The sequence below is a fragment of the Nyctereutes procyonoides genome, unplaced genomic scaffold, assembly GCF_905146905.1.
Source record: "Nyctereutes procyonoides isolate TBG_1078 unplaced genomic scaffold, NYPRO_anot_genome, whole genome shotgun sequence".
Lineage (NCBI taxonomy): Eukaryota > Metazoa > Chordata > Mammalia > Carnivora > Canidae > Nyctereutes > Nyctereutes procyonoides.
In genome coordinates, this window is record NW_026575036.1 from 25282104 (window position 1) to 25353333 (window position 71230).

The window sequence follows — 71230 nt, forward strand, 5'->3', positions numbered from 1 at the left end:
TCCTTTTCTCCTTTCCCCGCATCTGTCTTACATTCCAACCTTCTCGGTTGGCCTCCCTTGGATTCCCCGACTTGCTTCCAGTTAGCCAGCTGCAGGATTTTCCCATCTCCCAGAATCTCGCGCCTTCGGCATTTAGGTGCACACTTTCCAGCATTTCCAATAATCTAAACATTTTCGATTTATAAGTGTCCACCTTCGTTCTCTCATTCTGAAATAGAATAGATGATAATATTTTCTCCCAATTCAGTCCTGTGAAACCTCACTTCTTCTCCTGTCTTTTCCTCCCCCAACTCCTAGACTTCCCTTTGGTAGCGAGCTGGTGTCGCAGGCCCCAGGGCCAAGGAGCTGGTGTTTCCAGGGCCAGAGGGAGAACTGGAAAGGTGGAAACATTACAAAGACAAATGCACTTTATTGATAAGGCAACAGCATTATACAGAGCTGAGGCAGAGACCCTGTCCAGCCAGGGCCACATTCGGAGGGTTGGGGGGAGAGAGGGTTGGTCCTGATTCACATTGAGACACAGGCTGAGGTGTCCCTCCTCATCCTCCTGATGGGTCAGCAGGGAAGGAGGGCAGGGGTTCAGGGTCTAGACTTGCTGTCTAAAATCCAGACCGTCCCCTAGGGGACTAGGTCAGACTTCAGGGGAGGGGGATGTGGGGTCTGAGCTCAAGCCTGGTGTAGTGAATAGAGCACTGGGCAGGGAGTCCACAGACCAGGCCCAGCCCTGGAGCTCCTTCTAACCAGCTGTCTGAGCTTAGGGGACCACACCCTTCTCCAAGTGTTGGTTTCTATAGGGAGTTGAACTAGTGTAGCGATTTTTAAGCCTTTTTCCCCCACTGACCAGTGGGCTAGACCAATGTCTGCTGCAGCTAAAATCCAACAAGGGTCTCTCCCTAATTTGGGAAACAACAGCAGGACAATAATAATTGATGTACAGATTTTTTTTTTACAATGTAAGTTTTTCCCCCATAAATATTTCCTAATCAGTGGTGCCTACTACCTGCTACATTAGAATGTAGTACAAAATGGGGTCTGATTCTGAAAACAACTCATATCTAATAAATGTCAGCCTCAGCCATATAGAAGGTATTGTGCAGTAAGAAACATGGCTGCAGGATGCTTCTCCACCAGAAGAAACACCGGGCCTGGTGGACATGGACTGTGCTCACAGTGGAAGTGTGATTGCTTCTAGGGCTTTCAGAGAACAACAGAGGGTGGAGGCAGCATCCAGGAACTCCTCCCCACTGAGACAGGGAATGCAGTTGTGTTCTCCAAACTCAAGCAACCATCCGAGGGACCCCCCTCTGGCTCCTGGAGGAAGCCCCTCTGTGGTGACCCCACACGCTTACAACTCACTCACCCAGGGACCCCGCCCCAGAGTAAACAGAGTAAGACTTCCCACCTCCTGGGCTGGGCCAGCCCTGGAAGGGAAAATGGAATTTGACCCTCTTACCACTTTTGAATTTGGGGTGGTGGAGTGAGAAGAAGGGAACCAGACCCACATGACTCCACCCCTAAGAGGCTCCCTCTGCCCAGCCATCAGAGGCCAGCGCGCACTCCCTCTACCCACAGTGAGGTGTTGGAGCACTAGCTCCTGGGTCTCTGGGGACCAGCACACTTGCAATACACCTACACGGGAGGGGAGAGCATGGCCTGGGCTGCTGGGGTCTGGGTTCTTCTCTTCCATTCCACCTTGCCAGGTGGAAAAGAGGTGGCCCCGCTGATAAGCCAAGAGTATGCCCATCTCAAGATCACCCTTGACCATCCTAGGATGAGGTCTCTCTGGCACCCGTGGCCATGGTTCTCTCTCTCCTGGGTGGGAACTAAGGTACTGGCAGGGTGAGGATGAGGATGCTGCTTGGCATTTCTCTGCAACGCGGGGGCAATTCTGTCTTGCCATGTAGATGGTTGGGAGGAGAGCTCTCGCCTCCACCAACCTCTTAGATGCAGGTCAAGGAGCCATGGGCTTGGAGACAGGGACAGCTGTGGCCATCATCTACCATTCTGCTGTGGGGCTGGGTTTGCCTGTCTCCCACTTCCTGGGCCCTGCTCTCATCCTCTGTGGGCCTCTCAGTGGGTGAGCTGTGGCCTTAGTGGCTGGCCCCTGCCTGGGGAGAAAGCCCACCTTACCATAGCTACTTCTGGGAAGAATGTTACCATAGCAGTGGGATGAAGATGGGCACTGAAGTGTTAGGCGAGTGCCCCTTGGCCAGCAGAGGTGGGTGAGGAGGGAGTTGTGACCTTTGTCACCTTGGTTTTGGTCATCCTTGGCAGTGAGTGTCCTAGGCAGGCCAGGTGCAGGAAGGCAAAGGGAGAAGACCCCATCATGGCACGCTGCCCTGGGAGAGAACAGCACAGCCTGGCTGCAGAGTAGGATGGAGGTGAGGGGTGGGGTTTTTGCCTAGTGATGTATGGTGGGTGGGGCAGGGGAAGGAGATCCCCACAAGGCTATGGACGGATGGGCCTGGAGTGGGGAGAGGTACAGGTATCTCTGTCCCTGAGGAATGGATGCATTTCTCCTGTCTGACTGTTCCCTCAGCATCAGCCAGCAGCCACTTTTGGAATGGTAGGGTCATCCCTGGGTAAGGCCCCACCTTCAACGTCTGCCCTCTGCCCCCACTTGAGTTTCTGTGTCAAATAAACAACAATTCCTCATGACTGAGGTCTCAAGGGATGTGGGGCGGGTGGGGAGCCTGTGTGGCCTGCAGGAAAGGAAGCCTGGTGTTAGGTTGGGCAGGAGACAGGGGTTGGGTGGGGAGGGGAGGTGGGAGAGGAAGGGCTGAATTCCAGGGGGTGAGGGAGGGTTGGTGTGGCAGCAGCCAGCTCCAGGCCAGGGCACAAGGCCCCAGAGGAACAGCCCCACCCAAGAGCCACTGCAGGCTGCCCTAGTCAGGAAATCTCATTGCCAAACACCTCCAGCACAAGGGGTGTGAGCTTCATGCTGCACTCAGGCTGGAAGGAGAGGCAGCGGTACTGCTTGGAGTGCTCCTCATTGAGGCTACGCAGGTCGGCCAGCTTCTGGATCATCTTGGCGTACAGCAGGTGGCTGCCTGGGGGCGGGTGGCGGCAGCGGATGTAGGTCTGCAGTGTGTTGGACAGGCGGTCTTGGATGGCCTCAACCAGCGCAGCATCCTGCACCCCGGGACGGTCTGCGAGCACAGGGAGGCAGGAGAAGGCACAGGAGCTTGGAGCCAGGTCCCTTAATATTTCAATCTCTCCAGTACCCCTATGCCCAGACAGACACACAGCCTCAGCAGCCTCCTAGGTCACCCCTGTATGACCGCTGACCTGTGACCCCACAGTCCTCCCTCAAGCCTCTCAACCACTTCAGCTTGCATTTAGGATCAAGCCCCATGTCTCACCTGACCCCATCTCCAGCTCAACTCTCTCCCTCTGTCTCTGTGCTCTCTTTCTTTCTTTCTTTCTTTCTTTCTTTCTTTCTTTCTTTCTTTCTTTCTTTCTTTCCTTCTTTTCTTTTCTTTCTTTTTTACTTTCAGATTTTATTTATTTATTCATGAGAGACAGAGAGAGAGAGAGAGGCAGAGACATAGGCAGAGGGAGAAGCAAGCTCCTCACAGGGAGCCCAATGTGTGACTCGATCCCCAGACCCCAGGATCACGCCCTGAGCCGAAGGCAGATAGATGCTTGATCACTGAGCCACCCAGGCATCCCTATGCTCCCTCTTCCCATCAGTATCTTGATGTGCCATGCTCTCTGGCCTCCAGGCTTCACATCTGTGTTCCCTCTGCCTGAACTTAGCTCTTGTATCTTTGCCTCTTACAAATCTTTTGGATAACAGCTTAAAAGATCTTCCTCAAGAGGGCCATTCCTGATGAGCCCCTCTCTCTAGTCCTTAGACTGCATCAAATTCTCTCCCTCTATTATACCCTGCTATAATATCATACATGTCTTTATTTTTAAAAACGCATCACATTAAAATTATCAATAATAGTGATTGTTTAATGTTTCCTCCTATACATCATGGAATAAAAGTCTGTGTCCTGTTTGCTGCTGAATCCCAAAGCCCAGCACAGTTCCTGATACCTAGCAGGTGCTTGAGAAATTTTTGCTGGATATATGAAGGAATGAATGAGTGAATGCTGGCTGGGCAGGGAGAGGGGAGCCCATATTCCCTTCATGGGTCCCCAGCCCATCCCTGATCAGAGGCCATTTGGTTGTTCCCTCAACATAGGCAGAGGCAGGGCTGCCCCCTTTAGGCCTTATCACCCATATAACATCCCCAGGACCACAATAACCTCCTCCTCAGCTTGTCTCTCTCTCTCTCTCCTCCTACCCCAACAAACAGAAGAAGAGCTCAAGGACCAGATTGAGCACACTGCCTCCAAAATCTGTCAGGTAAGCTTTCTAGGCAGAACCATCTTATAAACCCCAAGTTTTTATACCTTACCCCACAGGTGATCTCAAGTGTCAGCAAAGTTTAGTCCAGTTCACACAAAGGCAGAACCTGAGTACTGGGAACATCTAGACCTGTCTGTGTCCTGAGAAACCCCATTTATCTGGTTCCTCAGAGTCCCACCTGTGAATTACCTGTGGTCTCAGGGCCAAAGGCATTGAGGGACCCCTCAACATACACATATCATATGGGCTGTGCAAACCCAGAAAAGTGGGTGTTTCCTAATCTTTCTCTTCTATTGCTCACTCCGCCCTCCAGATCACCCTGCTGGCCCTCAGCAGGGCTTAGTGTTTCATATTCCCCCTTCCCAGGTTCCCGAGTTCCTCATACCTGGGGAGAGAATGCAGATGGCCATGAGCAGGACATGCTCCTCCTCATGCAAGTTCAGCTTCTTCAGTCCCACCTGGAACTTGATGAGGGGCTCAATCAGCTCCAGGCTGTGTCCGGCTGTGAGAGAGATGGCCAGAAGCTGTGGGCAGAACTGAGGAGCCACCTACCCAAACCATCCCTCCAACCCCACCCACCTCCAACCCTGCCTAGGTCTGCCTTTCACCCTTCTCTCCCTGTTGCTGCCTAATCCCTCCTATGTGCCTCATCAGGGTCTATGACCCCCAGAAAGGGCAGGGCCAGATTCTGGGAGCTTAAGAGGGTGGAGGTGGGGCCCAAAGGTACCTTTGGCCACATCACTGACTCGGTACTTGTAGTCCTGGCTGCCACAGGTCCAGGACATGTCGTCCATGATGAAGGACTGGTTGGAGCGCAACATGATGACCTCGATGGCACTTGATTTCAGCAGCACAATCTGGTCCTCAGAAGTGAGGTCTCTGCCAGGGAGGGCAGGGAGGAGTCAGGTTACTGGTCAAGAACTTCAAATCACGCAAATTAGTGGAGTGCCCTGGGTCCTTCATTGAGGAGTTGGTGGTCTGATCAGAGAGGGAAAAACTTGTTCCTGAGGGAGAACAACTCAAGGCTGTGATTGGACAGCAAGGCTGGAAGTAAATGAGCTCACTTACTAAGGCAGGGAAAGCACAGGGACCCACCAAGTGTCCCCGGCCTAAGCGGCCAGAGCTGTTAGGGACAAGAAGAGCCTGAGGACCCCCTCAGGGTTACAGCATGAATATGGAGGTAGGGTCACAGTCGTCTTCAACCCCTCTCATGCCTTCTTCTTCTCCCCCTCCTGTCCTCTCGTCCTTCTCAGAAGTAAAGCTCAGCCAACTCTGTCTCCAGGACATCTCTGGAGCCCTTGGCCTCCTTCCCACCACCACTGGGACCGTTCTGGTTCACAGCTCCATCATCTTTGTCAGTTGCCTGTTACTCGCACTCTGGGATCACATCGCCATTGGGTCTCTTTTCCATGTTGCTTATGGTGACTGTAGGGAGATATCGCCTGGGCTCGGAAACCTTCACTGACTTTCAACCCCCTCAGGATCAAGCCTGCACTCCATCGCCTGGCTTCAACCTGTCTGTCCAGCCCTCTTCCCTTCACAAACTCCACCAACCCTCTATCCTACTTAGCAACTTCAGACCACTCCCTGTTCAACATTGTGCGCGTTCTTACTCCAGCTTGCCTCTGGGCATGTGACAGCTCCAGCCAAGCCCTTTCTCCTCTCCTGCACCACCACATCTTCCTGACTCTGAAGCCGGTGAGATGTCTGTCAGATTCCCCACCACCCAGTGACCTTTAGGAGAATAGAGCCATTTCTTCACGGCCTGCGGCTTGCACCCCTGCTTTGCCCTTTCTCCTTCAGCTCTGCTCTTCATGGGCTTGTCTGCAGCTTGAACTGCAAGCTACTTGAGGGCCAACACCACTTCAATCACCTCAGTGTTGCCCACACTAGATTATTGAGCCCTGAGCACAACGAGAAGGTCAGTAACTGCGTGCTGATGAGTCAAGAGGCCGATGACTAGTTCCACTCTTCTGAGTCACTAGCTGGGCTTGCCTGAACAATGACAAGGAACAAGCAGTACCCACAGATCTGCTTGCTTCCAGTTTTCCCTCCTTTTCTCTCCCTGAGTGTCTAGTTCCACTTGGATATCCTGTGGAAGGGCTGCCATCCTCTCCGTGGCTGCACTTTGCTACATAGAAAGGTGGGAACTGGGTGTTCACTGATGAGAGTTCCGTATCATCACTGGGACAGGTGATGGCTGGGATGGCCACGAAGGGTCTGCCCTGAAAAAAATCTCAAAGCACTAGAGTTGGAAGGCTTTGTGATCTTAAAGGCATGTGATCCATTTCCTTCTTCAGCATTCCGTACAGATGCAGGGTCCTTCTGGGGCCAGGATACTGGTGGTCTCTGGATGTAGCCATGAGGTTGTTAACCTCTGGGTTACCAGCTTCTTCTGCTATTGAGCTGCATCCACTGCTTATGGTTCTGTCCTCTCAAGGAACACAGAACCAGACTTTTCCATTAGCCATGGGGCATCTTTTAATCATTTAAAGAAAGTTACCATGCTCCTCTGCATCTTCTCCTGGACAGACAGTCCCAGTGACACGGGGTCACACATCTCACCACCTTTGTCACTTTTCTCCTGATGCTCAATACACAAAAATAAACACTGATGCCTCACTGGGGTTTTACCTCATTATACAATAAAAGATGCTCATTATTAAATCTTTGCAAAATACAGGAAAAATATAAAAGCAAATAAAATTGCTCATAACCACAATGACCATTTGGGTGTATTTCCTTCCTATCTTTTTTTTTTTAAAATGCAAATCTCCCTCTTTTTTTTTAAAAGAAGTTACTTATTTATTTGTGAGAGGGAGGGAGAGAAAAAGAGCGTGCACCTGCACACACAAGCATGTCAGTTGGGGGGAGGGAGCAGAAGATGAGAACCCTCAAGCAGACCCTCTGCTGAAGTGTGGAGCCTGTCTTGGGGCTCCATCTCAGGACGCATGAGCTCACGACCTGAGCAGAAACCGAGCCTGATGCCCAATCAACTGAGCCACCCAGATGCCTTGCCAATCTCTCTTTTTAAAACATACTTGAGTTCATAGCAATTCTGTGTCCCATTTCCTACACCATGAACATTTCTTTAGCCCAGTCCATAACGAGTTGCATACAATTACAGCTTACCAACATACTACAAGTTATTTAACCAGTCTTCCAGCCACCTATTTTGGGACATTTTGGGTGCTTCTAATTTTTGCCATTTTAAGCAATTCTGTAGGGCATTTCTTTGTATGTAACCTTTTGTTCAATGGCCCATTCGAAATGGATGGCCAGAAGGGAACCAGCATCCACTTGTGCCTTGCCAGGGAGACTTTAGTAGTACCTTGCCTGCTGTGATCCAGGCATGCTGCTTCTATGAAAGCAAACCTAGAACGGCCTCACATTATGGCCCAGCAATCCAGGGACTTTCTATGTGCGACTCACAGCCAGCAGAGGGGACAGTGGTGGGTGAGGGTACAGGTGGAAATGAAGGGGAAATCGGTCAGAGATCTCCTTCCTGCTGACAGGTGCCAGCTCAGGCTCCCTGCCTCCTCCCCGGACTTGGGTAATATTTATATACCCTGATCGGTTTTCACACCGGTGGCCGGCTGCTTCTGGGCACCTGTGAGGCACTCTAGAGACGTGCCACTGTCTAGTCTTCCCGGCCCCTCCTCGCCGGCATTCCCACGGTACCTCCAGCAGGCCTCTTTCGGTTCTTATCTCTTCACCGCAATTGTCTCAATGTCTATCTCTCCCATCAGACACTGAGCCCTGGAGGCCAGGAACTGTGTCCTAGTTAGCTTGTATCCTTCACAGCTTATGGAGGAAAGCTGTTTGTTATACTAGGTGACCAAGGGGATACAGAGGAAAGGACACGGGAGGAGGGACACACTGTGACCTCAGGCCTCTGACCAGGAAGGAGTCCCTGGGAATAGAAATGGTAGTGAGGTCAAAGGCCTTTTGCCCATAGGGCTGGGCTCTAGCTGGTGGTTCGGCCTGGTCCCTCTTCCATCTCTCTTTGGAAAGAAACCTGGAGGTCCTTGGTTCTTAGATCCCAGATCACTCCTGGCCATTTGGATGCTGCTCCGGAGACCACTTCCTCCAGGCCTTCCTTCTGAGGTGCTGAGGCATGGAGATTTGTGGGGTGCAGGCTGAGAGGCTGAGGGAGGGGAGGTGGGAAGCAGGAGCAGGGCCCAGGCCTTGACCACAGTGCAGTTCACACACAGCCCGGCCCATTCGGTCCCGCCCCACTCTGGTCCCACGCCTGCGCCTGCGCTGGAGTCTCAGCCTGCCCCCGCCACCCCCCCTGCACTCACCCACACAGAAGTCTCATCCTGCCCTCCCCACACCCTCCACCCCTGCCTACAGGCAGCAGGATCAAAGACACCAGGGCCATAGCCACTGTTCTTTCACTTCTTGGAACAACAGAACCCTGAAGCACAGAAACCAGCAGAGCTGGGGAGCTGTGGGGCTGGCCCCCCCTGGGGCCCACCAGAGCCGGGCCTTTGGCCTCCATCCAGGCCCGACATCACCTCCATCCAGTCACAGAGAGTATCCACATCAGTGTCTCCCCTACCCCCAGAGCTCTTGGTAAGGCCTGCTCCATTTTTACTGGAACATCTTCCATTCTGAGACTTCCTAAGTCAGTCCGGAGAGACAAAAGCCAACCCAAGCACAGGTAGGATCAATGTAACCGATTTTGGATCAGCAGCTGGATTGGGTCAGTGGCGGCTCCTATATACCTTACTTTGTCCATGACTGCCCAGCTAGGCTAGGGAGCCCTGGAAAATGAGGCGGGATACGGAAGCCAGGGGGCAGACTACAACTCATTCCTGGAGAGAGACTTTAGGGGTGGGTTGTGCTACTTGTGTCAGGGTGTGTGAGGCAAGGGGAAGGGCCAGGGGCCAAGGGCATGGGAAAAAAAACGGAAGTTTGGGTTACTACAGGGCGGGGGTTGCATTGGGGTCATCCGGTTAAATGGATGGTTTTTTTGAAGGACAGCTTTGCCATGTGTGCAATCCTAGCCACCACTTCGAAGCAGCAAATCTGAGCCTCTGGACAGAGCTTGGGGGGCCCTGTACTCCAGCTCCCCTACCAGGCTAGGAGAAATGAGGACTGCTCTCTGGAACTAGGATAGGAGCCAGGTGCTACCATGTTTCCATCGGCACTTTGAAGTGTTTTTGTCTTTAGCTGTTTACACAAAACAAGACTTTGGAACAGACCTAGTTTGCAAACACTAAGTAGAAGAGTGTGGGAGGGAGCTGGAACTCGTGCTAAGCGGAATGTGTTGTCAGTTCCAAGGAAAGGCTCTGGAGGGTAAATCCCAGGCCCAGTGCAATCCTGAGCTCACAGGTGACACTCAGTAGCTCACTCCTGCTGGATGCCACAGTGGCCCTTGTTCCTACTGCGACCAAAATGGGCAAAGCAGTAAGGGCATCTCAAGGGCGGCGGGATGCAGGAAGCGAGTTTGATGTTTTTCTCTTCTTTACAATTTTCAAATGAATTCCTGGGGGAAGAGCATAGGAGAACCTCTGGCATCTGGGTTGCTGAGGCAAAAATAACAGAGCCCGGCTGTCTCAGGGCGGACACAAACTGGGAAGAACTGGGCTTGGCTCTCTGAGTGATCACCAACTAGCTGTCAATGCAGTCATTGAGACACTAACTTGTGGCTTCCTCGCGTGGCAGAGAGAGTCACCAAACAATAAATAACACGCTGCATTGAGTTTGCATTCAGAGCGGGCCAATGTCAAATAATTTGAGGGCTCCCAGAATTCCAGCACTGAATCTGAGCATCAGCACCTAGAAAGCACTCACAAGCCCCTTCTGCTGGCAACTGCAAATACTTCGCCTTGAACTCATGCTAACAGCGCTTACTAGTGATTTCTTCCTTTCTATTTCTCAACCACATTGTGTGTGTGTATATATATATATATATATATATATATATTGCATGGCAATGCTCCAAATGGCGTAAATAATATGGCAATATAGATATAACTACCTCCCAACATTCCTCTAAAAGCGTCTACACTCTCTTACTTTAAGAATATTTAACGATGCATGCACAGCTATTTAAATAGAAGGATACGTGTCATTATTACCAAAACAATGAAACAGCTGAATGAATGAGATGCATCAACGAATCTAAAACTCAGGATCTTTACTCCAGTAGAATTCCTTACACCTATCTGTTTTGGCAAAAGGTCTCAGTATGGTGAGGGAAAGGCCTTTTCACAGAAATTTGAGTGAAGGAGGTCCAGGTTATGCGTGCCAGGAAATCTGTCTTTCTCTGGGATCCCTAAATTATTTTGCAAGTCCCCTGTGCAACCCCTTCTCCTATCATTTCATTTTGGTTTCAGATTTTGGTGTGGAGGGTTAATGAAGGTTTAATTTAAAGGGTTAACATGAGGATTAGACCCAAGCCAGCTAAAGTGTCCACAGCAGTGAACTTGGAAATCTAGACCTTGGCTCTGACACATACTGGCTCTGAGACTAGAAAATGATCCTGACTGGCCACTGAACCTCTCTGGGCTTCTGTTCTGTCATCCAGAAACTGTGGGGTTTGGATAGCTCTCCAATGCTGGCCTGCTGAATAACGCTGGATGGGCTGTAGTTCTCAGACATTGTGATGTAGGCGGTCTGGGGTAGGGTCTGGGTCTCTATTTGGGGAAGCGGTGGATTGGTGATCTCCAGGCCTTCTTCTTGCACAGTCTAGGATTCTGACTCTTACCTGAACCCTGGAATCATCTTGGCAAAGCCGATGACCTTTTGGATGCTGTAACTGACCAGGTCAGCTAGGTGGGGCAGCATGGAGAGCTGGGACAGGTCCAGGGTCAGAGAAGAATCATCTGAGTCTTCTTCCCTCAGATCCAGATTGGAGAAGCTGGTTGGCTCCATCATGTCTGGGGAAGGATGAGGAAAGAGAAAGAGCTGCTGATACTTGAGTCAGGTGCCCTCCTGCTTGGCCCTGTGAGGACCTCCCATACCCTAGCGTCAGGGCTAGCCAGGAATGCCATAGTGACTGCCTGTCTCCAAGGTCACTCTTCAGCCCAGCCTTTCTTCTAAGACTCCGCCTGGCTTTTCTTGCAAGCAGAGCGCGACACTAAAATCAAAGACCAGAGATACTCCAAGAAATGAGATTTCCTCAAGCCATGATTTTGTAGATCACATGTTGTTTCTAACGACCTCAATTCAAAAATGAATTTGGAACCAATGAACTTATGGAAAACAACGTTCAACCTCACTAATGTTCAAATGACTGCGGAATAGAATATCTACACTGTCACCTATAAACTAGAAACAAATATGTTTAAATGTGGATGCCAGTGTTTGTAAGATGCAGGGAATTAGGCAACCCTTGTGCCATGCGGCGCTAAACGAAGCATAAATTTGTGCAAAGTAATCCAGAGAGCGATTTGACTACAGGCACCAGAAGCCTACAATTATGTATATTCTTTGACCAGTAATCCTACTTCCATAAATTCATCATAAGGAAAAAAATCTGGAATAAGTGCAAATATTTAGCCACAAGCATAGTGTTATCTTAATGAAAATCTGGGACACAATCTAGGTTAGATATGCTATTGAACATTCATGCCCCAGAATACTAATCAGTCTTTAAGCATGATATTCTAGAAGTATATTGAATGACATGAAAATGATATATAATGTACTGTTAAAAGAAAAAAGAAAATTACCAGATTTTGTATAGCATAAACTCACTTGTAAATATACAAATGCATTTAAAGAAAAAAAAAAGGTGGGAAATAGATATATCACAGTGTTAATAGTGATTACCTTTGGGTAGTAGGTTTAAAGATTTTACATATAAAACAAATAAAATCCTTAAAAAGGGGAGAGATGGGGCAGCCCAGGTGGCTCAGCGGTTTAGCGCCGCCTTCAGCCCAGGGCCTGATCCTGGAGACCAGGGATTGTGTCCCACGTCGGACTCCCTGCATGGAGCCTGCTTCTTCCTCTGCCGGTGTCTCTGCCTCTCTCTCTCTTTCTCTCTGTCTCTCATGAATAAATAAACGAAATCTTAAAAAAAAAAGGGGGGGGGCGGAGGAGATGCCTGGGTGGCTCAGTTCGTTAACCATCTGCCTTCGGCTCAGGTCATGATCCCAGGACCCTGGGATCGAGCCCCACATTGGGCTCCCTACTCAATGGGAAGTCTGCTTCTCCCTCTCCTGCTGCCCCTCACTCCCTCTCTGCCCCACTCATATTCTCTTTCTCTCACTCAAATAAATAAAATCTTTTAAAGATTTTACACTTATAAAAATATATCTTTATTTTATATGTATATAACTTAGCTTATCTTTTCTTTATCTTTTCTGAATGCCTACAATAAACATGTATTACTTCTGCTTAATATTTTTAATTAAAAGTGCCAATAATTTGAATCTTATTTATTTTGATTTATTTTTGAAAGATGGTATCTATTTATTCAGGAGAGACAGAGAGACAGAGACCTAGGCAGAGGGAGAAATAGGCTCCCCATGAGGAGCCCAATGTGGGACTTGATCCCAGGGCCCTGGAATCACAACCTGAGCCAAACGCAGACACCCAACCACTGGGCCACCCAGGTGCCCCTATTTATTTATTTTTATATTAAGTAATCTCTATGCCCAACATGGGGCTTGAATTCATGGCTCCAAGATCAAGAACTACATGCTACAACCACTGAGCTGGGCACCTCTTTAAAATAAATAGATGCTATCCTGAACATATCCCTGGTGGGGCTGAGCACCTCATATCAATTAACCTATGAGGGTATCAAAACTCCCAAATAATACGGGATTATTAAAAGCTGAATGTATAACATGTAGACTGATCCTCATTGATGCAAATACATATCCCACCAAGGGAAAAGAGCAGCCAAGTGGGGAGAGAAGATGAACACTTGAGAAGAATCCCTATAAGACAAAGGGCTCCAAGGGTCCGTCAATCTCTGCAAGGGTCACAGCTTCCCTCTAGTCCCTGACCACGTCCCTCCTGTCACTCCCGGGTGGGTAGACACCATGTCTGGCTCCACTGCTATCCTTTCCTGTCCATCTGACACTGAGACCCTCTCCACCTCTTTTGGATCTGGGCACAGATCCATCAATAAGTCTGGAAGGACCATATCTGAGGGTCCTCATTCCCCAGAGGAAAGGGGTTTTCCCATGCCTGCCCTCCTGTGGGATCCACGCACAAGGTGGTAGGGTTGGGTGAGAGGCAGAGGGATGAGGGACAGGGGGAGAGGGAGGATGGAGGAGGAAGTCGGAGAAGACGGTGGGAATGGACCATAAGGAGGAGCTGGAGATGACAGGTGCTGTAGCGGTCCCCCAGAGCTTGGGATGGGGGGGAAGGGAAGCTGCAATGGGCCCCACCTGTTCTCCTTCCACCCCAAACCTTTGATGACTATGGTCAATGATACTGTTTTGTATATCTGAAAGTTGGTAAGAGGGTGGATCTTAAAAATGCTCATCACAAGGAAAAAAAAAAAACTTTGTAACTCTGAGATGATGGGTAGTAACTATACTTAAGGTAATCATTTTGTAATATATACAGGTATCAAACTATTGTGTAGCACACAGCTGAAACTAATACAATTAGTTCTATGTCAACTATATCTCAATAAATATATTGGATACTGGGGAAAAAAAAAAACCCAAACCAGAATCCCCTAAAAGGCCTAGGCTCAAAATATCATTTAAAGGAATCAGATTACGCACATGGAGGGGGGAAGGAGCAGAAGCCTGGCAGGAAGGAAAGAGCAGGGACCCCCCAGACAGATCCTGCCCGGCCAGACCCCAGCTTGGCTTCTTCCCCAGCATGGGCCCTCGGGCTACTTAGCCCTGAGCTGTAGAAAACGGGGGTTGACCTGAGGACACTGTGTGGCACACAGTATGGCAGTGCTGTCCTCTCATCCACAGCCAAGGACAGGTGGGCTGTGGAAGCTCTGGGCTCTTGCTGGGCTCCGCTGGCAGGGCGGGGGCCGCGGGGGGCTCACCCAGAGGGGCCGGGTAGGGACCCTGGCTGGGCGGGGGCCGCGGGGGGCTCACCCAGAGGGGCCAGGTAGGGACCACTGGCGGGATGGGGGCCGCGGGGGGCTTACCTAGAGGGGCTGGGTAGTGATCCGAGCAGGAGGAAGAGGAGTCCCCGGAGACGCTGGGCGTGTGAGCCGAGGAGGGCCTGGACGAATGGCTCCCTCCACCCCCATCTCCACGAACTGGAGGCTGCAAGGGAAAGCCGGAGCATCAGAAGCGCACATTTGGGGCCACCCTCCCACCCTGCCCGGATGTCCAACAGGAGGCTTGGAGGAAGGCCTGCGGGGGCGGAGGCCTCCCCAGGGCCAGAGCAGCCTCCACCCCTGCCCGGTGCTGGCTGTCCCCCGCGGCCCTCCGTCCCTCTCCCCCGCCCGGTTCCCACCCCGCAGCTCACCGTCCAGGCCACGTACCCGGAACTGGGTGAAGTCGGCATAGGTGGGGTCGTAGGTCTTGTGGTGGGCATCCAGCAGGATGGCGATGATGCGCTGCTGCTCCTCCGACAGCTTGGGCCGCAGACTGTCCCTCAAGGCTTCCTCCTCCTTCCGCTTCAGGATCATCTCCCGCTTCCGCTGCACCTCCTCATCCGTCAAGATGACTGTGGGCAGGAAGGGGGATGTTGGGGGGGCTGGGCCTGCAGCTCCCCTTACTCCAGGTGCTAAAGGCAAAGGAGCTCCTAGGGCCCGGCACTTACTGCCATGGGGGGCTCCAAGCCCACTATAAGGATGGAAAATTGGGTTTCCTATTGAAAAGGCAGGTGCATGAGAGAGGAGGAAAAAGGATCTGAGAGGTGGGATGGTCAGGCATTATTAGCGAGTCTGGGTTCTCAGGAGCAAGTGATACGACTCTGGGCAAACTGAACTCTCAGGGCTTTGGTTACCCCACTAATCCAACAAGAAGTTTGCTCCATCAAACCTCTATTAAGGTCCCTTTGTGGTTCCTTCCTCCAAAAAGTGTGTGCATGTGGGGCGGCAGGGTGATACCCCCTACCTTGAAGGGTGGACAGTTTTGAGAACTGAATGCATGCCTAACACAGAGCAGCTGCTCATTAAATGGTGGTTCCTGTCTCTTCCCCCTCACATTCATTGCCCAAGATCTTGAGGGAGGCACTGGGGGAGGAAGGGTGGGAGTCCCTCTGTGGCCAGTCCCAGGGTCGGAAGCCAGGACATGCTGAAAGACCCTTCTACACGGGCATTTCCAAGTCCAAGTTTCCAGGCATGGGCGTTTGATCTACTCTGACCAACTTAGAAAGACTTTGCTTCTTTGGTTCCCTGCAAAACAACCTCTCCTCCAGCCTGTCCAGTCTTGACAGTTCTGCCCAAGGAAGTCTTTGAGCCGTCTGGAAGTCCCAAAGAGAACGCCTTGAAGCTCCGATCTGCAGCTGTCTCCAGCTGCTAGCCAGGGTGTCTGATGACGGGGAGACCCTCCACCACCATCATGCTGTGCGGGGGCTTCTGGGGTGGTGCCCACCTCACCGTGCTGGGCTGTTGCCCGGGAGGGCAGGGCTGCGAGCAGGGATGCCTGGCACGGCAGCCAGGCAAACAGACCTCCTGGCCAGGGCTTGCAGAGTGCTGACGGCAGGAGTGGGCACTGGGGCCCTTGGCCTGTAGCTACTTGCTCTGAGCTGGTGTTGCCAGCACTTCTGCCCACAGAACTGGGGAGTTTCACAAGAGCAGGGAAAGGAACCAGAACCCCAGAGTGGGTGGGTTCTGGGCTTCAGGAGAGGCCCACTGGCCCAGACCCCTCAGGTGTGGGTGTGGGGGGAGAATGAAAGAAGCTTCTGGGAGGTGAGGGAGAGCCTATGGGGGGTGGGGGGGAGGTAGGAGTGGGTAACCAGGGGCAAAGGATGGCAAGTTCCCTCCATAGCTGAGGTAAGCCATACTAAGAGGAGGACTGGGGGAGGCCACGCCCAGGTGAGTGACTCACCTGCCCAAAGAGCTGCCAACCCTCTCCCACAGTGGGTGTCTGCTCAGACCCCAAGAGGTCAAGTGGGGTGGAAGAGGAAGGAGCAAGGAGTGTTCCATTCAAGGCAAGGTACGAGGCCCTTACCTGGGGAATCCAAGAATAGGTGTCTGATCGTCCCTGCTCACCTGAGGGTGGGTGCAGGAGGTGATGGGGCTGGAGTGGGGCGTGAGGGAGGGAGCTCTGAGATTCATGCCACCGGCATCCGTGGACACGCTTCTCGGCCTGACAGGACTTTGATCATCTCTTGTGATTCTATTATGTCACTCTCCTGCTCAGAACCTTTTTCTGGATCCTTGCTGTTTACTGTGCTCCAAATTAAAGTCAAGATTCCCCATGATTTTACTTTCTCCTAAACTTCCAACCTCATTTCCTTGTGGACACAGCTTCTGTGACTATGCTGAGATTACTGACCGGCGAACATGACCCATTCTGTCTCGCCAATGCATTTCCACTTACGCGGGATGCCTGTCCTGCTGGGCCTTCCCTCCCCAGCAGCTGTGCAAGTTCTATCTACTCATATATATATATATATATATATATAATTTTTTTTTTAATTTATTTATTCATGACAGACACAAAGAGAGAGGCAGAGGGAGAAGCAGGCTCCACGCAGGGAGCCCGATATGGGACTCGATCCTGGGGCTCCAGGATCACGCCCTGGGCCAAAGGCAGGCGCTCAACCGCTGAGCCGCCCAGGTGTCCCGAGTTCTATCCTTTCTTCAGCACCCAACCCATAGCCCTCTTTCACCATGAAGCCTTTCTGGATTGCCCTGATCTGTACTGAGCTTTCATTTCTTATTTCTGTGGTATGTCCAGTCTTTCCCACGCACATTGGCACCCAAGTGTCTTCCACTCCGTAATATTTCTGGTTAGTACAGGCTACAATAAATGCCCATATAGAGAGAACCTAGGACGTTCAAGATCTTTCTTTTCTTTTCTTTTTTTTTTTTTTAAGATCTTTCACTAGAACTATAGGCTCCCTGTGTTTCCCCTTAATGGCCAGCCCAGTGAGGCTTCCTGGCCGTGGTGTTTGCTCAATAGTCTGAGAGATTGGACACCCAACACATCCACACTGATCATACCTACGAAGCTCTAGCCATCGTCCTTTGCTCAGAAAACGACAGGGAGAAGTGCACTAATACTACATGTGCCTTACGATGTGAGGATGGCACACATCAAATGCCTGTCCACTGGGGAACTGAACCCAGCTTACCCTTTCAATTTACATAATTGCGACTGAAATATTTTCAAGATAGAATAAGGTTCTTATAACAGAACACCTGTAACATTGTATAACCTTTTCTTGGTGATTCAGAGGTATCATTCAGAACAATTACTGGACTTTGCAGGAACAAGGTTATGACCTCAGAATTGTATAGGTCTGTGTCCATGCACCGTATTACTCAGTCTGCTATGATCTGGAGCTCTTGTGCTCCTTTACATCGCTTTTGGTCTCCCCCTCTCTGGTAAGCTACGTGTTGTCTCTTCTTATGGGTGCCTGCCTGTAGAAGGGGACCTTTCTTCCCCTTAGCAGTTAACTTCTAGTCTGCTGGGGAGCTGGAAATCATGGTGGTCAAGTATGTAAGAAAAAAGAAATCATATTAATAAAAATGGATTAAAAATAGAATTTTTAATGTACCGGGCACTCTGCTAAATGCTACTTAAATATTAGCTTACATATATATATATATATATATATATATATATATATATATATATATTTTAGCTTACATATATTTAGTCCTCGTAAAAACCTCTTAGGGCAGGTGCAATTATCCCCATTTTGCAGATGAGGGACCTGAGCCCCAGAGGCTACGCACTTTGCTCAAAGTCACACGGCTAACACGTGTTGAAGCTGGTACCCAGGCCTGGGCATTACGGTTCTAGAGTTCATGGTTGTAACTATTGCCCCATACCCTGTCTGATTATAATTGGCTATGGTTGCTCAGTAGGACTCTTGTCCTCAGCCATGGAACACACAAAGTGTTCCAATCCATCTGAAGAGTATGAAAAAAAAAATAAAGTAGCAAAGTTTGTAAATGATTTGCTCCAAAAGGACAAAGTTAAGAAGATTCAAGGTTAACCTTATGACATTGTTCCTCTCAATCACTGTATCAAACAGCGACTGCCATCCGGCGTGCAGTACTAGAGAAAGAAATGCTGAGATCTGGCATTTTCTAACAGGGCTGCCAATCCACCAGCCCAACGGTGTCTGAAGAATAAATCGTAAGTCTCTCCCATGTGCAGATGCTGCTGTGATTTATGAAATAAGTCTTTTTTTTTTTTAAGGGAGCTACTAATTTAATAAGAAAAAATTTAAAAATCGTTTTCTCAATGAATTGCTACTGAAAATGCCATTACTATCTTGTAGGAGGACATCTGTTTTGCAGTAGAGAAGAGCACACAGGTTCTGAAAGAGCATTTGAAGGGCTCTCCAATGAATAAAGCACAGGAGCTGTGTCCAAGGACTTCGTGAGACCCATAGGGCTGTTCAGTAGCTTCTTTGCCTTCCTTCTCAGCTCCTTGCTGAGTGCAAATATGACTTTGCACACATTTATTCCCATGCAAGATGCTCTCTGTTTCATGAAGTCTAGAATTGAGGTTGGAAGTCAAGATCTGGAAGCATGAACAACTTAAAAACACTTCAAGTTGCCCCAGGTGGCCTAAGGGCAACATCAGACAAGAGAATATAACGTGTTTCCAAATGAATGACATAGACAATATCAGATTTGGGAGATATTCCTGACCTGCAGACCAGTGGGAGATGTAGAGATGCAAAGAAGCATCACGGGGAGCTAGTATTCAGTCATTCAACACGTATTTATTGAGCAGCTGCGCTGGGCCAGGTGCTGTGCTAATGTGGAGTAGGAAAGACCTACATCTGTAAAAACATTAAGCAAAGGAACATATAGGTGTTTCTGTGCAGGACAGGCCACCAAGAAGCAAGAAGTTGACCATGAAATGTCTCAGGCTCCATGGACAAGATCAAGTCATCTAAGACTTGAAGAGAGAGAAAGGGAGTCTTGGATGGAAACGGTCCCTGGAGCCCATCCCTGAGGGCAGCAGGCAGTGGAGGAGCCCTGGCCCCTGGGGGTGGGCCTTTGGAAGCAAACAGACCATCTTAGTAGCTTAGAAGCATGAAATCTGAATTCCTCGGAGCTTCCCCTAATCTATGAAAGAAACAACAGAAGTATTTACCTATTTAGGGATTCCTGTGAGAATTTGATAAGAAAGCTCACGTGCTCCATGCAGTATCTGGCACTGGGTAGGCGCTCGATAAACATTTGTCCTCGGACCCATTCCCTTCCCTTCCTGGGCTTCCTTTAGGGAAGGGCCCTTCTCTAACCCCTGCCAGAAGGAAGCCTGCGTTTGCAGCTCCCTTCCTAGGGAGCCCTGGGGTGTCCTGTGGTTTTACAAATGTTGACACAAAATTGTCTCTGGGAGGTTGAGCCTCAAGGCAACCACCGGCCCACATGATACATGAGCAGCTCTCCTAGGGAGCTGGAGGCCCAGACCATTCTGACAGACGCCTTTAAGCTGGGCTAGCGCGAGGCAGAGAACCATAGCCTTTCCCGAAGGACCTTCCCTTCGAGTAGTGGAAAGAACGAGCCTAGTGCTGGCTCAAGGTTTTCATTTAACTGGAGCTCTGGGGCCCAGACTACAGGCCCCCGCACTGGCACCCTGAGAGTGGGGGACACAGGGCGGCCCCGGGCAGATGGCGGGGTGGGGCCCAGGGCTCTGTTGGGGAAGACTGGGGCTGTGTCTGGGGTGGCTGGAGCACAGAGATGTGGGGGGCTGGAGGTGGGCGTCTACTTCGGGATTGCTGGCCCGCCTCAGCACACGGTGTTCATGGGCGGGGGCACCGGATGCACCCAAGACCTGTTCATCGCCAGGGGTGCAGTGTTCACTTTGGGGACCAGGAGAGATCTGGAAGCAGCCATGGAGACTTGCTTTCTGACCCCGATCCTGATATTTTTACCTTTGTGACTCCCAGATGATTTCTAAGTGTTCTTCCCATTCTGAGTTGTTAGAACATCTCCTTCCTCCTGAGACATAGGAAAGGAGCCTCTGGGACAGCAGTGAGGCTGGCCCCAACCAGAACTTCTGGGGCCGAGTCTTACTGACTCCCAGTGGTGGAACTGCACCGTTCTTGGTTGGCAGGAGCCGCAGAGCCAGGAGAATGTGTGCCCCTTGGGGGCAGGAGCAGGGGCTGTGCACAGTGCGTCTTGTTTGTGGCCACCCTAGGGCCTCGCACACAGCAGGCCGCACTAAGCCAATGTGTGAGGAGCCCCATGAGGCACCAGGCCTCGGCCTCCTCTGCTCCAGGATAAACACAGGAGTCGGGCGGGGCAGGGGACCGGGCTAGGAGAGATCAGCATGTCCAGGCCTGCGCACTACTGTGGGGGCGAGGAGGAACAACAGCCTGGAAACTTTTCCAAGGCCTGCCAGTGTTGACTGGGGAGCTGGGATCAGGAGTGAAGGGCTGTGACCCACCAGAGGGTAACCTGCCTCTGTTCCCCAACAACAGAGAATTTTTCTTTCCAACAAGGAGGAAATTTTCCATCCCCTGAGCCCTGTCCTGTTACTCTTCCCTTGTTCTGGACGTATCTTCCCTGTACCTGCTTCCCTCACCCCCCAAAGCAATAGCCCCATAGCCAGGAGGGCCTGCATCTGAGCGCCCCTCCTAAGCCTCCTCAGGTCCGCAGCTTAGCGGGGCATAAGCCCTGTCCTAGGGCCAAGGACGGGATCAGTGTGCAGACTGCAGACAGGAGTGAGCAAGAGGCAGCAGGGGGCCGGATGTGCAGAGGGCACCTGTGCCCAGGTCGGCCCACAGCTCTGGTCTCCAGCCCAGGCAGGGCCTGACCAGCCCCTCCTAGGCGCTACTGAATTCGATGGCTGTTCTGGTTACCAAGTAACTGTACCAGAGCTCAGATGCAAAGTCCAGGGGTTGTTTTTAACTGAGGGTTGGAACAAATGAATCTGCCATTCGTCCTCTCCTCCGACCCCGGAGCTGGACAGGATGTCCTATAGGACTGCCCTTCTCTCTCCATCTGAATCCAGAGGGTCATCCCAGTGCTCCCCCTCACAGGCTCTTTCCCCCTGGTCTTCCCTGGTCTCCGGCCCCCAGATCTGCCCGTGGGGCCAGAGTGGCTGGAAGGCTGGGGCAGGGTGGCACCCGATACCAGCCAGGCTCTGCATATTTATTCTCCCCATCACTCCTGCCCTTCCCCAGCCTCAGCAGCTCACTCTCCCAAAGTCCAAAGAACCCTGGGTCCTTGGGCCTTGCCTTTTCCCGGGAGGTCGAGGAACAGGGAGGTGAGAATAGTGACGCCGTCCTGGAGGAGGACCCATCTGGGAGATGGGTCACACGGGAGAGGGTGAGGCCCCTCCCAGGACTCTGCGGCACAGATCCCCAAGAGGCTCGCAGGACCCCCTTGGGGCCTCTGACCCTGCTGTCCTGGCTGCAGCGCCCCAGCTCCAGGCCCCGGGTGCCTGCAGCCCCAGGGGAACCGCACGCAGCCCGGTGGGGCCAAAGCTGCCCGAAGAGCAGCTCAAACGGTCCCCCTCCTAGGCCACCCCTGCCCTGGGCCCAGAACACTCACACTCCTTCATCATGCCGATGTCCACACAGCGCTTGAGCCGGCAGGCCTGGCAGTGGCGGCGGTTGTCCTTGGTGATACGACAGTCCCCGTTAAAGGGACAAGTGAACAGCGCCTTCCGCTTCATGCTTCGCCTGCCCGGGGAGAGAGCACATGCCACCTCCGGGTCACCCACCTGCCAGTCTCAGCCCTGGCTGCCTGCAGGGGCTGGGACCACCCCTGAGCCCTGCCCACAACCCCCCCACCGCCTGGGTCTCCATGTCTCCCACAGAGGACTTGGGGCCCAGCCCTAGGCCCCCTCAGCAGCCACCACTCCCCACCTCTACACTCTGGGTGCCTCCTCCTTCTTTCCCTGCTACTCTGCTCCCATCATTGCTTTGATTTCCTTTTTTTGTTTTTGTTTTTTGTTTTTTTAAGATTTGAAAGGATTTATTTATTATTTTTATTTTTTATTTATTTTTAAAAATATTTTATTTATTTTTGAGAGAGAGACAGAGACAGAGAGACAGAAAGAGAGGCAGAGACACAGGCAGAAGGAGAAGCAGGCTCCACGCAGGGAGCCTGACATGGGACTCTCTATTTTTTTTTTAAGTGAGCTCTATACCCAACGTGGGGCTTGAAATCATGACCCTGAGATCAAGAGTCACCTGCTGTACCAACTGAGCCAGCCTGGCGCCCCTGATTTACTTTTATGATACTCTACTTCCCACGCTTTTTTTTTTTTAAATTACACAGGAAACGTGAGTGAATTAACCTAGTGAAACTTTTTTAAAATACGAAAATCTGCAGAGCAGCCCTCACTGCTTCTAGGGAGCCGCTTGGGGAGGTGAGGACGCTGGTGGAGGCTTTAAGTCATCCAGAGTCTGGAGACCTATGACTAGAGCATCCCTGGTCCAGGGACAGACACGTGCGCAGGTGCACGCAGAAGGGAGAAAGGGCCCCAACTATAGCTTGAGGCATCCAGATAACACACCCAGAGAGAAAAGGCCAGATGAGTGGGTGGGAGACCTCAGGTCTGGCCTTGGCCTTTTGAGAGGCAGAGGAAGCAAGGGCTTTGCCAGGAACCTACCGCAGGCTCTTAGCTATGAAGCCGGTACCCCCGGGGCCCCTGGTATCCTATGTAAAATCACACGCGTGCACGTACGTACATACACATGTGTGCCCATGCGTGCATGAGCAAGCTTGAACACTGCACCCCATGCGACTTTTGGGAAGCTTCCCATGTCCTAGAGGTTCCTCATACTCTTCCCAGCCCTAGCAGGTGCAGGCCCCACTTTTTTTTTTTTTTTGTGCCCTGGAACAAGTGACAGGATTTGGTTGGGGAAAGATGGTAGCAAAATCCCTTTCTCTGTGAGCAGCAGCATCTTCCGAGGAGATGCTCAAGTCTTTAAGTAAAAGCCCAGGCCCAACCATTTCCCTCTCTCAGAGATGGGCTGGTCACACACTAGTTATGTTTCTTGGTTATGTTTCTTCACTTCACATTCGCTAGAAGACATTTGGGGTTTAGGGCAAACATACTCATCAGTTGACCTGGACAGAAGGGGACAAACCAACTTGACCCATGGGCTGGAGGAGAAGAGAACATAGAAATGACCTGCAGCAGTCACAGGCAATCAGACTCCCAAGAGACTATTGGCGTATGTCCTCGTTTTATAGGTGAGACTACTGAGGGGAGGAAACTCATCAGTGAGGTGATTTGGCAAGAAGTGAAGGCTCCCGTGTTGGCTGTTGGAGATGTGAGGCTCAGCTTTTGGCTTCTTGGTTGGAGCCTACCGCTCTCATCCCTAGAAACTCAAGCTGCTCAATGATATGGAGCCCACAGGCCAACAGCTCAAGGCCCATGAGGTGGCTGCTCTTGGTTTGGGACCTGGGTCCTCAGTACTTTCCTGTTACCTGTTTCCTGACCCAAAGGGCACCCCCACCCCCCGCCCCACCCCAGTAGATGCGTCTATGTGGGAAGGTGGGATAACATAAGGCTATTGGGGTAGAGTCCAGCCCACCAACGCCACACCCACCCTGTGGTGACTGCCCAGAGACTGTGTATCAGGCTTTTGTCCACCTTTATGGAAACAGACAGCCTTTCTCCTTGGGCCTCCATCCATCTATTGCCGCTCTCCAGAGGGACAGGCAAATATGGAGGTACCTTGGCTACCCCGAAATGAGAGGCTACCATCACCACAGGACATGAGATTGATTCACCCCTTTACTCCTTCCCACTCATGGTTTCTGAGGCTCTGGCTGTTACCACAAATGTTCAGGCCCCAGAATGCCCGTAATTCTCTAAACTTACTCAAAGGCCAGAAGTTTCTAATTCAGAGTAAACTCTCATTTCCTTTTTTTTTTTTTTTTTTTGTTGGTTTTTTGTTTTGTTTTGTTTTTTTTACAACCAGGCATTCTGCCCAGGAGCTCAGGGTCGGTCCTATCCTCCCACCCGCTGTCTTGTCTGGCTCAGAGCTCTTCCTGTGGATTCTCCAGGGCTTTGGGGACCAAAAGGAGCACCTCCAGACACATGAGCCAGAGCATCCCACCAATCCTGCGCTGGGGGCCAAGAGCTTCCTGACGCCCCAGCTGGGAGGCAGCCCCGCATCCCCCATGTCTGTTGCTCCGTCCATGGGCTCTAGCGCACCTGTCTCTGACTCTCATGGGTGGGTATCTCCCCAGCTGCAAGGTTGCTCAGAAAGAGGTTGTGGCACTTAACCACCTTTCTTTTGTCTTCCTCACTGTAAGTCTGAAGCCCAGCCCAGGTTTCCACACATAGAAGAGTTGGAGGTGGCCACTCAGCCCAGCTTTGCCTGACAACAGGAATGGACTCCAGTGAGGTCGGTTGGGTAGGAATCCCTGCAAAATGCAGAGCTGGCTTAAAAGAAAATACTGGGAGGAAAAACACCAGTGTCCTTGCTTCCAGCTTTGTAGTTACAGAAGGGAAGGGAGCTCATGAATACTAAGAGGCAAAGGAGGAGGAGGAGAAAGAGAAGAAAGCGAGGGAGGGAGGGAGGAAGGGAGGGAGAGGGAGGGGAGAGAAGGGGAGGAAAGGAAGGAAGAAAAAAAAATGCTAAAAGTCCTTCTGGCCGGGTACACTATCCCCACAGCAAGGCTCAGATCTAGGGTAAGAATGCCACACAGGTGTGTGCTCTTCACCCTTTGCCATACTTCGTCCCAAAGCCCACCAACTGTGCAACACGTCTCCACGCTATTTGAGTGATGCAGAAAGCAGCCTGTAAATTTATGGAGCTCTTAAATTATTATTATGAAAAATTATACTAAGCAGCTCTTCCTTGGCTCCTCTAGATACAGAATCAGAGAAAAGACCCCGGAGTTGTACCCAGGGAGATGGAGGTTAGCGAGCACGAAGAGCTGTCACACTCTGGAGTGTGGATCAGTGTTCAGGGGATGGAAAGCTCCCTCACCAGCTCCAGCAGGCAGACCCAGGTCCTCCCCCAAACCGGCTTTCAGGTGCGCCCAGCCCAGTACAGTTGCCAGGGCTGTGGGTCCCGTGGGCTCTGGGGCCCAGTTCTTCCCCATTCTCCTGCCTTCTAGGGGCACTTCCACACATGTGGCTGTCATCTAGCCTCTGCCCCTGAGGAGTCAGGGCAGGCAGATGGGCCAGCTCTGGCTCTGTGCTTTGTCCCGAAGATCCACACCCCATGCCCTGCCTTCCTCCCAATGCTAATTGCTTGTGAGCTGGTTTGGTTTTGAGAAACAAGAGCTGCGAGTTTCCATGGGAGCGCATTGCCTTAGCTGCTCTCTGAGCCTGGACCCTGTCATCCTCTGGTGGTTGGCAATTATATCCCAGCTCAGGAAGGAGGGGTTGGGGTGGTGCAACCGGACTAAATATAAACACAGTTTCTAGAAAGTCAGGGGTGAGAGAGGACATTGACCAATTCATCAAAACATGACAGACAGGCTATTCACAGAAGCATGAAGTGCCTGGGGCCAGGGTCTCAGGCCTGGGTAGGTGGCCCTATCCTCAGAGACACACGTTATAAAACCCAAGCCTGGGGCCCAGTGCCAGCTCTGGCTTTGTCTCCACTGCCACTCTGAGTATCTGGATACCAGAGCCTGATGGAGTGCCTTCTGTGAAAGGCCTACATGGTCTGATAGGTGGGACCTACACGGCACATTTGTATGTGGCAGCATCAAGGGCTTCCCCGGGGTGGGGGGGGGCGCTTAAAAACCAACCGTAAAGGAAGCTACTTTCACACTATGGTAAAGAGCACGAGGCCTTTTTTTTGGAGGCCAGTTTGGCAACATCCACCGACATGTGGACTTTAAGGCAGCAAATCTACTTCCAGGAATTCATCATGCGAATAAATCAGTCCACGGGCCCAAAGGTACGTGCGTAAAGGTGGTCACTGCAGCCCTGTACGGAGCAGCAGAGGACGGAGCCTGAATGCTCATCTAAAGAGAAGGGTCCGTCACACCATAGTGCATCCGCACAAAGTGATGGGGCTGTGGAAAGGACAGAGGAAGAACGTGGACCCGGGAACTAGACTGAGCAAACATTCTGTAGTAGGTCAGAGCAAGATGCAAGAGGGCGAGGACTGTGTACTCCCATCGTCCTGTGCAGGTGTGAGTGTGCGCACACACCACGTGAACCCAGACACACGCTTTTTTATATAAAGAGTTTGGAAGTGAACACAATGAGCTGGTCACAGCGACAGCTTCGGGAGGAGGTAGGGACGTGAGAATGGGGTAGAGACGGCTTACGCTTCGCTTAGATGTCCTTTTGAACTATTTATTTGCTGCTGCTTTTTAAACCATACGCAGGGGTTATTTACACACACACTCAGGTTCTGTGTTAGAGGAGAGAAAAGGACTTCTGCTCTCAGACACAAGCACTACGGAAGGACGAGGATAACAGCGAGCACCTCCTGAGAGCCCTCTGTGCCAGGACTTCGGACATTCCCTCCGACGCGCCCGGTAGCCTCGCAGGTAGGCTCTGTCCCTACCCTACAGGTGATAGGGAAAGGCGCTGGGAAGTTAGATCACTTGCTTCTTGTCACACAGCTAGTAAGTGTGAAGATGGGATCAGAATTGAGATCTGTTTGATTCCAAAGCTTCCGGTATTCTTCCCCAATAATGGTCCTCAGCATGAATTTACCATATCCCAATCCAAGTCAGAGCAGCAGTCCAAACATGCCCCCTAAAGTCCAGGGCACCTGGGTGACTCAGCCAGTTAAGTGCCCGCCTTCAGCTCAGGTCATGATCCCAGGGTCCTGGGATCGAGCCCTGCGTCAGGTTTCCTGCTCAGCGAGGAACCTGCTTCTCCCTCTTCCTCTGCCCCTTCCTCCCCCTGTCCCCTGCTTGTGCTCTCTTGTGCGCTTGCTCTCTCCCATGTAAATTAAAGAAAAAAAAAATCCAAGAGCATGCAGCAGAGGCTGCTTGAAGGTCTCCTCTAGGACAAAGCCATTGGGATAGAAGCAGTCCCTGAGATGGGCGGTTTGGGGGTGTGGGATAAGCCCTGGTGGTCCTCTCTGCTGGCCCTATACTGCCATAGCACAGAGAGGACCCCCTAGGTGTGCTGAGAGTGACTTCACACCAGTGAGCCCTGCTGAAAGTGCTGAGTTCCCAAAGATACATAAGACCTTCACACGCTTGCAGCTACCTTTCCTGACAACCCCAGTGACATTTCCTCTTCAAATATTCTGGCCTCCTCTGCTCAAGCCTCCAAAACTCCTCTGGGCCCATCCATAGAAAACCTTCCTTGTTCTCTTTCATTCACAGCCTTGAGCCGCCACGGAAGGGGGCCGGCTGCCAAGCTGAATGGACAAAGTTTTCTCCAGCAACACTGACTTCGTGGTGACTCATTTACTTGTGCCCATAGAATGCCCTGGGCAGCTCCTCCTCTCTCCTCTCTGTTTCCTCCAGTGCTGCTGAGCACTTGGAGTCTGAAGTCGTTGGGCATCTCCCCCATTTCTCTGCTCCCCTTCACATCACGGCTCCTGAAGTATCAGTCACAAGGCCTTCCTGAAAGCCAGGACATTCCTCCTGTTCCCAGATCCTTACCAGCCTCCCTTTTGCCCCCTGCACTCCACAGAACTCATAGTTAATGAGGTCCCTGAGAACCTCGGGGCCAGCAAACGAGAAAGCATTTCTCCCCACTGTATTTGTTGGCTTGATGTTTGCAGTGCACGGCTTCAGTGTCTGGATGAAGGAGGTATCAACAGGCAGGGAGAAGACACGCGGAAGAGGCAAACGCTAGATCTGTTTCTCAATCCTGCCTTCCAGGACCACCTCTTAAATCTTCACTCTCTTCGTCAGAGGGGTCCCTCTGATTTTCTTCTCTGTCCTTTATACCTTTCCCTTTATATTAGAGCCTGGACTAAGCCACCCATGACCCGAGATTCATTCACATCCATAGATCACCCCACTATCCACTTTGTAGTAGACCTACATACTACATAAGGGCCCCTCTGGCCCTTATGTGCTGGTGTTAACATAACCAGGACACATAGCCTTTTACAAGCCTGCCTACGCCAATGTTTTATTCACACTGGAAATATCATTTTTAACCTGAGGATGTCCATCTATTCCAGAGAAGCAGGAGGCAGAAAGAGCATGAAATAACTTATAGGAGGAATTGGCCCATGATGGTCTCTAATTTCTGATCATAGATCAATAGAACCGTGGTCTCTGTCCAACCTTCCTAATCCCATTTTGGTTTGATTATGAGTTTTGGACCTGCTGGGATGACCACAAGTAGATCCTCAGGCAGGTTAGTTTGACTCTCTTCGGAGTCAAACCAAACAATGAATGGTCAAATGGGATTACTGGTCCCCAGGGCTGGGAAAATCATCTGTGACTCAGCATGAAGGGATGCTTTTTCCTTGAGAATGACCATGAAAGGGCTGAGTGAACTCCCTGAGAGCAAGGGCATGGTTGAACTTATCTTTGTGTTTTTAAGGTTGCGGAGTCTGACAGAGAAGGTACCTCCCCGGTATAGACCTTTCTTCCTGGGATCAGGGTTTCGCAAGCAGACAGAAGTGACAAGAGGGTTCTATTTGAACTAGACTAAAACAGAAAAATGCTGAATAGAATTTGGTTGAAGCAAAGGAGAAGCAGGGCAATTGGGGAGAAAGGAGGAACAAGTGTGTATATTTAGTGGATTCCTCTCATTGGCACATTGGTTCTGTGAAGTCAACATGAACACAGAACTAACACATCCGGAACCACTGTTCCCAGAGTTAGCCTCCTGCGAGCCTCTGGTCACAACATTTTCATCAATCAAGCAATACATAACCTTGTTTCATGTGTGCTTTCCATTTAAAGATGCCTTATACGTTGTTGATTCATGAACACTGAACTTGGCCAATAGCACTATAGCTCATGTCTGAAAGAAGCTTCTTAAGCACAGGTTTTCTCTACAAAGCACGTTGAAGCTTCCTTGTGCCTAAGAGCACTCAACAGCACTTTGGCACCACGCTTAGGGCCCTCTTAGTGAGATAACCATCAAAAAGCAAAAAAACACAAAAACTGTGGCTCTAGACAGCCCATGAAAAGGACACTCTTTTGTAGCACGACAGCTGAAACAAGGAGGCGGAATATCACCTTGTTCCGTCTTGCCTGGGAATGTGTGCACCAGGGGACTTGAATTTTTCATCACTCTGAGCTTGTCCAGAAATGACCACAGAAATGCTGCAAGCATTGATGTGGGGATTATAAGGGAATTCTAATAGGTGGGCAAGTTTGCAAATACAGAATCCCTGAAATAATGAAGATCAATCGTGTGTGTGTGTGTGTGTGTGTGTGTGTGTGTTTATCAAACAAGATCAAGACAAATAATCAGAGATGTTGACTTTTCAGAAAGTGCAGCCTGGCCCAGTCATCAAGGCAGGGACAGGAAAGATATAAGGTGGATAAGGACAGGGTAACAAGACAAATAGCACACTGCCCATAATGCCAGCACTTTCATGTAGGGGTTGTTGGAGGGAGGGGCCGAGGGTGAGTGACAACATAATGTGACCACAGGCATCAGAGCCACACTGTGGTGACATGGATGTACAAACATACGGTCCCTGTCCATTTGGCCATTTCCCACACCTGACCCTGGGCATAAGGGAACCTGTCCTCTCTCCACCCAGATGCCTAACATGGTCCTGTCTCAAGGATTCGGGGCCTAGTAGTGTGTCCAAGGGCAGGAAGCACAGGTGCATGGGGACTGGAGCCACTCTTGAGGAACTGACTTCCAATATGTCATTACCTCATAAGCAGCCACCTAAGAGTTCCATCTCCCAGAGCTGAACCCCATGGATAGACGGCCTGGAAAAAGGGAATTAGGGGCATGAGTCTCTGGATTAACCAAACAGCCCCAAGAACTGTTGGAGACCTTTGGGTTGCAGACTGGTGACATAGGGCCTTTGGTGAGAGTCCTCATATTGCCAGCTCTTAGCCCAGTGCCTTGATCACAGATGTTCATTAAGATCTGGTGAGTGAGTGTGTGAAAGAAAAAACAAAAGAAGAGCGATGGCTGGAGACACTTGTGTTTATTTTCTTAGGGCAGTGTCCCATTAAGGACATAAGTATTGACCCTTCAAGCTTGAAAATAACATATTGTACTTTATGTCTTTTTTAAAAAAGATTTATTTATCTAAGAGAGAGAGAGAAGAGGGGCACAGGAAGAGGGAGAGAGAGTCTTAAGCAGACTGTGCTGAGCGCAGAGCCTGATGCAGGGCTTGAATCTCATGACCCTGAGATCAGAACCTGAGCCAAAACCAAGTGTTGGTCACTTAACCAACTATGCCACCTAGGCACCCCTATACGTTATGTCTTTTTTTTTTAAGATTTTATTTATTTATTCATGAGAGACACACATGAGAGAGGCAGAGACACAGGTAGAGGGAGAAGAAGGCTCTAGCAGGAAGCCCGATGTGGGATTTGATCCCAGGACTCTAGGATCACACCCTGGGCCGAAGGCAGGCTCCAAACCGCTGAGCCACCCGGGGATCCCTACTTTATGTCTTTTAAGACACCTTTATACATGTCATCTCATCAATCCTCAGATTAATGCTATATATGAAAGGGTCAGATATCAAACTCATGTGCTTAGTTGAGGTGACTGAAACAGAGAAGTTGAAAGATTTGAGCAAGGACATACAATGGCACGGTCAGCTCGTAGCCCACACATTTCTGACTCCTTTTATGATAAGAAGCAGCCCTCATGGGTGTACCCACCCCCCTTCTCTACCTGCAGAAAAGGGTCCAGGTGGCTCCTGGGCTCTGGAAGGCCCACTCTGCAGGAAGTGCCCAGGAATGAGAGACGTGGCAACAGGATCTTGAGCCAGCGATGCTGCCAGTCTGGTTCCCCAAGCTGGGGAGCAGCCTGCCAGGAAGCCAAGCGGGCAACCCGCGCCAGGCCAGTCAATTAGCACCCACAGAAACCCCGCTGCCCAGCGATTGCTCAAGGCAATGAAACTCCAGGCCTGCTGATTCCCGGGACAGAGGGCAGATGGGTCGCACGCTGTGTTCACAGATGGCCCATGAGTCCTGGAGTTGGGGGCAGGGGGTGGACATCGTACAAGTCCCAGGCTCTGATTCGCTCTGCCCTCAAAGCCACTGGGTGAGCCCTTCGGTTCAGAGAATGAGGCCGACCTCAGCATCCCTGTCCTGGACTTGGTTCACTCTTTCCTCTCTTGGTGGCCAAAGCCCTGTTCTTTTTTTTATCCACCTCCAATTAAGACTACTCTACAGAAGCACTCTTTTTGATAAGTTTTTCCACAATCCTCCCTCTTGCTCTCTCTCCAATATATGCCAAGCCCACGTTTCTCATGGTTCCCAGTCCTGTATTGCAATTCATCACTCTCCCATCCTCCCTTCCTGGCTTTGGATGGGCACACCCTGCGTCCAGCCTTTCCAGTACTTTCCCCATACTGTTCATACTTGTGACACTGGGCTCATTGGAGAAAAGAGGAGGCAGCCGGCAGAGAAACTGGCCCTGACTGAACAGGAACGCTGGCACATTGCTGACATCGCCTGAGCTTTCTAACCCGGGACAGCAAGCCACGGGTGAAGATACGGGCGCAGATCAAGAATGGAGATCCAGCCAGGGTGCAGTTTCCCTTGTTCCAAGGAATGGTTTGATTTGGATCAGAGGACAAGCTCTGAAGCCAAGTTCTGGGGTTTTCCCAAGGACATGCCTCTGATCATCAATCTGTTCAGAGGTTCACTCCAGAAGGACAGACACACAGGTTCCGGTAGGGGGCCGTGGGTCCAAGGCGTAATGGAAAGATGGGCACGTAGGCAACAACCTCGGAAGCATCATCTCTGAGAGGGGCAGAGGCCAGAGCTGGAGCTGAGGGGAAGGGAGGAGGAAGATAATCTCCCCAAGACCCTGTCACTCCCAGGGTGGGGAAGAGCTGGCATGTTCCACGGGCATGGGAAGGAAGGAGACACGGGAGATGCAGGGGTTCTCTTCATGGGAAACCTTGCTTCCTCTGCTTCCCCTTGCCCTTGGGGAGGACTCACCTGAAGAAGCCTTTGCAGCCTTCACAGGTCATAGCGTTGAAGTGAAAGCCTGTGGCTCGGTCTCCGCACACCCCACAGATTCGGGGCACGTTCCGGTCAAAATCGCCAGGGTCAGGCAAGGAAGTGCTGGCTGCCGTCGCCTCCATCCCTGTAAGAACGGCAGGCAGGCCGAGGCCGGCGCTGGAGTCAGTGCCAGGGCTGGCTAGCATCCTTCACGCCCCCACCCCCATGTGCCTGGGCAGCTCCCCAGGTCCCAGGCCTGAGCAGGATTTCTTGGGCGCCCTCACCTCGTGACTCCCTGGGGAGCAGAAGCAGGGCTCCCTAACCCAAGTCTGGAGAGACCTGCGGTGGCCCGGAGGTGGAGCGGCTCATGGTAGGGTTTGGGTTCACAGGCTGCACCTGCCGCCTACCGCGCTACTTTGGGTGACGTGTTTAGCCTGTCTGTGCCCTACCACCCTCACCCGAAGAATGGCGTTTTCTTTACAGGGTGTGAGGAAGGATTACATGAGTGAACATACGCCTACCACCAGCATTGGCTCATCTCCGTAGCAGAACTGCAGCAGGGCAGAGGCCTCTTTCCTTCCCAGTGCCTCGCAGCCACACAGGTCAGCAGTGACAGGCCTGTGTCCCTGCTGTCCTGGCACCAAGGCAATCAAAATCTTGTTGCCTCTTCTTTTTTCTCCCCCCAGTATAAACTTAACACATTGATTTGAACATCCTTCTGAATAAGGTGAGTCATATACTATTAACTCATTTGGTTTTCAGAGATGGCTTGTATAAATAGGCATTATCATCCAGAGATGGATTTCACACTTGAGGAGACAGGAAAGAGAGAGGGAACAAAATCTAATAGCTTTGGGGAGCCCTTCTCAGGAAGCAGCTGACTTAACTCTTCCAGTAGACAAATTGAGCCCTCGGCTTCACGATGTCAGGCCCAGAGCTCCTCGGGCCTCCCTAAAATGCTTCAGAGCCTGCTGCCTCCCACTTTTCTCTGGGTCCTCACTAGGGCCATTGCAGGGTTAAGTGGCCCCTTGGCCCCAGGGGCAGAAGAAACACAAGAGAGAAAGCCAGTTATGAGCCAGTGCCGTGTTCTCCTGCCCCGAGGTGAGAGAGGGAGATTCCAGGGGGGCCCTTGGAAGAGGCTCTGAGCTTCTTTCCAACGTAACCTCTGAGCTGAGGTTTGGCAAACCAAAGCCCCTTAGTGTCTTATCCCATTTACTCTTCGTATCACCCAAAGAGATAAGTGCTGTTACTGTCTCTCTCTTTATAAACGAGGCCCCGAGAAGCCCACCGCTTGAGGTATCTCTAGCAACTATGATTACAAAATACACAAAGCAAATACCTATTTTTTTTTTTAATTCCACAAAAAGCTTCAAGCCAAAGGAAGAAAGTAGGACAGATAAGGATAGAGGTGGAGGGAACCCTGATCACAGATGGCTGTAGCTCCCTGAACTGCCTCTCTTGGCTTTTCTTTTCCTGGGAACTGTAATGCACTAATAGTGACACTATTGCCGTCCCCATCACAGCTAGACTGATACTTGTTCAACTGCAATGTTTATATATATACACATTCAGAGAGAAAGACTTTAAAAAAAAAAAAGAAAGGAATGATTAACAGAAACTTTTGAGGGACTGAGATTGGGGACAGGCACGCAGAAGTCTTATGTAGTAACTATATTCTATTTCTTCAAGTGGTGGGTATATGGTATCGTCTTATTTTTATTTATTATTATTATTAAAACACGATGTTATGTTTTATATGCCCGTCTGTGTATATACAACATTGCACAATTGTTAGACAATTAAAAATAGAAGAAAAAGCGCCTGTGGGTTTGTCAACATTGTCCCTGTAGCCCATCCCAAGTCCAAGCTGTGGGCAGGGATCCCAGAGGCCCAATACCATCGTGGGGCAATAGGAGAAACTGTCTAGGATGCTTGTGGCTTAACCCCAGGTCAGCTGAGATGTTGCAACTCTCAATCATCATGAGGTTGCTACAGAGTCTGTGTCATCCAGGAGACCAAACATCTGGTGGATTTGGTGGAAAAAAGAGAAATCAAATGTGGGCGTGGGGGGAATACCAGTTGAATCAGTCCAACAAGTGTGCATCATCACATGGCACACTGGAGATGTCATGATGCAGGAGAGTTGGAGCAACAGGACACCCCAGCACGGCAACAGTGCTGTCCTGCTACTGGGCGAGCTTGACATCAGGAGGGCTGCTGGCCAGGGGTAGAGGCCCGGGCCCTGGTCAGGCCGGACAGAAGGCTGGACCCAGCAGCCAGAGGCCCACAGAAAACAGGACCGTTTCAGGGGAGTTGAGAGAAAACTCAGCCCTGCTTGGGGTTATTTGCTGCTACCACGGAACCAGGGCCCAGGCCTAGAGTCTAGAGGCAGAAAAGAAGCCCAGGCACATAAGGCCTGACAGCTGACCGTCCCAGGAATGGTAGGCAGAGACTGTGGGGGGCCGGAGAGAGAAAGAAAAGACTGGAGCTGGGCAGGAAACATCACCAGGCTAGACAGTCCCCTGGGGCCCCGGCCTGGGTGTCGGCGAGCCCCTCCCTTCTGCGCCCCCACCCCGCCCGCCTGCAGCTGGCTCTGGGTCTCAGCTGGCTCTGGGCACCGCGGGTTCTGCTGACACAGGGCCTGACCCGCATTTGCAAAGCCCGGGGTAGCCCGGGGTAGCGTTCTCTCCCTCCTCTTGACCCCTCCCTCCTGCGGCACCTGCGCCGGCCAACAGAAGGCCAGGGAAGCTGTGGCTGATGAGGAAAGACCCACCTGAAGGAGCAGGGGGGCAGGTCAGTTGAGCCCAGGGATGCCCTTCTGGGAGGTCACAGACGCGTCCAACCAAAAGGCCTCTGGAAGGAACAAGGGAAACACTTTACCCGCAGCTCACACTGTCCTCACAGCCAGTCCTCTACGAGCCCGGGAAGCAGCAGGCGGGGTTCCTTCCAGAGACTTTCGTCTCCAGGTCAGGGTGCCAAGTCGTCACCGGCAGGGGTGAGGGCGTGGGAGCCAGGCAGCAGCCGGGACTGGCCCTCCCTTGGGGCAGGGAGTAGCGAGGAGCAGCGGGGACGGGTGGGGGGCAGCACCTAGCATGTGGCAAATGGAAGGAGCCTCCAACACCCTGCTGTGGGTGCCCCTGTTTCTTTCACGGCAGAGGGGGTTGAAGGGAGGGAGGGCTTTCTTCCTGAGGGAGCCCTGCTGCTCCCATGGCATCATCACCCCCCCACCTCAAAGACAGGTGTTTGGGGGGATCCCTGGGTGGCTCTGTGGTTTAGCGCCACCTTTGGCCTGGGGCGCGGTCCTGGAGTCCCGGGATCGAGTCCCACATCGGGCTCCCTGCGTGGAGCCTGCTTCTCCCTCTGCCTGTGTCTCTGCCTCTCTCGAATAAATAAATGAAACCTTAACCAAAAAAAAAAAAAAAAAAAAAAAGAAGACAGGTGCTTGGGATCCCTGTCCCTGCAGACTGGGTGTGGGTGGAGCAAGGGCTGCAGGGGTTAAATACAGCAACTCACTGCTTTCAGACAGGATGTTTTCTGCCACTTTTAGCTCTTCCTGAGCCGGCTCCTTGTCCCCGGCCTCAGCAGAGGCTGGAGGTGGGCTGACTCTGGGCCCAGAGGCCATGTGGTAGTAGATGCTGGGTCATTGAGGTGGGGCTCCCACTCCTACCCACACCCAGCCTGCTTGTCTACCGAGGAGACAGACAGGCCACACACACACACACACACACACACACACACACACACACAGGCGCGCTTCCTCCCTCCCCCAATGCCAGCAGGAGGTGCCTGACCCCAACCCTGGCGGAGGCCTTTAAGCCAATCCCTAGACGGGGAAGGTCCAGACCCCCAGCCTCTGTTTCTCTGCCTCCCGGAGGCCCCCACCGGCAGGGAAGGGAAGGGCCCAAGGCAATTCTGAGACGTGGGCCCTGGGACTGTCAGCCCACCGAGCCCATTTGGCCTCCCCTTGGGCACTGCCAGCCCCCAAGGAACATCTGGGGAATATGCCCGGGGTGGGGGGGTCAATGAGCAGAAACAACCTGAGCCGGGCTGGCCTGCTCCCAAGGGCCGTGGGTGGCCGGAGGCCCACCTGGTGGAGACAGACGCGTTGTCACTTACCCCCAAGCCAGGCCCTCCTGTGCTCCCCCTGCTGGTCCTGCCCACAGCCCGCAGCGGACCACTCTGCTGGGCTCCGCCTGCGGCCTTGTGGATCCCCAGACTCCCTGCGCTCCTCGGGGGCTGAGGTGAGGGCTGAGCCGGTACAGAAGGGACCACTGCCGGGGCTGAGCATCTGCCTTCGGGTCAGGTTGTGGTCCTGGGGTCCCGGGATTGAGTCCCACATCAGGCTCCCCGCATGGAGCCTGCTTCTCCCTCTGCCTGTGTCTCTGCCTCTCTCTGTGTATGTGTCTCATGAATAAATAAATAAAATCTAAAAAAAGAAAAAAGAAAAGCGTGTCCGGAGTATCTACCATGTGCCAGGCCGCCAGGCACTATACGTACCGCCGACAGAAGCCTCATGACAATCCTGAGAGTTGGGGAGCAGTCCCACTTTCCAGACGGCAAAGCCGAGGTCCAGACTACTTTGAGTGACTTGTCCACGGTGCCATGGCCCGCCAAATGGTGGGGCCAGGGGCCAAACAAGGACAAACTGAGCTTCCTGCCCAGATGCTTCCCCCGACTCCTGCTGACCCCTCCTGTTCCAGCGACAGTCACCAGCCGCCACGCTGTACTCTGTGCTGAGCCCTGCTCCGAGCTCTCCAGGAGCCTCAGGACAACCTCAGCAGGCGGGCCCTGCTATCATCCCTGTTTCAGCCATGAGGAAACTAAGGCACAGGGACGTGGACTGTCTCTGGAGCCTGGCTTTGAACTTAGGCAGCTGGCCCCTGAGTCCCCGCTCTGCTGCCTTTCCTAAGGGAGAGGGCTTCGTCATCTCCCCAACCCTGAGTGCAGCATGTCCTCTGCTTCCACTAAGTCAGGGAGCAAGGAAGGGAATCCCCTGGTCATGATGGAAGCACGTCATGGCACTTCTCCTTCCACGGCTCCCAGAGCCAGAGGATGGCACGCATGAGCCAGGATCCCCTTCCTGCCAGTCAGCCCCTCTTACTGGGCAAACCCCACTCAGCAGACCAGCCCCTCCTCCCCACGCGACTGTGCACTACTGGATGGTCCTTTCAGGAGAGATTAACCTAGATTTAGCCTGAAGTTCATGTGCATGGAAAGTGGGGCAAAGGCACAGGGTAGGAAAAGGACAAGTGGAAAAAAAGTGCTTACTGCCACCCCCCTTTGCCACATCATACAACCCCCACCCCTCCCCACAATTCATGTTCTGAGTACACAGAACGTCCTATTACTTCTGCTGGGACTGTCCCCAGAGCAACCCCCTCCTGCCCTGCTTTAGAAATACCCAAACCCCTGGCACTGAGCCTTGGAGACGCGGGGTGAGGAGCTCAACTCTGCAGAAAGCCCCTGGCTTCCATTCCCCTGGGGACTGCATCCCACATCAAAACCCCTGCCTGAGCGTGACCCAGTCCTGACCTTGCCTTAGCAAGAAGTGAGGAGATAACGTGTTTCCTTCCAGTCATTGAAGCCACAACCACTGCCCCTCCTACTTGTCTGTCTGTTAGCTCACACAACACATACCCCCTCTTTCAGGGCTTTTGCTAAATGGGCATCCCCAGGCAGGCTCGCCCAGAACAGTCTCTCGGGGTGGTGGCTGCAGGGTGTGCTGGGCAGAGCCGGGGAAGACAAGGATCAAAGTGCCGCTGGGCTCTTTAACCCCACCACACTCACTGAACCCTCCTCGGAGTCCTGAGGGCGATAAAGCCATGACCCTGAAATATCCGATAAGCCGTGGACAAGAGGTCTGACCTCTAAAGTGTATTCCAGCCCTGAAAGTGTGCAGCTCCAAGGCGGGATTTCCCATTATAATGAGGCCATACGACCACTCACTGAGCTTCCTCTTGGACCCCCTCTGGAACCTGCTGGGCCCCAGCACCGTGCTAGTGCAAGTGAGGTTCACTCACCCTCAGATGCTAAGGACCAGGAAGGGCCTGAGTGGTGGGGCCCCTCTTGGGCCCCACGGAGAAGGGGAGCCCAGGAGAGGGGCTCTTGCTCACCAAGCTAGGCCTGGAGTGATCAAAACCGAGCTTTCTAATTGTTGACATTGGCTCAGAGCTCCCCCTCCTTCTAGAAAGAAATGGAAAGCTAAGTGATTTCCCAGAATAGGGAAAGAAAATTCTTCTTCCTGAAATCAGCATACACAGAGCGAACCACATGTGGGAGTAGTACTCTCTGGAGTAAATGGGCCTGTGCGTGTGCCAGCCATGCTATACACGAGCTTGTGCATGCACACCCTTTCCTTGGTGTTTTTTACTTCATCATCTTTTCAGCTCTGTCCACAGGGTGCTGAACGCGATAGGACCTGCCTCACTTTTGGTCATCTCTTTATTCTAGCATAACTCAGGTAGAGCAATGCCATGGCCAGCTAAGGTGATGCCTTTTCTTCCTTCCCACCATCCTCAACATGTATCCACGTTTTTTTTGTTTGTTTCCAGAACAGTCTCAGCATCACCTCCCAGAAGGAGCTGAGGGGGAACAGAGTGAAACAGAGGGAAAGGGGAGAGGAAAAGTATATTGTATAAACAGAACTTGTGTCCAAACTATTTCTTGCTTCATTGTGTCCCCAGGCCCTACACACACACACACACACACACACACACACACACACACACGATTACAGTGAGAATGGTTGGAAATCATGTTCTGCAGACTCTAATGTCCAAAGTAAAACCCATTAGACATCCGTCACCTCAGACGTCTCAAGACTGGAAGGAAACTCTACCCAGTCCAACCATCTTAAATTCCCCCTCTATAATACTCCAACTTGTACTTGAGTATTTTTCCTGATGGAGAACTATCTCCCATGGCAATCCACGTTCTTTGGATGGCTGTATGCTTAGAAAGTTCTTCACCATGCACAGATGAAATAGCCCCTGTAGCTTTCCATCGCTGAGACCAGCCCTCTACAGCCATCTAAGGTGGCCGTAAGTTGAAGTTACTAGGCCATTCCCACAGAGTTTCTGCAGGAAGGGTTGGCGGGACCACCACATGGTGCCATCGTGCAGTTTAGACCAGGGCCCATTCCTCATCCGCTGGGAAACTGTTATAAAAAAAGTAGAAAACTTTATGACGTTTATGATGTAAGTGAGGTTGCAGGAGAGAAGCAGAGAAGATACCCCCGGTACACTTAACGTTGCCTCAGACCTCCTGAACTTCCCAGGTATGACCATGACTCCCACAAGGGCAGTAATTAAGGGGGCGAATGCAGTGTCTGCCTCCGTGGCCTTCACCTGGGGAGAACAGCCTCCAGGGCAAGGCAAGGGCTCTGTAGGAGAGTGTGAGTAGCTGCATAAGCTCCCCCAAGCCCGCCTGCCTCCTCCGGCTTTGGCTCAGCTGTGTCCAGGGGAGGCTGGCCCCCAGCACCGCAGCACTAAGAACACAGGCAAAGCATCCTAAACCATTTAACGACTGACTGAACGATGGGAAATTAAGTGACTGATGACTCAGGAGTTGTAGGAAAGAATTTACCCCGAAGGTACTTCATATTTATATTTTTAAAGATTTACTTATTTATTTGAGGAGGGGGTAGTGGCAGAGGTAGAGGGAGAGAGAGTCAAGCAGATTCCCTGCTGACGGAGCCTGATGCAGGGCTCGATCCCATGACCCTGGGATCATGACCTGAGCTGAAACCAAGAGTCAGACACTCAACCGACTGAGCCACCCAGGTGCCCCTGAAGGTGCTTCTTAATTAAACCTTTGAGGAATATACATCACCTTCGAGAACCCGATAAAGGTCATGGACTGACATCCCATATAGGATCAAGGGTTAGTGGGCCACTCCCTAGAAACCATGCTATCGGCTCCACTCCCAAGGCCATTCACCAAGACTCTTTCTTAGCTGATTGTCCTGTTACCCTTGGGAGCACTGGCAGCTTCCAGGAGTTGAGCAGAACCCAGAGGAAGGAACCCACAGGGCCCCAGACAGTGGGGCTGGAGAAACATAGCTTACTGAGATATATTTCCACTTCTTATCAACAACAATTATTCCTGCAAGCTGCTTTTTTCCAGTGGAAACTCTGCCCTTAGCTTTGTCAACAAGATTTCTTGGTTGATTACGGCTCTCCAGGTAGCAAGCAGGCCAGGCCCTGTCACTGCTGGAAAGTGTGGGCAGTGACAGTGTCTGGTGAAGCATAAGGAACCGGCCCCTCATATGCTGCAGCACAATCTCTCTGGTTTCAGAGCATAGAAACTGAGGCCATTAGAGAGGGAGTGACTCATCCCAAGGCCACAAGTGAGGCCGAGTGCTTCTCCACCTCCACCCTGGGCAAGTTCTGAGACCTTTCATCACCAGCCTGGGCAGCTTCCAGAGGGTCAGGGTGGTGTGGGACAGAAATGGGCCATGGGAGGAAGGTTGGATGTCATCCTTTGAAGGAAGGGAGCTGTGGGAAGCCACAGAGGAGGCCCTGACATTGCTTGCAGTGGAGCTACCCAACACTGATGCCATCCTGACAAGCAACACAGAGGGACAAAGTGAGTGAAGCTTACCCACCTGCTCTTGCCCAACCAGCTCCAGCTCTTGGCTCTGGCCTCCACAGCCCGAAAGAAAGGACCAGGACTCAAGGCAGTAAGGGAATATGTTAGAGGGAAGTGGGATGTGCCTGGGCTGCTGTCTCCCTACTCTGGGAGGCTCTCCTGGGATGCTAGGGTGGGAGTACTTCCTTGGGGTATCGTCCGCGCCAGGCCAAAGTTGATGGGACAAGGAGACTCTTGGTCCACTGACTTGAAGACCAAGGGATAGAAATTGGAGCCGCCCCCATGGAGAATACCAAGAATATAGGGCAAGTGGCTCTAGCCCTCCTCTGGGGAGACCTAAACTCCTACTATGGCTAACGTAGCTGATGGCTACATGGGATTTAAAGCAACAACAACAATGGCCTCAGGACAATAGGAGAAAGCTTCTCCCTCCCGAGACATTCCCAAGTCCAGTCTCTGCAGACCTCTACCCTGACTAAGTATCTCTTACTGCTGGGCCCCCGGCCCAAGTCCAAGTAGGCCTGAGTCCACCCCTGACCAGACAGATGCCTTTGGGGCCCACCCTATGCCAGTCCACCCTGGGGTGGGCCCCTGGCCAGGCTTCTTTTCCTCATTTCCCTCTGGGACCAATGCAGTCTTTGCATCATGCAGAGTCTTCCTGCACTGTCAGGTCAGTACCCAGGCCCCAGGTCCCCCCAACTCAGAGATACTCGGGATTCTTAGCATCAGATCCCTTGCTTATATCCCCAACCAACCTGGCCAGCCTGACACCCTTGGCAATCTGACTACCATCCAGCTTCCCCCAAAGCCCATTCCTGCATCCTCCTTGACAAATGAGGCCACCAGAGCACCTGGGTGACAGGGCTGTTGCAGGGACCAGCTTCTCTGCGCAGCACTCAGCACGGTGCCTGGCGCCTGGCATACTGCAGTTTGATGTAAGCTTGTGCTCATTATTGGAGCTAGAACTGCTGTGGGGACAGTCACTGGAGAGTCTAGAGCCTGGAAAATGAGGAGACTTACAGGCTCCAGAGAGATGCACGGAGGGCAGAAAGTCTGCTCTCAGTCCCAAACCCGCCACTCCTAACGAACTTTGTCCAGAATGCCACATTTCCCCTGAACTGGGCAAAAGTGGACCATCCCACCCTTTGGCTGTGGCTTCCGAAAATCTGGCCGTTCAGGGTGGGGAAAAATGGATCATTCCCACCTCTCCCCTGCAAGCAGAGAAGCCGAGCTACACATCTGCGTTTTTCCTCTGCAAGGACCCGTGGCTCCTCAGATGCCACCAATTACCAAGCCCTTTGGCCCATCACCCTTCCCTTCCTCTCTCTCTGTCCCACAGTGCCATCCTTCTCCTACCTCTTCTGTCACTTAGGGCTGGTCAAGCATCTGTCACCTGGCTGTTCTCTCCTAGTGGGACCTGAAGCTCAGTGGCCCTGTGATGCCACCTGTGTGTCATCAGGGCAGTTGGCACTTCCTCACCTGCTTTGCCATGTGAATGCACAGGGTGCAGGGAAAGACTAAAATGGTGACTAAAGGGGCTGGGGCTCAGAGGTGGCAGTGAGGGCTGCAGCTGCCTTGACAAAAGGGGGGCCCACCGTGGCCCCTAACCCAGACACTGGGCTAGCTCTGGCTCAGTGGGCCCGGACTCCTGTTTGCTCCCAGCTCTCGGGGGCCTTGCAAAGCCTTCCCTTATGCTGGGATAGACTGATAGCCTGCGCCAGAAACAGTGAAGGATCCTGGGTTCTTCTCTGAGACAGGTAGGGTGGCTCCAGTCCCAAAGGTGCTGATCTACCCAGAGGAGCCCCTCTGTCTTATTAGTGAGAGGGTGGACACTCCCCATATATTCAGGAAGCTTCTCAGGGCCTGGGCCAAACAGAAAGGTTCCCATTCCCTCTAGAGCACAGAGCGCCTTGGGAGCACCCCAAGGTGACACCAGGGGCTCCTCAGTTTCCCATTAGAATGATTTGCCCCTAAAGATGTTTTCCAGAGCTTCAGCTTTGTTGGGATTCCAGGCATCCTTCTGTGTAGATGTCTTCTTGGGGGACCCCCCCCGCCCCGGATGGCCAAGGAACTCTAACATTTCCTCTTGGCCTCACACTGTGCTGGGCATTGGTTCTGGCTTCGGATGCCTTATCTTTGATGATGACCCCTGGCTGGCTTTGAGTACCGACACCATGGCAAGCCCTGTCCTGGACGTCAGAGACACAACGGAGAGACCCTGTGCTCCTGGAGCTTATAGTCCACCAAGGAGGACAAACAGGAAGGACAAGTCCATGCTGTGACACAGGCAAGCGCACATGACGAGAGCGTGCAGGAGAGCCCCCGGCCTTGTGCTGGAGAGGCAGAAAAGGCTCTTCAGGGGGAGGCCTGCCAGCGGAGACGAGAAGGATCATAGATCAACATGGCAGTGGTGTGAAGGGTAGCGAGGGTCCCAGGCAGGCAGTACTCATGCAGAAGCCGAGAGGCAAAAGGGAAAGAGCGTACTGGAGGCAGGAGTTCTGCACGGCCGGAGAGCCAGAGAGGCCACCAGGAAGAGATGAACCCACTGGCCACGCTCATTGTCATAGGAAGTGTATTCCATTCTTCCTTCTACGGAATACTTCTTCTGGTAAACCCAGAGTCTTGAATACCAGGAATTGTAAATTATTGTAATGATATTTAAGCTGAAGACTTTCAGACTCCAAACAGAGTCCTATTCCACCCTGAATCGAGCTCGAGTGCTGTGCAGAAAATAAAAATAGGGCTCTCTCCCACTCCCACGAGTTTATTGGGAAAAGGCCCCACGGTCAGCAAACAGTGGGCCTCTTCTTTAGACACGTGAGTCCCAGCTGGTGCACACGCAGAGCCACCCACCCCCCATCCTCCTTTGGGGCAAATGCTCTAGCCCAGGAATAGCACCATCAAAACTGAGCTGAAAGGCAGAGATAAAGGAGAGCGCTCTGGAACACTCAGCCCCGCTCAATAGGAAAATATATGTTCTCTGAGAGAAAACCAAAGAAAGAACAGAAGGTTCGGCAAGGGGAGACGGAAGTAGGTGAAGCGCCCAGCTGCATGTCACCAGTTCAATCCATACTGAGTGCACCGATCTGTCCAGAGTGGCCAGATATGGTTGCTGGGCACGGGGAGAGCTGAGTTCTACACAGCCACCCGATCCCCAAACCTGCCTCCACTGATCCGCTTGGCTCATTGCTCTCTCCCGGTCAACAAGGTCACTTCCTTGTTGCCAGGAATCGCTGTAAGGAAAGGGCATCAGCCACAAACACACAATGCTCACAAACAACTTGTCCATGGACACCTGTGGAAAGTCCCCGACATGTGTGGGCACACGCCAGCCCATACCCTGCCTCGAAATGTCCACACTCGCTGCTGGCAACAACACAAGCCTGGCCTTCCCCTCAGAGCTGTCACTGAAGATGACCTTGTTTCAGGGTTTCAGGCCAAAACGTCTAAATCTCTCTGGAAGATTCTTCCCCAGAGCCACAGAGTGGTAGGAAATAACTGCCTTTGTCCTAACCCATGAACACTCTCCAAACTGTAATCCCCTCCCGGCCCTATCCACTGGCCATCTGCCTTTTCCTTGTTTTTCTTTGACACCCGGGGGCAAAGATGGAACAGATTGGCTACACAGAGCACCTTTCAGGGGTGCTGCAGGGCAAGGGAGGAGCTACACCGGGGTCTCTGGAGGAAGCACCCCCTTCCCTCCTCAGCGGTCACCTGTCTGCAGGCCCCAGCTGCCCAGAGGCCAGAGCCTGCTGCCCACCTGAGCCACGGCACCAGGTAACAGAATTGCCACTCCTTTCACTCAACCTTCTTTGCTCTTTCCCTGCAGCAGCAAACATCCCTGGAAAAGGCTCCTGGGGGAGCAGCTCAGAGCCTGTACTCAGTTAAAGGGGCTGTGAAGGAGCCCCCCCTCCAGCTGGTGGGGCAGGCTCCCCTCCGTCAGCTGGAGCTGCTGCTGGTTAGGCAGCTGCTGGCAGCGTTCTAGGGGAGGAGGCCAGGGGCCTGTGGCCCATGTCTGCCCCTGGCTTGGGTGGCCCGGGGGGTGGGGGGGCTCCTCCTACTGCTTCCCCCACACTCCCGGATACCTCACTTCAGCTCCCCCTGACCTGAAAAACAACTCTGCAGCCAGGCTCTTCAGTAGCTCAGGATTGAAGTTTAACAGAGATAAAAATAATTCCCTGGAGTGAGCTATTTTCTGCCCAGCTTTGGGAACAATAGCTCAAGGTGGCAGGCAGTGGGGGGCCTGGGGAGGAAGCTGGCCACGGGCCACCCACTGGTTTAGGGCCTTCTCCGCACTCACTCCACACTCCCACCCTGGAGGGGGATTTTTTTTTGGGGGGGGGAGACCTTAGGTGGGTTAACCCCAGGTGAGGAGTGGGGGCGGCAGGGAAGGGCAGGCCTGTGGGAACCTGGTACTGCCCCGCACACTGGGTTTCAATCCCCCATGGCTTCTCCTCTCATGGAATGGAAGGAAGAAGAAAGAGAAAACGCTGCTATCCATCTGCCTATCTCACTATACAGCACTGCTGTATCGGCGGCGATCAATGATTTAAAGTGTTTTATAATGTGAGACTCCATAAGAACGTCAGTTACTAATTTACAATTATTCATCCCAGGTTCTAAAAGGAGGATGAGGGGATCCCTGGGTGGCTCAGTGGTTTAGCGCCTGCCTTGGGCCCAGGGCATGATCCCGGGTCCGGGGATCGAGTCCCACATCGGGCTCCCTGCATGGAGCCTGCTTCTCCCTCTGCCTGTGTCTCTGCCTCTCTCTCTCTCTCTCTCTCTGTGTGTCTCATGAATAAATAAATAAAATCTTTTAAAAAATAAAAATAATTAAAAAAATAAAAAATAAAAATAATAAAAAAAGGAGCTTGAAATTCAGGTATGAAAGTAGAAGGCTGTGAGTTCGAACACAGGGGGTACGACCCTCTCTGTGAGGAGGTCCTCACAGCCTGGGAGAGCCCAAAGTGCAACTTCTGCATCATTCAGTGCCTGCTGAGCCCAATCCCCAAATTTCTTTCTTTCTTTCTTTCTTTCTTTCTTTCTTTCTTTCTTTCTTTCTTTCTTTCTTCTTTCTTTCTTTCTTTCTTTCTTTCTTTCTTTCTTTCTTTCTTTCTTTCTTCCTTCCTTCCTTCCTTCCTTCCTTCCTTCCTTCCTTCCTTCCTTCCTTCCTTTCTTTCTTTTCTTCTTTCTTTTTCTTTTCTTCCTTCTTTCCTCTCTTCCTTCTTTCCTTCCTTTCTTCCTTTTTTCCTAGAGACCTTTGCTTGACTATTCGTTTCTTTTTGATTTCTCTATGCAGAACCTTCCTTCTAATACCTATGGGAAAATATCTGACGGGGAATACAGAGTCAGGGAGTGGTGGTGGGGATTTGTTCATGGAATATCACTGGACAGATTTCATTCTAACTCTCCAGAAAGAGACACTCAACCCTATGAAGTTTTATCATGTGCTGGGAAGGGGGACCCTGGAGAGCGAGCATGCCTCGACTAAGGAGCTCTATATCAACGAGGGCTGTCCTGGTTCCATGCTGTCTAACAGTCACATGCGTGTTCAGAGGACACACTGGAGGCCCACAGGCTGAACCTGGCCATGAATGTGTTCTGTGTGCCACTCCCCACCATCACCACGGGCCATCATGAATTTTTAAAATAGTTGTCAGTTTTTTTGAAAAATAGATAGATTTCACTTTGGGAAAGAGTGGACACCCAGGGATGTCCAGCTGCCTGTTAAAAAAAAATGGGAATAATCTGGCCACACTGGGCTGTAGTTCCACTGGCAACCCTACTGCCCTGAGATGGAGCGACACTTCCAGACCGGGCTGTGCCCTCTGCCCCACCCCACCAGGGCCTGTAGGCCTCCAGCCTCACTCATCATCTGCCCACCACTCTCCTGGAACTGGCCCCTGGTGACAGCAGAGCTCTGTGCTCAGGGAGATAGGGGTAAGAGAAGAGGCCATGGAGGCAGCCTACATGAGCACAAACCCTGCCTCCTGGCCACTTCCCACCAGCTGCATCTCAGAACCAGCCATCAGAGCCCTCTAAGCCTGCAAAATGAGAAAAAGAACAATACCTACCTCCTTGTCTGTGAGGCTCAAATGAGATAATGCCCATCAAGTGTTCAGCATGGTGCCTGGCAGTGGCACCATAAAACGTTAGCTGTTCTGCAGGATTGCTTCAATAGCTGGGGCCAAGTCCTCTGAGCTGCAGCCCGGCTTTTTCGAGTGTTTTAGTCATGCAAAGCACTTGCCTTTCAAGTCTCTTTTATATAGCTCAGGGGTCCCAGGCTACCCACAGACATAGTTCCATCTACCAAACAACTCTTGAGCATATCTGTGATGAGTTAAGTATTGTGTGGAGTAGGGACACTTCAGAGATGGAACCCAGCCCTGTTCCCAGACAACACAGAGGAGGCATGGACAGCTGAACAGATGGCCACAGCCCTGTCAGGTACAGCTGAGCATAAAGCTCTCCCCTCCCGGCCCTGCCCCGGCTATCCAGGAGCTTGGCATTCAAGATGGCACCAGGGGTGCTCTGACTCTTCTTTCTCCTTCTAAGTTCCAAAACTTTCCAGAGCTTTACTAAGAAACACTTAATGGCAAATCAGCGCCACTTCCCCTCCAGTTTCTCAGGCTCCACACTTGAATTCTTCTACTGCACACCGGTTAACATAATTTCATCTCAACAAAGCCATTCAGATCTCAGATGGAGTTCATTATAATGGAATTTTACCTGAGGCTGTCATCCCCCACTTCTTAACATCATGGCACCCAAGATGTCGGGGTGCTTGCCAAATAGGCTGGGCAGAGGTACCTTCCCACCCCTGGCAGAAGTCCGGAAATTCAGAGTTGTTTGGAACAAAGAACTCTGCCCCGAAGGTGTTTTCCAGCATCATCCTGGCCAGCCTGGAACTGTCCCATTCACTCTCCACTGGCACCATCTACTGCCTCTCTTCTGGCCCTCCTCAGACAGAAAGGGAAGAGAAAAGATGGAGCCTAACAACCAGGTGACTGTGCAGGACAGGTGGTGGGCAGGTGAAGCGGGGGCAGCTGTTCTGGACTTCAGAAGATCTGAATTTAAGTTCTGGTTCTGAGAAGCTCGATGACTTTGGGCAAGAAATTTAACAACTACTTCTCCTCCTCCTCCTCCTCCTCCTCCTCCTCCTTCTTGTCAAGGTCCTGCCTCATACCTGTTTCTTCTTCTTTTTTAAAAAGACTTATTTGAGAGAGAAAGAGAGCAGGGGAAAGGGCAGAGGGAGAGGGAAAGAGAAACCTAAGCAGACTCTACATTGAGCGTGGGGCTCCATCTCATGACCCTGAGATCACGACCTGAGCCAAAACCAAGGGTTGGACACTTAACTGACTGCACCACCCAGGCGCCCCCCTCTTCACTTCTTTGAATGTCAGCTTCCTCTTCTATAAAATGGGGATAACAGTATTTCCTACCCCATAGGACTATTAAGGGGCACATGTGAGAAAATGCATGAAAAAATTTAACACAGTGCCTGGAATGTGTGAGTTGTAATAACCCTTGGGTTATTATGATTGTCAGCTTTTAATATAATATGTTAGCCTCACAAAGGTCAAAGGTTGGTGCAGAGAGAGACAATGGGGGCAGAGTTGGGGTGGGAAGTGATTGGAGACGAGGTGGGGCCCTACCACCAAACCTGGCGCAGGCCTAGTGACCAAGATGAGGCCCAGGGCAGAGGCACTCGCCTACCCTGGAGCTGACAGGCACAGACTAGATGGGTAATTACAGGATTGCGGCCTGGGGTGGCCCATGCAACTGCCCAGCCAGCCACATTCTTTTGTGGGTGGCTGGGTGAGTGGGCAGCTGGCTGTTTATGTGGCTGCCAGGACACTGGCTCCATCGAACGTCTATTCACCCCAGCACCTCCAGGCAGAGTCTTCAACCTTGGAAGGGGAAAGGATTCTCCGTGGACATTCTGCTCCTTTCCCCAGGGCACCTCCTCTGTTCTCTGCACCCCAACCCTCTAGCACCCCCTGCTCCTCAGATTGGAGAAGTCAGAGGGTCAAAGATTGAGGCCAGACTCTGAACCTCACCTGAAGCTTTCAGATGTTCAAAAAGCCCTGGACAGATGTAAATCCCTCACTGTCCCCAGCACCCTGAGCTCTGATTAGCTAATAAGCACAAAGTTCTGATATGTCCATGTCCTTTTCTCAAAATCAATGCCCAGAGAAGATATACCATCCCAACACCCCTGACAAAATGCAATTCAGTGGTTACTAATCGGTCACCTAGTATGTGCTCAGCACTGCCACCAGGCTCTGGGTCGAACTGAACAGAATGCCAAGTGTTGGGATGGGCCTGGAGACATGGGATCCCTCCCTCACTGTTGCTGGAAGCCCAACAAGGAAGACTTCAACCGCACCCAGGGACGCTTGCACAGAGCTCGCAGAGTCAGGCCGTGGCCAATACAGGGCCACCTGTGTACAACACATCAGATAGGTGGACACGGAAGCTGGTCAAGGAAGATTCAATTATGCAACTTTTTCATTTTAGAAATGAAGTCTATATCAGATGTTGAAGAGGATGGGGGAAGAAGGGGAAATTTATCCACTGCTGAAGGGAGTGCTTTTCGGTACAACTGTGGAGAAGGGTTTGGCACTGCAGAGCAATGCCAAACAGAATTCCATGTGCCCCAGCAGCTCTACCCGCAGGTGTGTGCCCCGGAGAAACACCTACGCGTGCACCAGGACACAAGCACAGCATAGTCCAGGCAGTAGTGCCATAATAACTCCAAACTGGAAACAACCCAAACGTCTATCACCGAGACGGAGGATGTACAAATTGTGGCACATCCTTGCAACGGACACCACACTGAGTGAAAACTAGTGAACTGCCTCTGGGTGTGTCAACACAGAAGCATCTCAGAAACGTGACCCGGAGTGAAAGCCATACATCACAGAGAACATGCATGTGGGTGAGCCCCAAGACATGTGAAGGTAAACAATACACTGCTTTGTAAAGCTGACATAGATGACAACTTTAAAAGAAAAGGAAGAAGAAAAAAAAGAAAAAGAAAAGGAAGAAAATAACTCATTAAGATTCAAAATATTAATGGGGTGGAGAGGGACAAAGGGGATGCAAATCGGGGGGAAGAACAAGAGCTGTTAAGGCACTACAGATGTTCCATTCCGAATTTGGGTGATGTGTCAAGATACATATAAGACGTAGATATTATATTATTTTTAATCTATACATAAACATATTGTGGGTATAGTTCACAGTTTAAAAAAAAAAAAAAAGGAATTGAAGACTCCGAGTCCCAGAGAAGCTAAATAACTTTCCCAAGCTCGTTAGCTAACAAATGGCCGCAAGAGAAATGTACCAAATCTGAGTTCAGCCAGGTGCCAAGACAGTCACTCTTGGATTCTAAAGGGACCTCTCTCAACGATGAGTTTCTGGTCTTGTAAATTTGCGAACAGTTGCAAGAGTCTTTACTTTTCTTTTTTTTTTTAATTCTTTTTTTAAAATTGGAGTTCAATTTGCCAACATAGAGCATATCACCCATTGCTCATCCCATCAAGTGCTCCCCTCAGTGCCCGTCACCAGTCACCCCAACCCCCTCCACCTCCCTTTCCACTACCCCTTGTTTGTTTGAATCTTTACTTTTCACTAAAAGTAAATTAAATTCCCAGCGTCTTGAGTAGTGCCTGTCACACAGTAGGCCCTCAATGCATATCTGCTAAAGGACTGTCTGCCCATGCTTTTCGAGGGCTTACTTTGTGCCAGAGGCTTACGTCATCTCTAATCCTCATACAGCTCCATAAGGGATTTATTCTTACCCCAGTTTATAGATAAGGAAACTGAGATTCAGATAGATTAAGAAACCTGCCCAAGGTCACAAACCAGAAAGTGACAAAGCCAGGATCTGAACCCAAGTAGGTCTAACTCAAACCCTGTGTTCCTCCTCTTCTGAGAGCACAGCTTCTACCAGCACTGCTGAGCATTTCGGTCGTACACCAAGGAACCCTGAGGCCCCCGCTGAAGGGCGGCCTGAGCACTTTCTCTTCCTTTTTCCTCTGTCTCCAGGCTCTGGCTCTGCGAGTGGTTGGCAGGGCCAGGCCTGGCACCAGCAAGCAGTGTAGAGCAGTGGTCATGGGTTAACTTTGCAGCATGGCAGGCTGCTGCATCTCCTTCAACCTCAGATTTCCATATACATGCTGGAGAGAGTAACAGCAGCTTCTTCCAAGCAGAAGCTGTCAAGGTTAAAGGAAATAAGAAATTGCAAATGCCTGGCGGAGGTCGTCAGATGTGGCTAGAGTCTGTTTCTCCTTCCAGGTGGACTGGGTTCAGGAGGGTTCCTTGAGGGGGAGCTAGGAGGGGGAAGGGTAAATAGGATGAGATTAGCTCCCGGTTGGCCAATGGGACAATGACTTTCCCTTGGTGCCCTTAGCACATAGTAGGTTGTCAACAAGCAGTTTGTTGGAAATTAAGAGAGTGCTTGTTATTTGCCTTCCAGACCATTCGAGTCTTATTTGATCCCATGCAATCTCTCCGCACAGAGCTATCTCTCTGAGTTCTTGTCTGCAATTTTTACCCGTTAGGTACCCAAGACTGTTAGAGAGGCCCTGAGGCCTGAGGGTGCTGGCAAGAAGGAGCCTCCTTCTGAGAGGTCACTGTCCCCAGAGTAACCTTTGGGCAAAGCGAGCTTGCTCCCAGGTCAACCCGTTCAAACCAGTTAGTAAATCTAACCCTGCCACTCACAAACATTTATTGCTGGCCTATTATGTACAAGGCATGGCACTAAATGCTCTGTGGCTTCCCATGATTGTAGAAGAGGTTAAGAGGGACCCAGGTGTGAGTCCTGACTGTCCCGCTCATCAGCTATGGCACATTGCTCAACTTCACCGAGCCTCAGTTTCCCATTGTAAAAGGAGCGTAGCAGAGGTTCCTACCTCACAAGGCTGTGGCAGGTCTGGAAGGCCAAGTGTGTAATGTACTTAGCACAGCACCTGGTACAACAGAGCTGAGCCGTCAGTGAGTAGCTATTCCTAGAGCTACAAGTCCAATGCCAGCAGGTGGCACACACTGGACATGTCACCAGCAAAGCCTTGGGCCTCATAGGTGCCCCACAGTGCCTGGAATGTCACACCTTGCACAATGCCTCAAAGCTCCAACCTGTGGTCAGTAGGCCAGTGAGAGGCAGCAGCTTCCCAGGAACCAGCTTCTGGGTCCTGCCCAAACTCCACTTGCCCGCTGGTACTGCTGCCCACACCCTGCTCAGGACCAGGACTCTCCCCTGTGCAGAATGGGGACTTTGTGCGGCATCTGGTTCTGGAAACACTGCTTGGCCTATTCCCTGGCACGGGACCTGCAGGGCAGGTTCGCAAAAGCATGACACACACTGAGATTCCCCTAGTGTCTGCTGCTTCGGCTTCTCGATTTTGCCTTTACAAACCAGCCACCCCTCACCCCTCCAGCCCAGGAGATCTCTTCCCTTTCCTCTCCCTACAAGTGACCTCAAAGAGTGGGACTTCCCAAGAAGTCTTCACTTGTCTTCTTCGTTGGTTGGTGCTGAGAACAACTTCCTTCCTGCCAAGGGTAGACGGTCCCTACTCCATATCAGTGGTGCTCTGTCCCCATACCAGTTCCCCAATCACTCTCATGTTGGACCTCTGGGGCTCTCCAGAGAGCCCACCCTGAGCATCTACACCACGAGGACCAAGGACACTGAAGGGAGGGCAACTTCTTTACATGTTACTGCAGCAGGATGCCTGCTAGTCGCTGCCACCAACGTCTAGAGCTTGAGTTGAGCAAGAATAGTTTGTCCCCACCCTGGACCATTTCCCCAATGGTCAGACCAGAAGAGACAGTCAAACTCCAGTGTCCATGGGGAACTGACTCCATCTCCTGCTAAGCAGTTTTTCTCTGGCTCTGACCTCCACTCTGCTCACCAGTTCCCCAGAACCTGACTACAGGTGACCTGTGCCCTTTACCCACACGAGCAAGGTTTGACTGCCTCTCCTTTTTGTTGTTTACATGCTTGAGAGCTGGACTTCCCTGTGGCATGGTGCGGCCCCCAGAGACCTGGGAAACTGGACAGACAAAATGAAGAGGCTGCGGATATGGGGGAAGAGGGAAGAGGAAGCGTGAGGCAAAGTCTTGGCTCCATTATAAATCCCAATTCCCCCAGGGGCAGCTGAAGGGGAGTTGGCAGGCCTGCCTGTCCCTGTCTGAGGTAGGGGTGGGGCAGGAAAACCAAAGGTGGAGCCAGTCATAAGTCAAGGGTGAAGGGAAGTCACACAAGTGAGTGCTAGGTTGGGTTGTGGGAGAGGATGGCTGGGAGCAGTGCTGCCCTCAGGGAAAAGCCTGGAATCCAGGGAGCAAGGTGGGGTGTTGGGGCTGCCTTCAGAATTAAGCTACGGCCAGCATCCCCTCATCATGAAGGACCTCCTCCACCTTCTCTTTCTCATTAAACCCACTCCCAGCCATCTTTCCCTCACCAGCATCACCTCGCTAGGTTTGGAAATGTCCCAGTGAGGCCTGGACAGGTGCAGCATATGTCCACTGTCCTGACATCAGCGATTGACAGCACCCTGTCACACATGAAGTCTCCCAGTTTGGTTAGTAGATTATATGGTCACTGTCTCGAGCCCATCTGAGAGGGCAGTGACACAGGACAGGGTGGAGAGGGAATTAGAGGAAAGCATGACTGGAAGCAAGGCCCTGCGGTCCAGAGCGACAGGCAGGCTAGCTCCTGTCCTGGATCCTCTCAGAACCAGATGGTAGTAGAGACAGCTGAGGGAAGCTGCCCCTCCTGGGGCTCACACTGTCTCAGGGAAGAGGCCCAATTTGGTGGGTTCTGCTTCCTGTCATCCCACAGAGGGCCTAGCACCAAGCTGGGCGCACAAGAGACTCTTCATCAAACCTTGTCATTTCCTTACTTCCTTCTACCTGCATCCAGAACAGACTCGAGGCGGTGACGAACGGAAAGCCGGAGTGCCAGAGCGCCTCCTGCCCAGCAACGAACTGGAATGTCATCCAAGCTCAGACTTCCAGATGCTCCTGACTCTGGCCCTCTGGCCACCAGAACCCAACTGCTGGACAAGGACAGCAGCAGGTTTCTAGCAGAGGTTCCAGAAGCAGATTTCGGCTGGGATGGCCGCTGCTTCCTGAGCATGTGTGATGCACAGTTGAACAGCTGGAGCTCCCTCTCCTGCTTGGATAACTGCTTGGTCTAGCCCCCAAGCCCCAGGCCAAATGTGGGAGACACTGGCTTTGGACACTGGCTCCTTGCTGTGAGAGTGGAGGGTGGGGTCCAGGATGTCCTCCTCGTGCTTCCTCTAGGACTTAGCCCCCAAAAGGGGCTAAATGAGTTCTGATGTGGGATAAGGGAGAAGACTGAAAACCCATAAATACAAATAACCAGGGCACCCCAAACTGTACTAGACCTTCTACAGTGTTTCTACAAATAAAGTGTGATGGTCTTGACTGAGGAGCTTTGAAAGGTCAGGAGAGCTTCCTAACTCTCTTTTCCTCCTTCCTTATCTCACTCTCCTTCTTTTCTTACCTTTTCCCTCTTCCCTCTTTTCTTTCTTTTTACCCCGGAAAGGGTCCAAGTCATGGCTAATGAGGGACCAGCCAAACTGAAGCCATGGGCCCCAGTTAGAGTATAGACTGTGAATCTCCAGCCGTTTTCAGTTTGAGTCAGCCCCACCCCACAGACTGGTTGTGGGCTCAACTCATAGGGATCCAGAGAGGCTGCTGAGTGGCAGGTAACGGACTCTGGGGTTCCTATTTCTCCTCAAGGATCTGAATCACCCAAAACAAAAGCCAGAGAGAAATTTACAGGCTCGCTACCTCCTGGTCTGGCTGCATACCATTTCAGAATGATCCCCAATTCCCTCCAGCACTTGGACAGGGAAGGGACAAGGAAGGCCCCCCAATACCCAACACTCGCAGTTCACAGGGTGGATGTGCCAGTGCCCAGACTACTCATTTCCACCTCAACAAACCACCCCCACTTCCTAGCTTGGCTCAAAACTGTCTTTGACAACACCATTCCTTCCCTAATCGCAGAATCTTCCTGACTTCTTGTGCACACCCACCTTGTTAACAGAGATGAGCCGCTAACAAGATCACTAGGCAGAAATGGAACGAAAGGCTGGAAGTCTACAGCACTGGGGTGCACCTCCCGATCCTGGGAGAAGGAGAAGAGGGGTGGATTTACAAATCCACAATCTCTTCACAGTCAACCCTTTCTGGAATCCTACCACAGCCATCCCATAATCATTGCTGTGTTGGGTGTCCCCTTCGCAGGAGTGGCCACCACCGGCCACGAGGAAGACAGCCTTCCAGCGGGGAGCTGGAGTGGAGCTGACTCTGCCCAGGAGAGCTTCTGCAATGCTCAGAAAATGCCTGCCCAGTTGCTTGCCTGGGCTCTGGCCCCTCTGGCTGCAACTGAGCCCAGACAGGAGGCTGACTCACTCACCGCAGGGAGGAGGAGGAAGAGGAGGAGGAGGAGGAGGAGATGCGGGAAGGGCCTCTGCTGGGAGACCCAGTGCTCTCCCAGCCCAGGCAGTCTGGGTCTCAGCCTCAGTGGTCCATGGAGGGGGGGGGGGCAGTGTCCACTGCTCCCTCCAGATCACGCGTTGTTCCCTCCTAGATACTTCTGAATTCTCCCCCCACCACCCACAGATGTGGGACCCCTCACTCCCCAGACGGAAACTACTCCCTGAGCCCCCTCCTCCATTAGGTGCTTGCGCCTGAGTTCCTCTCAACAGCTATGGCTAGGCTCTCCTGAAAAGAAAAAAAAAAAAAAAACTAAATCCAGGGTATTAGGGCCAATCAGGTCTAAAATCATTGGTGGTTTGGAGAAGAAAAGAAAGGAAAGGAAAAACTCTACTTGAAAGATCCAATTCCACCACCGCAGGTGACCCTACACAGCTCCCAGAAGATGACAAGGCTACGCACACCCCCCCCAGCCCCCCCCCCCCCCCCGAGACCTCGGCACCCCGACGGCCGCTCTCCCTTTCTTATTCCTCCACTCCATGCGCAGGCTCCCCAACAGAGGAAGGAAACAAATGCTTCTTGTTGCCCAAGTGCTGAGCACTGTGCTAGCGGAGCAAGTGTGCGTGGACTGCCTGAGCGCGGAGGCACGCGCTGGAGCTCCTTCTCCGACCTCCCTGTCCCCGCCGTCCGCGCCTCTGCCGCATGGCACGACAGCCCAGATCCCCGGGAGCCAAGTTTGCTGCTGCGATTTAGACTCTGGCGTGCGTGCGCCCGGACCCTCCCGGCCGGGACCCCCGACGCCCCGCCCCCGGTCCAGGCCGGATCCTGGGACCCCCCGCCCACCCCCGCCTTCCCGGCCGCGCGGGGTCCGCACCTGGTCCGCGGTGGGCACGCTGCTCCGCGCTCCCGGCGCCTCCCGCTCGGCCGCTGCCTTTTGACAAGCAGAGACAGCCCAGCACCTGGCCCCGCCCCTCCCATGCCCCGCCCCCTCCGTGGCCCCGCCCCTCCCAGGCCCCGCCCCCTCCGTGGCCCCGCCCAGAGTGCCTGCTGGCCCGGCGAGCGCGCGGGCTGCTTAGGGACCCACGTCCCCGCCTCGGGATGCGCAGGTGGGAGGCCGTGCCCGGGGCCGTCCTCCTCGCCTGCGGCGCCCGGGGCCCGGCGGGCTTCTGGCCTCGGTGCGGGGGCGGATTCACGCTCCGCCCGCGTTAGCCTGCGCTGCGTCCGCCCGCCCCCCGCCGCCCGGGTTCTGCCCCGCAGGTGCGGACGCCTCTTCCAGGTGCGTCACCCGCTCCCTGGGCCGGCCCGCGCGGGGCTGCCGCGGGCACCCTCCGTTCCCTCTGCGCTCGTGGGAAATCCCGGGTGCCGCTAGCCGTCGCGGTGCCTCTGCGGAGCTCCGGGGAGCCCAGCCCGAAGCCACACGCTAAATTAATAAAATTTTAAAAAATTAAAAAAAAAAGAATAAAAAAAGCAAACGGATAAACGGCCCCAGTGGAGCCCGGAGCCCTGTCGTCCCCCCACTCCACGCCCCAAGTCCCCTCGCTGCGACCGCGCTGCTGATCAAGTTCTCGGCCCCGTTGCAAACCTCATCCAATGAGCATTGTTAGTCTCAGCTTCCCTGGGACCTGGTCCTCAGGCCCCCCGCCCCATATGACACTGCTGTGAAGAGAGGAGTTAAAGAGTCTATCATGAGACCTGGAACTGTAGGTAGATGGGGAAAATAAACCATAGGAAATTTTGCCTAGAAATTACTCTGTTTCCTTGACTATGCGCTAGGGACCACTGTAGGTGCTAGAGGACAGATGAAAAAATGTGGTCCCCTCCTTAGAGCTCCCAGGCCAGGGGGAGAATGTACAAATAAATGGTCGTTGCAGCATGATATTCTCTAATGGAGATGCCCACAAAGCCATCCAGCGGTTGGTGAGCTCTTCTAGGCAGGGGAGGGAACCATGGCTCGCAGGGCTACGCTGAACAGGTGGAAAATTGAGGCATGGAGAGATTTCGTGATTTGCCCAACATTACACAGCTACTCAATGAAGGACGGTCTGCTAATAATGCCCAGCCAGTCTGCTAATAATGCCTCTGAACCATTTATGGAACAGTCATGCTGGACTGTATGGCAACCAGCCCCTCTCAAACTCAGTAAGTGGATTAAGAGAAATGGGCTGAGGCTGAACAGAACGAAGAACCATCAAACAGCAAAATTTGTTAAGCACTGACACAGTTCACGGAGAGACGATCATGGAAACTTTAAACCTGGAAAGGTTTAAAAAAAATAGAAGAGAATTTGGGGATGGTTGAATTTGGGGATGGACCGTCTATTCCGAGAAGTAGATGGAAGGAAGTGCCCGTTTGAAGATCCTGCCAGAAGGATGAATGGACTCCCTGCTTGTAATGAAAATAAAGGAAAGAATCCCCTTGCCCAGAGCATCATGGGAAATTCAGCAGTGATTCTCATGGGAGGAAAAATATAAGAGGAGATCTCTAATAACCGATACCATGGGACCATGGGACCTTCTCAGGAAGTTCCATGAGCCTCTGTAAGAAGTCACTTTTGTGGTGCTTTATTGGCCAGATGAGTGAACCTGGCATCTTAAAAATAAACCTCATCAATCAATCAATCAATCAATCAATAAATAAATAAACCTCATCAAAAAGTGGTAGAAAATGACTAGTGAGTATTCCATAACCATTGACTATTGGTCCGTTTTCACAACTCTTCATCTGCCATTCATCACCACTTTTTGAGTCAGGGAGAGCAGAAAATAACTCTCCCTGTTGCACCATCAGGGACAGAGTTGTTAAAGTTCTTGGCAGTTTGGGAGTGACAAGAACTTGAATCTAGGTCTTCTCTATACACTTTCCTTTGTTTCATGGTGTCTCTCAAAAAAAAACCCCAGTTATTTCCACGGGTTTTTCACCTGTTAGACCACGATCTAGATAACCCAGAATTGTAGATCATAGAAGTCATCTGAGTCCCCAACATGTTGTGCTCCCATCAGCTCTATCACTTGTCCCTAACCAAGTTCTTTTTATCTTCCCCCAACACCTGAACTGCTCTCTCTCATCTGTGTCTCCAGACCAATCCTCTGTCTGCTTTTTTCTCTCCTGTCAGAACTCTGGTGACATCTCTTGGCCAAAATAACTGTCAGTTCTCTGGGCTTTGTAGCAAGTCTTGTCTTTTTTTTTTTAAGATTTTATTTATTTATTCATGAGAGACAGAGACAGAGAGATAGAGAGAGAAGCAGGCTCCTCGCAGGGAGCTGGATGTGGGACTCGATCCCAGGACTCCAGGATCACACCCTGGACCAAGGCAGGCGCCAATCCACTGAGCCACCAGGCATCCCAAGTGTTGTCTTTATGGCAAGGTTGACCACCTGAAAATGAGCCAGCTTGTATTTACATTGAACAAAGATGGGTCTTTCACCTCAGCTTTATTCTTAGGAATGTCGTTTTGTGGAAATAGAAAGGCAAGAATCCGTGAGATTCACTTCTCCCAGTTTTGTTGTAATCAATAATCAGCTCCTGATCCTACATCGTCTGAGCCAGGGATAGGAAGGGTGGTTGCTCTCTCCAGACCCTGTTCTCTTGAAGACTTTGATGACAGTCAGCATTCCTGTGCTACAGAGTAGCTTTGAACTCCTCTAGCTTGACTGCGACTTGACACATGTTCTAGAACCTCCACAGAAAACACTAATTTTCTCTTCCTTTTCCCTGAAGTTAACATTTCTTATATTCTCACTTGTCCCCAGGAGGGGTGGTGGTCCTTCCAGGTTGTTCACATCGTGTTTTTGTCAATACATCAGAGAATATCTCATAGGCACTTGCTCTGTGCTAGTTGCCATGTTGTAGTGCTATAGACCCAAAGGTCTGTAGAGAAACAAAAGAGCCCTTCCAGGTATGATCTGGCTGGGAGGAAGGATTCCAGAAGTGCCAGGCTGAGGTCACCCCTGTGCACTTCATTTCACAAAATCTGGGGAAAGGCAAAGCCTGGCCTCTCGACCTCTCTACCAGGCTTCTGGTGTCTACGGTGGCCTAGGCAGGCCTGTAGCCAATCCTCAGCTGATGAGCTCCTATTTATTTATTTATTTATTTATTTATTTATTTATTTATTTATTTATGAGAGACACAGAGAGAGGCAGAGACACAGGCAGAGGGAGAAGCAGGCTCCATGCAGGGAGCCCGATGTGGGACTCGATCCTGGGACTCCAGGGTTACACCCTAGGCTGAAGGCAGGTGCTCAACCACTGAGCCACCCAGGCATCCCCTGAGCTCCCCTTTTTTGCACTTTTGCACTCTCCTTTGGAGGCTGACTGGCATTCTCTGAACTTCTTACCATGGTGCCAGAGCTGGAGTGGACCATGTTGTCCCTGTGAGGTTCCCAGAGACCCTGTCCCCACGGACAGAGGTTTATAAGCTGTTCAGAGGCTACACTCCAGATAAAAATGTGCCCTTTGAACTCCCCGGAGCACTCCCATCTAACTATTTGCTTTCCATTTTTTTAGGGCTCTTTTCCTCCTTAAATATTTTAGAGTTATGGGCATGATGGAAATGAAGGAAAGACTCTCAGCAAACTCCCTAAGAACATTATTTTTTATAAAGATTTTATTTATTTATTTGAGAGAGAGAGCAGGAGGAGTGGCAGAGGGAGGGGGAGAAGCAGACTTCCTGCTGAGCAGGGAGCCCAATGTGGGGCTCCATCCCAGGACCCTGGGATCATGACCTGAGCGGAAGGCAGACACCTAACCGACTGAGCCATCCTGGGGGCCCCCAAAGAACATTCTGAGAGACACAGAGATTCATGGATTCATAGAAACAGAAGCCACCAGGCATCCTTTCTGTTCCCTTGTTTTAGAGATTAAAAAACATGAAGTCCAGAAAGGTTAACTCATTTGTCTTTTCTAACCCATGCTGGGAATGTTCGCTCTGTTTATGTTCCAGATGGTGAAAATGGAATGAATAAATGGAAGAAGCTGTAAGCAGTGAAAGCAACCCGAACAAAAGGGTCTTCCCAGGACAGTGTTTTTCAAATTTTTAACTGCAACCCATAGTAACAAATAAGTATTTATCATGACCTAGTATACCCATGCATATATATGTTTTATGAAACAAGAGATGCCCTGCATTATTTTCTATTATTTTCCCCATTCTTTCCTCCTTCCCTCCCTTCTCTTTCTTCTTTCCATCCTTCCTGCCTGCCTGCCTGCCTTCTGTCTTTCTGTCTTTCTTTTGGGGAGCCATCAAACTGACTTCACAACCAACAACAAATTGTTAACCTAAAGTTTGGAAAGTCCCTCTCAGCATGGGATCCCCTCCTTTAGAACCTGCACCATGAGATTCCTGGAAAGGCCTTTGAGAGACCAGCGTGGCTTACACAGAGCACCCTCAGAACTCTGTAGTGACTCCATGGTGGCTCCAAGGCTTTGGAGGATTCTGTCTCCAAGGCCACATGGTCAGGGTAGGTCACTGAGACACATGTATCCACTCAATTTTTGTGGCCTTAGCTCAGCTATCTTACCATGCTCCTGTGTTTTCCAGCGTCAAGGGGTTCTTTTTGCCTTAGGAAGTTTTATGGCGTCTCAGAAATCCTGACTTCAGAACAGGACAGCTCTGGAGGAGTTGTGTGCAATGTCATAAGTGAGTGTCCACAGAGTTGGCCTGCCCGGGAAGAGTAGAGCACAGATGGTTATTCAATCCAAATTCATCTGGCTCCAGGGCTCCATTCCCAGTAGCCCAGCTCATGTCTCCATCCCCTGGGCTTTTGGCGCTTGTCTTTCCCACCTGCTCCAACATCCTTGAGCCCTAGGCTGCCAGCCTACTGGCCCACACACAGTGTCTGCTGGCAGGGTAAAGCAGAGCCTAGGGGCCGGATGAAGGAGGGTATAGACTCCCACCTGCACCTCCAAACAGAGGCAGCTCCGAGCTCTCCCAGGCTCCCAGGTATTTGCTGGGCTCCCATCCAAACCCCAGCAGACAATGATGACTCTTCAAGCCCCAACCCCAACCATAGAGACCAACAGAATAAACTAGAAGCTCAAGGTCCTTTCCCATCTACAATTGCCTGTGACTGTAAGTTTTGCAACAACTACAATCACTCTAGAAGGAAATAAAGAGACCCCTAACCCCTAGTCCTCTTATTCTGCTCCTCTAATGAAGAGTGTCTTGTGGGAGAGCCTAGTAGGGGAGGTGAACGGAGGGCCCCATGGCATATAGGAGTAGGTGTCTTGGGAGCAGGTGAGAGCACGGGCAGTCACATCACTGCTACAAAGGTCAGTAGGGGAAAGCTGACTGTTCTCAAAAGAAGCCCCGATTCCACAGAGGGGAGTCTCCTAAGGCAATTAAGCAAAGAGCTCCTTTTCCTTCATACCAGTGAACAGAAGCCCCACAAGCCTCATCCTGGGCACGCCTGCTTCTTTCTCCAGAGGAACAGGAAGGACATTCCGTAAGCAGTCCAGGAATGCATTAAACAACTCTCCCCTGGGGCCCCAACTCCAGAAAGATGTGGCTGTTGACAGCTCTTCTCCTTTGCCTTTGGCCTCTGGCCTAGGACAAACACTGCATAGCATGGATGCCCCTTTGTTGTATGTGCCTCATTGTCCTTTGTCATTAAAAATGCTACCATTGTTGAAACTGTTGTTTCTGGTGTCCACCTCCACTTCCAATAGAGTTTCGATAGTGGTGTCATGTTGCTTTGTATCATCCACATGTCTTATAGCCAAAAAAGTGGTCTCTAGATATTTTGATTATAAATACCTATTGGCAAAAAAGTTGCCATCCCTATACATGAATATGATTCTTAAAGTTCTATCATTAGCTCATAGCTCAAGTCACACTATACATTATGGTGGGATTCCTTATCAACATTAGCAAATGTAAGTATTTCAAATAATAATATTTCATGTTTCAAATGATGCTCCTGATACTCTTGAAGCTCTTCACTCACTTCCCTGACACTCCATCTTTCCATTCGGATACTTCATTCAACATACCTCACACGTGGCAGTCTTATAAAAGGACCAAGTGAGGGTGCTGGTGTCAATCTGTATATTAAATGTATTAAAGCTTCATTTTTAAAGGATAAAAAACAAAAACAGAAAGCCTTTAACACTGTCCTCCTGTACTTAGTAGATCATGTGGTCCATCCTTCCTTGTAGACATCTGCACTAGAGAACAGAGAAGTAGGTTTTAGACTGCGAGGATTCAGCAAGTTCAGGTGACCCATCCAAGTGTACAATTGCTGAGTTACAAGGCAGGGACCAGAGGCCAAATCGACAGCCATGAAATCCAGGTCTCACTCTGCATCACCCTGTGCCTCCTCTCTCCTCTACTTTGTGAAGAAATGGAGGCACACTGTATATGAGAGTGAGAATCCCTTGAAGGCTAAGAAACTACATTCTTTGATCCACTTGGCTCAAAGGAGAGCAGGAGAAGAGCAGGAAAAGCAAAACCTGAGGCAAGATTCAGGTAGAACCTACTGTGGACTGTGTCTGGAACCAGAGCTGCCCATAGTCTGATGCCACAGGCCCCCAACAGACTAAAACAGAGAGGCAAACAGGACATGCTCTCTTGGCACTGGCTACTAGCAGGAAAGGTTGTGGTGACCACTTGTGGGTAATTAGGAGTAGAAGAGTAGCCTTTACATTCTTCACTTGGCCACCACCTTCCTTCAACCCACATTCTCAAGGATAGTTGTCACTCAGGGTTGCTAGAGCCAGGGTGTCCAGCTTGACCTCTGAGTGGTAGTGGCCAAGCCCAGAAAGAGCATGATGAAGAGGCCTGAACCACCAGGGGTTTCAATTCCTCTTCACAGGCCTCACCTCAGTGGCACATCTTACCCATAACCGTCCTCTCCACCCTTCTCTCTCTAGACAAGCCAAGTACTCCTAAGAATTTCCTTTCCTGACCTCCTTCTGCTCCCAGCTTACCTCATATATCTCTGTACTTTATTCATCACCAATCTCCTCATCTGTCAAGTGGTGAGGAGTTTAAGAGCTGATGGTTAGTGAGTCTATGACGTTGACATGCCCAGATAGGAGAATAATATTCTAGTTACCGGCACTTCCCTGCATTCTCTGTGCCTTTCCCTCTAGTGAAACCCAAAACATGGGTAAGGATAGGTCGACAGAAAACACTAAAACAAGTAGTTCAGTTGCCCCATCATGAACGTGCCCGCTATTGGCTGGCTCCTCACTGGGTTGGGATAGAGGTTCTGAACAGGATGCTGGACCCAGAGCAATGAATAACTGCAACTGAGTCTGTGTTCTACACCATCAAAGTAATCTCAATATCCCAGTTTCTTGTCCTCTTTTCCTCACCACAGGAGCCTTATGCTTGATCTTGACAGGAATCAGAAGCAAATCCCAAAAGCAAATGTCAAAATCTCCACTGTTGCTTCCTAGAGATGACTAAAGTAATTCAACCACTTTGACCATGTTGGGAACTGGAACTCTAGAGAATGTCTCTACATCACCTTCCCCTCCCCTATTTCCTCCCCCATTCCTTGAGACTTAAACTTTGGACTGATTCGGTATACCCTTGTCAGTTGTGACATTGCAATCTGCCAGATAGGCTGATTTGATGCCTGCAGCTGGTTTACTTCCTTGTCAAAGCCCTGAATGCAAGTAGACACAATCCTTGCTTTGTGATTAATAATAGCTTCCCCTCTAATCACTTGTTATCTTACTGAATTAGACTATCCGTTGACATTTGATCTGCAATAATTAAGGTTTTATTGCCATGTTTCTTTCTCCCAAACAGCATACACCCGACAAATAGAGGGCATTTGAGGACAAGTGGTGTTGGAACCAGAACAATTGACAAAGAATTGTATGTGTCAAGGTTGCATTACCTTCATCTCAACCCCAGCCTTGAAAAAGATGTTTCATTTCTAACAGTACAATGGATTAGATACCCTGAATGACCCTCTCAGCTAAAATAACAGTTTTAGCAACAACAATTTTAATTAAACAACATTTAACCTTAAATGTATCACCAAGCTGGCACCAAAAAGAAGAAGAAGAAGAAGAAGAAGAAGAAGAAGAAGAAGAAGAAGAAGAAGAAGAAAGAAGAAGAAGAAAAAGAAAGAAAGAAAGAAAGAAAGAAAGAAAGAAAGAAAAAAGAAAAAGAAATCTGAGGAACTCAAAATAAAATGAAAGCAGGAGCAGAGATTGGTGAGCAAGGACCAAAGACAGTCTTCACTCCAAGAGTATCTTTAGAATCCTGGGAACCTTGAGCTTTTATACTGGTAGCTTCACAGTGTATGTGGACAAGAGATACAGCCAAGGTATTATCCTGCATAGAGTTGGGCCCTCAAAGGGTATACCCCAAAACTCTGTGTAAGGAGAATGAGAAATAGACCTTCACACAGAAGGAAACAGTAAGGAAATTGATCTGAGTCATTCCAGATGGAAGGAAAAATAATAAATATCCCCTCACAATTCATAACCACATTGGGGCACCTGGGTGGCTCAGTGGTTGAGTGTCTGCCTTTGGCTCAGGTCGTGATCCTGAGGTCCTGGAATCAAGTCCCGCATTAGGCTCCCTGCAGGGAGCCTGCTTCTCCTTCTGCCTATGTTTCTGCCTCTCTCTCTCTGTGTCTCTCGTGAATAAACAAATAAAATCTTAAAAAAAAAAAAAAGAATTCACAACCACAAACCTGGGTTTGTAGCCCATGCTCTACCATCTAAGCCAGACTGGCACCCCCAGGTTTGTAGTGCAAATTCATATGCTGTGTGATCCAAACAAGAAAAACAAAAACAAAAACAAACAAAAAAAAACCCTCGTGCAGAAATTTTAAATTGATCTTAAGTTGGTACTACTTAGGTAACTGGCTGAATCATAAGTAAATCCTTTCTTTGGGAACTCATCCTCATCGCAGCACTCAAAGACTTGTCATGGGTGAAATTTCAAGGAAATGTATAGCTCATAGTCTAAGTCACAAAATACACCTAGAAAAAAGCACACCGAGTGGAAATCAGCAGAAAAGGTCCACAAAATCTTTATATGCCTATATTTTAAAGATTATTTATATATTTGAGCGAGAGAGAGAGGAGGGGATGGGCAGAGGGAGAAGAAGAAGTAGACTCCCCACTGAGCAAGGAGTCTGACCTAAGATCCTGACCTGGGCCGAAGGTAGATGCTTAATGCACTGAGCCACCCAGGTGCCCCCAGTTGTTTAAATTTTTAGTCACAGAATATAAGATAGGTAAGCTTAATAGGCTTAAAGAAATGAAGAAGAAGCTCAAAAAATTGATCAGGGAATAAGAGACTATAAAAAACTAATCAGACTTGGAGAATAACCAAAAAGAATTTCTATAAATAAAAAGTAGTAAGTATTGAATCTTAAAACTCAGTAGATTGATTAAATAGCAGATTAGACATGGCTGAGGAAAAAATTAGTAAGGTGGAAATCAGAACTGAAAAATTATCTAGAATGTAGCCCAGTAAGATAAAGATATGGACAATAATTAAGAAGCTAAAATAATTCTATATGTGTATGCATTAATAATGTAACCTCAAAAATATGGAATGAAATAACAGGATGATAAGTAAATGGTAAATCCACTGTCATAATGGAGATTTTAACATCTCTCTCAGGAAGTGATAGACTAAGGACATAAAAACTCAGTGAGGATAAGAAGACAGCTAACAAGCTTGATCTAATGTTCATTAAAGGAACATTGCACACAACAATTAGAGAATAAACACTCTTTGCAGGCCCTACATGAAATGTTTATGGAAATCTGCCACATTAGTCCATAAAGCTCATCTCAACAGCTTTAAAAGATTGCTTTCAGACAGATTGTATGCTTTGACCATAATTCAATTAGAACAGAAATAATATCAGATAGAATAGTATAGCTCATGCTGTAGTAACAACATCAAAACTTGAGGAGTTTGACATGGTGACATTTACTTCTTGCTCAAGGTAATAGACTGTCCTCCAGGGTAACTGCCTATATTATGGGGCTCAGTGTTCCAAACTGTTCTTATCTGATGACATCTGCATCTCAATATGTGTTTCTCCAATCCCTGGGGAAGTAAGCATGGAGAAGGGGAAAGAGCATGGAGAATTGCATGCTGCTTTCTTCAATACTTCTACTCACAATCCATTGACCAAAGTAAGTCTCTTAGCTGTGACTAATGTCACAGGTCAGCAAACTGTAATCCTCCCAAAGGTCCAGGAAGAGGGGAACACTGGAAATATTGATGAACACGGTAGTTAATAACAAAAAGCTCAGGAAAAAACTTTTACAACTAGAAATTTTAAAACATACTTTTTAAGAATAAATTATAATATAAAAGAGAAAATACATAGAGCTTAATAATCATTAACAACACTATGTATTCCAAACTTACAGAAGCAGGTAAAGTAGTATTTAGAGGTAATATACAATACTAGCACTTAGCATTTGCTATGCCAGGCATTGTTTTATGTGCTCTACATATTTTACTCATTTAATTCTCACAACAACACTTGAGGCAGGTGTCAATGAGCAAACTGAAGCACAGGGGAACAACCTGAAGCCACACAGCAGGCAAGTAGCAGAACCAGGAATCCAACTCGGCCACTCTGGCTGCAGAGTCCATGTGTGAGCATTGCAAATACTTACATTAGAAAAAATTCAAAGCTCAGAATTCATTCATGAAGGATCTTATTTGAGAAGTTGGGGGGTGGGAAAGCAAAATGACCCATAAAGCAGTATAAGAAAAGAAAAAAAAATAAAAGTAAAAACTAAGTTGAGAAATATGTAAAAGAATAATCAAGAAAATCAAAAGCTGGGTCTTTAAAACAACTAATAATATAGACAATTTATGGCAAGACTAATACAGACAAAATAAAGATGATGCAAAGGAACCAATAAAAGGATCTCATTAGAGATGCTATGGAAATTAAACAGTTGAGAAAATATCATAAACAATTTTATGTCAATAAATTTGAAGTTGTGGAAGTGGATAAACGCCTAAAAAATACAATTTGCTAAAACTAACTAAAGAAGAAATAGAAACTGGGATAGTTATATTAAGCATTGGAGAAAAAGGATTGAATTGATGGTTTAAAATGTTCCCACCAATAAATTACCAGACCAAACAACTTAATTATAGGTAGTCTGGGTGCCCCCAGAAAGTAGAGCCCAAGTCCATGGCTTAAGTGTAGATGGTTATTTTGTAAAGTGTGGTGTTTAATTTGGGGATTGGGGAACCAGGAAAAGTGAAACACAGAAAGAGAAACAGCCAACACAATGGTGTCACCACTACAGACAACTAAGGCTCAACATTGCTAAGTGGAATGTATCTTAACATTGTTTGCCCAAGGGATGGAAAGAATTTATCCCCCACCTTCTACCCTTTGTTTGTCAAGGTTTGCTCCAAAGGATGTTAACTTTCTTGAACTTCCAGGTTTGCAAACCTTCAAGTGCTACGGGTTTCTCCAAGCTCCCCTCACAGCAGTGGTTGAAAAGCTTTAGGACAGAAAGTGACAGATAGGTGGGGCAGCTGAGACCACATGCCATCAGGTTGCACCTGTATGAAGCTGGTTGTCACTGCAATAGCTGGAATAAAAGGAGAGCCAAAAGGATGTGATGTAGGACACAGGAGTTGATACACATAGTTAATCCTAGAAAGCACTCAAGGACCCCATCATTTCAATCTCATGCACTTATAGACAATAGATTAAGAAAGATCATCTCTCAACTCATTTTATTAAACTAGTATAGCATTGATACTAAAACCAGGCAGAAACAGTATAAAAAAGGAAAATTACAGGCTAATCTCATTCATCAATATACAGAAAAGTCTCAGACAAAATATTAGCAAACCAAATTCAGCAATGTGTGAAAGACAGAGAAAGACAATTAGACCAAGATATCAGAATTGAAACACAAACCCACACATTAGTTGTGACAGAGTGGATATTGCATATTAGTGGGTGAGGAGGTGGGGGGGGAAGAAGGGACTATTCAAAACAAGAAGCTGGAAAATTGGTTATCCACATGGAAAAAGATTCAATCATATCTCCACTTCAAACAGTAGACACAGGGGATCCCTGGGTGGTGCAGTGGTTTAGCGCCTGCCTTTGGCCCAGGGCGCGATCCTGGAGACCCGGGATCGAATCCCACATCGGGCTCCCGGTGCATGGAGCCTGCTTCTCCCTCTGCCTATGTCTCTGCCTCTCTCTCTCTCTGTGTGACTATCATAAATAAATAAAAATTAAAAAAAAAACAGTACACACAAATTCATTGCAAGTTGATTAAAGGCTTAAATAGAAAGATACAAGCCTAGAAAACTTGTAGAAGATACTATAGGAGAATATTGATATATTGATATATACTCTGGGACCTTCTTTTATACTCCAATAGACCATCATTTATTTTGTTGCTCAAATTGTTCTACCTTTGGCCATGCAGAGCTCTGAAGGCTTCTGTGTCCCTTTGACATACCCCCATCATTATGGGGGCTTTTGAGCACATCCTTACTTTTTTTTGGTATCATAAGATGTTCTAGGCTCATCTCACGTGTTTCCTACCCAGTGCTAGAATCAGCCATTCCTCCAAAGATACTTGGATCTGGGCACTGGGTCTGCCTATTGTTGTTGGGGTATTGTAGACCCTCTCAGCAGACAGAGTTAGGAAGTACACGTGTGTATATCATATATGTATATATGATCATCTATAAGTATTTCTATTTCCATCCATCAGGATTTATGTTAAGCTAAGCATGAATTCATGTTAAGGTCTCCAGCTCTCATTCAGAACCATGTGGTTTATTCCAGCCTTGTTAACTTGCTTGTCTGTAACCTCCCTCTCCAAAAGTGAGAAATTTGTCTCCCACAACCCATGTTCTATAAATGAATATCCACAGTAAATAAGTAAATATTAATTAGTGATTGAATAAGTAAATAAGTAGGGAAAACTAGACAACTCTTCCATACCAAAAAATAACAAATTAATTTATAGATACTCCTCTCTAAAGGAGATGGAGCATGACTCCATACTCATTAAGTATGGCACACACAGTATGACTTCTTTCTAAAGAGTACAGTATGGAAAGGGGTGAGAAATGTTAACTTTACAGTGGAGAAACCTGGCAAAAGCTACCTCAGCTAGGTGATCAAGGTTGACATCTTCAGTGATAAGTAATGTTTATAGCATATACTTTTAATAAGGTATGATGAAAATAGTATTTTACCTCTGTAGTCCTCTTATTGAAAACCCATAACTCCTGTCTAACATGAAAGAAACATTAAACAAACCCAGTTGAAGGCCATGTTACATGGTCCATGACCAGTATTCCTTAAAACTGTCAATGTCATAAAAAAAAAAACAAGGAATGTTTGAGGAACTGTCATAGTCTGGAAGAGACTAAGGAGATTTAACAATTAAATGTAATGTCTTTTCCTGGATGGGATCTTGGAACAGGACAAATAAGGAAACCTGAATAAAATATGGACTTTAGATAATAACAATGTACCAATATTGGTTTAGTAGTTGTGACAAATGGATTATAGTAATGTTTATAGGGCATGGGGTACCTAAGAACTGTCTCTAATATTCTTGCAACTTTTCTATAAATCTAAAACTATTCAAAAATAAAAAGTTTATTAAATGTTTAAAAGGGGGAATTTCTTAAGAAAAAAAGAGTAAAAGAAAAATACTAAAAGAAAAAAAAGACTAACAATTTTGATTGCATTAGAATGAAGAAATTCTATCTATAAAAAGACACCATCAAAATAATAAAAATAAAAGCCAAAGAGTGGAACAAGATACTTGCCATACAGATAACCAATAAAGGATCAGTATCAAAGATATATAAAGAACAACCATGAGTCAATAAGAAAAATACAAACAATTGCAAAGATGATCAGAAGACTTGAATAGGCATTTCACAGTAAACACAAAGGGTCCATAAATATATGAGGAGGAAAACTCCAACTTCATTAGTAATTAGGGAAATGCAAATTAAAACCACAAATTAAAAAAAAACACAATATAATATCACTTCACATCCCCCAAATTAAAGTCAGTCATCTCAATTTTTAGCAAAAATGTGGGGCAATCAGAACTCTCATTCACTGCTGAAGGCAGAGCAAATTAGAGCTACCATAAGGAAGAGCTCATTACTACCTAGTGAGGTTTAATATGCTCAAATTCCCATTTGTGGGAATTTAAGATAGGTAAGTTTAAGATAAGGTAGTTTTCATTTAAGATAGGTAGTTTCCAGAGAAAATCTTATTCATGAGCACTAAGAGATAGGTACAAAAATGTTCACTTAAAAATTATTTGTAATAGCAAAAAAACAAACAAATGAAAAACAGAAATCCATCAATAATATAATGAATAGATAAACTGTGGTATGTCCAAAAAAGTGGAATACCATATGGCAGTGAGAAATGAAGACACTGCAACAGCACATTCCACATGGGTGAATTTAAAAAATATTGAGCCAAATAGACAAGTGACAGAAGGATATGTATAGAATGGTTTCATTTATTTCATGTCCCAAACATGCAATATTGGATCACCTAATTGTTAGGGTTAAATGCACAGTTGGCAAAACCACAAAGACAAAGAAATGATTAAAATAAAGTTTAGAATGATGGTGAACCATCAGGGCAGGAGTTTTCAGAGGGCTTCTGATGTACTGATACTGTTTTTTTTCCTTTTCTTTTAATATTTTATTTATTTGTTTATTCATGAGAGAGAGAGAGAGAGAGAGAGAGAGAGAGAGGCAGAGACCCAGGCAGAGGGAGAAGCAGGCTCCATCCAGGGA

General features: G+C 50.0%; 1 protein-coding gene across 1 annotated transcript; it reads right to left on the reverse strand.

Moving 5' to 3' along the window:
• Positions 1-385: 385 nt before the first annotated feature.
• VDR (vitamin D receptor) lies at positions 386-35254 on the reverse strand. The gene is made up of 9 exons (XM_055318913.1): positions 35175-35254; positions 32399-32546; positions 21941-22071; positions 14786-14970; positions 14444-14564; positions 11078-11249; positions 5087-5238; positions 4745-4861; positions 386-3149 (listed from the first exon to the last, which is right to left on the reverse strand). The coding sequence occupies exons 2-9, from the start codon at positions 32542-32544 to the stop codon at positions 2890-2892; spliced, it is 1284 nt and encodes a 427-aa protein (XP_055174888.1). The 5' UTR covers positions 32545-32546; positions 35175-35254; the 3' UTR covers positions 386-2889.
• Between the last annotated feature and the right edge of the window lie 35976 nt (positions 35255-71230).

Excerpts from the sequence above, each read along its gene's own strand:
- VDR (XM_055318913.1), bottom strand. The coding sequence starts at position 32,544 with ATGGAGGCGACGGCAGCCAGCACTTCCTTGCCTGACCCTGGCGATTTT. Across the intron at positions 22,072-32,398 it reads GGCTGCAAAGGCTTCTTCAG|GCGAAGCATGAAGCGGAAGG; the intron begins GTGAGTCCTCCC and ends CTCCCCGGGCAG. Across the intron at positions 11,250-14,443 it reads TCACTACCCAGCCCCTCTAG|ACATGATGGAGCCAACCAGC; the intron begins GTAAGCCCCCCG and ends ATCCTTCCCCAG.